This window comes from Tinamus guttatus, unplaced genomic scaffold (genome assembly GCF_059628265.1).
Source record: "Tinamus guttatus ecotype Peru unplaced genomic scaffold, ASM5962826v1 Tinamus_guttatus_pri_ptg000027l, whole genome shotgun sequence".
In the NCBI taxonomy this organism is placed as follows: Eukaryota; Metazoa; Chordata; class Aves; order Tinamiformes; family Tinamidae; genus Tinamus; species Tinamus guttatus.
The window spans coordinates 1,639,193-1,695,216 of record NW_028288561.1 but is presented as its reverse complement, the minus strand read 5'-3'; the positions used below and the strand labels follow the sequence as shown (position 1 = coordinate 1,695,216).

The 56,024-nt window shown below is 41.7% G+C and overlaps 2 protein-coding genes across 2 annotated transcripts; one reads left to right on the top strand and one right to left on the bottom strand.

The window, feature by feature from the left end:
- Window positions 1–16,158: 16,158 nt before the first annotated feature.
- On the bottom strand, window positions 16,159–21,681 carry CYP24A1 (cytochrome P450 family 24 subfamily A member 1). Its single transcript, XM_088527865.1, has 11 exons — window positions 21,487–21,681; window positions 20,969–21,159; window positions 20,686–20,779; window positions 20,501–20,597; window positions 19,788–19,879; window positions 18,910–19,021; window positions 17,919–18,064; window positions 17,440–17,606; window positions 17,179–17,257; window positions 16,378–16,572; window positions 16,159–16,269 (listed from the first exon to the last, which is right to left on the bottom strand). Exons 1-11 carry the CDS (start codon window positions 21,679–21,681, stop codon window positions 16,159–16,161), a joined length of 1,479 nt encoding a protein of 492 aa, XP_088383991.1.
- Window positions 21,682–32,660: 10,979 nt separating this feature from the next.
- PFDN4 (prefoldin subunit 4) lies at window positions 32,661–34,680 on the top strand. The gene is made up of 4 exons (XM_088528450.1): window positions 32,661–32,742; window positions 32,965–33,072; window positions 33,892–34,035; window positions 34,539–34,680. Exons 1-4 carry the CDS (start codon window positions 32,719–32,721, stop codon window positions 34,668–34,670), a joined length of 408 nt encoding a protein of 135 aa, XP_088384576.1. The 5' UTR covers window positions 32,661–32,718; the 3' UTR covers window positions 34,671–34,680.
- The last annotated feature ends 21,344 nt before the right edge of the window (window positions 34,681–56,024 follow it).

Sequence of the window (56,024 nt, the reverse complement as noted above, 5' to 3'; positions counted from 1 at the left end):
TTGTATTAATCTATTTACAAATTAACTGGGCCCAAATGCTACAGCACAAGACCTAAATATTTGAGGGGAGAGAGAGACAGACCAAAGGTCGTTCTGTGTTACCCTTTCCACGACGACAGATGTGTAGCTCTTGAACTTGTTCTTTTACTGTAAGAAGGCTGTAAATCAATGGGAGCCTGTTGTTTGGCCCTGCCTTTATTAACTATCACTACTGCAAATTATGCAAATGGAATTGGGAAAATACATGCCGTGCTAGCTACCAGATGAGTGATACAGGCAGTTGGACTGAGAACAGCCCCTCTGGTTACAAGCAGAGTCACGGAGACCGAGCTCACATGATGCTGACATGTCTCAGTTAGGCTAAAAGCTGGTGGGAGCTGCAGGCAGGTGATGGGCAGCAGGGAGCTGTTCAAACGCGTGTATTCAAGAGCTAAAGAATGAAGAGATGTTTGTGAAGGGCAACATTAAGGAGACAATTCCTGGGGAGGGAATGGACACCCGGAGCCAGCGTTTCTCATTGGCGCCGTGTGTTGTGGCAGTGACTCATGGTGCAGTGACTCAGGCATCTTGTCTGGTTTGCATCTCACTTTCCCCATTGATCTTATCGGCATGGTCAACTACACATCTCACTGTCTGGGGCCTCACAAGTAGCATTTGTCATGGATTTGGGGATTGAATTGGTAAAGTAATGCTTCGGGTATACATAGCTGTGCCATCAGTCAGCACCTTCATATCCCTGATGAACTGCCAAGCTCTTGAGTTTGATGAATATTGTTCCTCCTGGCCCAACTGTCTCCTTCATGTCTTTGGACCTCTCACTTTTAGGCCTGGAATTTCCTCTCTTTCAGATGGAACAGTCCCTGGGAACACAGGGACTGTTAAAAATGCCATAGGTTGGACTGTAGTGCACACAAAGCTAAGATTTCAGAAACCTTCAAAGGAGATTGGCTTCTGTATGAAAGAAGAGACTTCCTTAACAAAAAAAAAAAAAAAAAAGCTGTTTTATTTTGTGCTATTTCTACCAAATTAAAGTACTGTATCCATGAAAAGGTTCCATTGGTCTAGCAAGTTTCAATCCAACATTATTTAGTATCTTCCTCCATCTGGAATCTGGATTCAAGTTTCCAGAGGACATTGTAGTGATAACAATCTGAGCATTTTGAATTTCTGGACTTCTCAGCTCATTCTGTGGGAATGACTTTGGAATTTTGCCTTAGCAAACCTGCTGAGTCCGGTTCATAGCTGTGTAGATCTTGGTGTAATTGTTCTTGAGTCCGTTTAGGGATTACGGATTAGAAAGAACTCAATAACAACATATTTCCTATTCTAGGTCTATTCTTTTCTTTTTGTTTTGACCAAGCAGTCCAATTTAGACATGCCAAATGTTCTAAAGATGGATCTACCTCTTCCAGCAACACGGAGTTGGTGCAGAGAACGTGCTTGCTCTTTGGCAGCAGTTCTGTGCCCTTGTCCCCTCCTTCCTTCCCTTTCAGCACTCCTGTCCTGCCGCAGTCCTGTTGTGGGTGAGCCTTGGCGTGACACAGGCTCCCTCAAGCCACCTAAATGACTGTGTTTGGTCTGGACTAGTCTCATCCTAAAGTTAGTTTTTTCTCAGACGAAGATTTTGTGCTGCTAAACTTGTTCCCTGGAGTCACAGAGTCCACACTGACATTTTCAGGTAGGGTTAATGATTTAGTGTGACTCATATGTGAGTTCTAACTCACTCATGTCTCACAACAAATCCAACTGATGACTCAGGAACCCTTTTTATTATTGTATTAAGATGATGCGTGCTTACAGGGATTAAAACTTCCAAAAGAAAGAGCAGTAGTATCTATTTGTAGGTTTTTTTGTCTATACTGTTTATTTTAAGCTTTGTGAAACGATTAGATAGTCCTTATCAGAAATGCACCACAGATCCCAGAAGACACCAGCCAGGGGCCTCCCTGCTGCTGATAGTGCCTTGGGTTTATAGAGGACATAGTTGTAATGCTTTTGCAGTCAGTGTGTGACTTCAGAGGGGACTCATGAGTAAGCAGGTACCAGGGACCTGTGTCTCGTGTAGCTGCCAAGTGCAGAAGATGGTCAAGGCTGAGAAGAACGGGCGCTAGCTTAGATATAAGAATGCAGATCCATTGCAGGAAGAGGGCTTTGCATGAATCCTTCTGTCCCACCCCTGGTATTCCTGGAGTACGGACCAGAAAGGAGCCACAGGATGTTCCAAGCAAACGTAGTCACAGCTCCTGCCCTGGACCTTAGATGTAGCCCGTGAAAACTACTAGTTGCCCGATAAACGTTTCTTCAGTGCAACACCTTCAAACATGTTTCCTTCCTCCCTTCTGACGATTGGGGGTTATGGTAGATATGATTGTCACGTGTCACTGTGCCAGCTGAGACAGAGTTAGCGTAAAGAGCAGCAACAAATGTGGTTGAAACATTGAATCGTAAGAGATACCACACAGGAAAATATGGGTACACAGCTGAGTCCTGGAGGTGGCTAGCAAAATGGGGGACTATTTTTAGCAGGTATTAGTAATAGCTTAAATACAGAGTTAAATAAATGCAAGCTTTTGTTGAGCTGGTGAGAGACCTTTTTTTTTTTTTTAAATAGAAATTTAGTCTGGAAATTCTAAGACCACCTTTCTTATATTTGTGAATCCCGCAATTTGCTTTTAATACATTCCGGAAATGGGATGCTGATATTTATCCAACCGTGGCTTGTCAAGAGTTATAAATAACTGGTAGCAAGTACCATCTGTACCACTAGCCTGTATAATATTTAAACTAGGTCCATGTGCAATGAACTCTTCAGGTAACGGAGTCCAGTAGACAATTATTGCCTGACACTTCAGTTTTCTGTTTGGATAATTTGACCTTTTAATTGAGCACTTAACCTGAAAGTTTACACAGTTTGGTGCCACTTTGAGGGAAAAGGCTTCTAGCATATGTATTATACTATAAGATTTCCAATCAACATTAGAAAAAAAAAAAGGAAGAAAAGGCAGACATTTCATTATATCATTTAGCTGATGACTGATGTTAAAGCTCACAGGAAAATTGCAGGGGTCTTTTTAGAGTGTGAGTGATAGTGGCTGTTATTTTCCGACGGGGCAGTGTGGGTCACGCACTCGTGTCAGTGTGGGGATGGGCTGCACTCCTTGGCCCCTTTCTTATCATGTGAGAGATTCACGCTGGATATCTGTCCTGTGCACACACAGCAGATCCAGCGTGAGCTAGATTTGCTGTGCATACACCAGGTGATTACATTTCATGTCTTCCCAAAAGCCGATGCTTTCCAGGAAGCACTGGATTCACTGTGTATGTGCACTTAAACTACTGCAAATGCTACTTGATGACGAGCTGGGAGGCTTGAACTGGTAGCAGCCAGGGTTGGGCTGTTGCCTCTGCCCATGCAGTTCAGCTTTTGTGCAGTCTGCTCCCCTGCATTCCCAAAATCCCCCAAGAAAAGGCATTCCCAAGGCTGCAATGAGTACTCCTCTAATTGCCTGGATTATCTAGGAAAAGCTGAGGAGCTGAAGGCTGAGCTGCATACCTAAATACTGAGACTAACTAGAAATGAGAATTCTGCCAAAACATTTTTGAGCAGCAATTTAGGAAAGCCATGTCCTGATAAAAAATATTCCTCTTAGCATACTGTCTTCTTAGCAGTCAATACTGTCTTCTTAGCACAGCAACTAGTTAATTTTATGGCTCTTGGGGGCTGCCTAACTGGTAAATGGACTATACAGCAGAAAGGAACTAACACAGTTCTGAGGCCTCGAATTCCAGTGGGATTTTTCCACCTTCTATAGTGTCTAAAAAAAGATAAGGGATAAAGGCAAACTGTTTTTCTTGGGATCAGGGATTGCTAAAAGCAAGGGCAGTGCTCTTACTCATGAGCAAACTTGATAATCCCAATAAACCCACTCATACTCTCAACATTTCAGTTCACATCTTGCCGCTCATTGCTGGTAAAAAGGAGGGGCAAACATTTGTATCGAGTTCCTACTAGCTGATAATCTACCAGCATTCTCAATAAATTAAAAGCTCCTAAGTCAACTTTTCCACACCACTGACTACTCAGTGTTTGGGTTGGCTGCAGAAAACCTGAACTTGGAAGAACGCACCATGTAGACAACCCAGGCAATGGGGAGAGCAACCGAATGCAAAGCCAGCAGCCTGGCCACGAGACGCAGCCACCCAGCCCTTGCACGGGGCTCTGAGAGGCTGCGTGGGCTTTTTGCCTGCAGCTGGGGAGCTGGGTGCACTGAACTGAGAGGAGCTGGTGGAAAATCTCCTTCAGGAGCGCCCCGAGAAGGAATGCTTAGCTACAAAGAGCAGGGAGGAGACAGAAGTCACTCTGCAGCTTTTTGTTATTTGTGTTTTAATCCTGTCCGGGTTGGAGAAGCTTAAAAACAAAGGATGCATTCTTCCTAATGCGAACAAAAATAGGGAATAATTCCTCTAACCTCACAGGAAAGCTGGGAGCAGAGAGAGATCAAAATGAGGGGAAATACACATGGGCTTAGAAAAATGTTAACATTTTTTACGAATAAACATAATATGAAGTAGGATGATCAAAGTTGTTGAATTAATGCAAATATTTTTCTTGGAACAGAGTAACAAACACTCCATTTCTGTTTTCCACTTAACTTCTCAAGTAAACATACCTATTAGGCATGAGGGTGTCATATATGGCTCTGAGATATATGTAGCTCTCCTGGGGCAGTTTTTCTACTGTTTTCCTTCATTTCATCTGAGGAAAGACAGCTAGTATGGGCTGCTTATCCATGCAGTGACACTAACTCCTGCTTGCTGCATTAATAACCCATAGTGGCATTTTTGGTTAGCACATATGACCCATGTTATCTTTGTGTGACAAGTTGTCTTGAAATGGTCTGATAATTTTTTATTTACTCTTTGCACGTTAAATTAGATTCTCCCTTGCTTTTCAGATGCACTGACTTCTTCAGACTCCAACCAGTCTCAAATACACCAGCATTCAGAAGCCCGTGAGGAATTTCCACCAGAAATGTGTTTCCAGCTGCCCTGGAGGGTGCTAGGTGAGCGGTAAGTGCCCTTCGTTGTGCAGCTATCCCGGACCAGACCGTCCCTCAGCTGCACAGCAAGGCAGAGCGAGAAGGGGCAGAAGTGGCCTCCTCTTTCCCGGTGTCTAAATGGGATTTAGGAGCTGCCGGGCAAAGCCTGGAGACACCAGCGACTGCTCTGTGAGTGGGGACTAAGTCATGAAGTTCACAGCAGCAGATTGCAGAGCAGCGGGTATGTATTACCATGCACTGTGAGACCGGTTACTTATTAAACCCTTTTTCTATTAATAGTAAAACACCATTGGGAGGTCAGGAGTGCAAGTTCACTCGGTGCGTTTTTCAACTGACAGGAGCCAAAAATAGATTCACAAAAGTCCAATCCTGATCAATCTTTAATTTGTTTAGTAAAAAACACATACTATACTAACTCTGTGAGCCCTGGAGGCACTGATCCCTGCTACTCACTTGCTAGTTCCTTGGAGACTGTAGAATAAACACAGTGTCAAAGAGAAAAAAAAAAGACATGAAAGCAACGTCTACAGTTTAGTGAAGCAGCACAACAGATGTGATTTTTGCTGGAGAGTAAACGCACGTCACTCCACCTCATTCAAACCAATCTTATCGTGTGGGAATTTTAAAGGAGCTACCAGTCAGTATTGCTGACATCAAGCTAAGCTCAAAATTAAAAGTAGACTGAGAACACAGTATAAAGTCTTATGCCATTTTCATTCAACTGAGATTCCCAGGTCATCACCTTTCCAGTAAGTGGCTCTTTTCTGCTGTAAACAAGGATCTGGGATGTTAGACTGTGATGTTAGCCATACTGGCTCTTCCCTGTCTTCCTCTGCTAGCAGCAGTTGCAAGATATTGCAGAGATTACACATCACCACTGTGTCTATACACATTTCGTTAATTTTTGGCACCTTCAAGAAGATAAAAGAGGTGCTGTGTGGCATGGTCTCTTTTTTGCATCTCAACTACTGGATGTCATTCATGAATGATACTGGGTTCATATTCCACCGGGTTCATAATCAACCACTGCACTGTGTTTCTGGGCCAATAGCTCTGTACTAAAACAAGCCTTCTTGCTTATAATGTGATAGTCCAGTCATAGACATGGGCAGAATGTTTTATCTCCAGTGTTATCTCCATTGCTCTGTCTGCTTTTGCTCAGTTTGTATCAAGGAAGATAACGGCATATACAAAAAAAAAAAAAAAAAAAAAAAACAGTGTGGGGAATGCTAGAAAGTGTGGGTAGTTACGTGAACAACATCTGGGATTATCTGGAAGGGAAGCAGGGTGGAGTCTGAGATAAGCATCAGGAGTGGGAACTGATGGATCCTCAATTTCTGTTCAAATGTATGAGACAGAACTGGGCAGGTGCAACTGCCAGCAGGAAATAAAAACAAGGAGCTTCAACAGGTATCATGCAGGAGTATAATATACCTATCTATCGAAAGAAAAATAGCAAGTGAATGACTGTGAGTTTGGCCAACATTAGGTTTGGGGCTTTACAGGGCTGTGACACTTTGTTGAGGAGTTTGACGTGTTCTGTGGAACCTTTAGGGCAGGAGAGGAACGAGCCCTAATAAAGAATTCCTGAATGTCAAGGGAGCGTTTGGGCTCTGGGCTATAGCAGAGGAAATCCTGGGGAAAGAGAATCAGCCAAGTCAGTCGTGCCCCGGATGGCAGCGAGGAGGGGACGAGCGCTGGGCCCGGCGCTCTGCACGGCGCCGTCCCATGTCCCACGTCCCACGTCCCGGCACGGGGGCCGAGCACAGCACCCTCTCCTTGCAGAACCCACCTCGCCTCGTGCCCGTTCCTTGTTGAGACAGGCGTGGTGGCGATGGCTGCGTGATCTGTCTGAACACTCTCTATTTAAACCTCCCTTGTGAGCGTGTTATTTCCATTACACAGAATTTACACCTTTGTTTATTTGCCTAGCAGCTCCAATTTCCCCTCTCTCCCCTGGAACTGCTTGCTATTCCTTCTATTGTTTTTTCTCTGGATTCCAGCAGCTCCTATATTTAGCACAATACTCTTCATATCCTCAAAAATCCAGTTTCCAGTGAAACACATTGGGTGCCAACCACAACCCAAGCAGGGCTCTTAGGAAACAGCAGCTTCCCAGGGACTACTGAATATGCAGAAAAATGTGGGCTCTGTTTTTCTAAGGACACCTGCCAGAACCCTGTTGATGGATCAAAGCATAGATCAAATATTTGGCATCAGCTATATCCCCAAGAAGTTTCCACCTGCAGGTACTAGAATATGCTATTTTGAAATATTTATTTATTTCATTTGGATCTGCACACAAATAAAAGCTTCTGTTTCCACCCCCTCCTACAGTGAGTGGTAAATATATGCAAGCTCTTGGCTCTCTGCTAGCTCTTTGATTCTCCAAGCAACAGGATGATTCAGTTTCTCTTTCAGTTCTGCCCTTGGGCAAGAGAAACTTTGCTAGGGTTATGAATCAACTCTATTTGAAGCTGCCCGTTTCCTGGAAAATGTCCTCAAGCACATCTCCAATGTGGTAGCTGCCAGACATGGCTCTGAGTGTGCCCCTTGTTAGGATGTTGTTTTGCCAAGGTTCAACAGCAGCGACGCCTTGTGCAATTAGTGCTGCTTTTCTCACTCGTTCACAACACAAGGCAAGTTCCTGAGAGGTTCTTGCATATCCAAAGCGAAATGTTCTCATTTAGAAGAAAAAAAAAAATCTTCTTTTGGTTTAGGTGCTTAAATTTCATATAAGAATCTGAGGACTGGTATTTCAAACTTGGTGGCTCAGCACCTATCTTTCCCCTAACAGTGATCCTGAGAATCACTCCCTAGGTCTAACAGTGACCAGGGGTTCGGTTACACAGCTGCTTTGGCCAACACAAAGCTGTGTTACTGCTGAAAAACAGGAGTGGTCCCATCCTTTCCAGCTCCATGGTCTTCTCCTAAAAGCATGTTCTTGCAACCTTCCTAGCATTGGCTGTGGTAAGTTTGCAGCCATGAGGGCATCAGAGCAGCTTTCTGATCTGACTAAAGCCAACCCTGAAAAAAAAAATTTCAAGTGGATCAGACTCCTGTGATTTAGAGGTTAGGACAGGTGGTCATGAGGGGAGCAGAGGGCAAGAGCCCAGGGTTGGGCTGTGAAGCCAGGAGCTACGAGCAGGGCACGGTCTCCCCAAGGCTTTGCTTGCTGGTTGTTAAGCTCACCTGAAAAAATGTGCACGGCTGCCCTATCAGTTAGTGTGAATTGGTGTTACTGGCTTCTACAGACAGGTTCTTTCTCCTGTTTTCAAGTGTCTACAGCGTGTAACCCTCACTGTCACGTTAGTTAATGTCATTGAAGCCTCAGGGTATCTAAATCAATGATGAAAACATGATATATAGAGACCTTAGAAGAATGAATGCCCTTACAAATGTGGGCCTAGTTTTCTTCTTGTAACCTTGAATGCTTTCCTCAGCCTGGGCTTTTCATCAGCCCTTTCAAGAGAAAACACTTAAATGTGAACTTTGAAAATATTGTTTTCCTAGGAATCGCAAATGCGTGATATCTTATGGAGCTGAATTCATATCAAAAGTCTTGAGTAAGACACCTTTCAATTTCTCTCTTCTCTAGAAGATGGCAAGAAAAATGATATGGTTATTCTTGCTTATTTCTCTTATTCAAGCTTTGGGACTACGTAAATCGTGTTTTTGAACGCTCACACGGGGTTCTCTATGGATGCAGGTGCAGTGGGTGCACCCTGCGAGAGATGAGGATGTGCGAGGGCCGCAGCCCCACTGCATCCCGGGGGGTCAGAGTGCTCCAAGGTGGGCTGGGGGGAAGGTGTAGGACACAACACGTCCTCATTGCCCAAGAGACTCTTCCATTTTGTGCTTCCTTCTGCAGTGTCTCGGGTTGCCAGCTCACCTCATGGGCAGAGCATCGGGAAGCTCCGTGGTCTGCAAGGGACATTTTAAGTCCCACAATATCTTGCTTTACAGAGACAATGCAGGGGCTGGAGCTGGTTTATGTTTTGAAATGTTTAATTTGCTGTGATACCTGCATAAACATATCAGTTAAAAACTGCATTGAGCTGCTAACATAAGTGTGTGTTTGCTTCTGCTTATGCAAACCGAGCATTGTTTTCAGCTGTATTTTAAGCAGAAAAGCTTCTATTGCTCAAAGTTAGAAATTAAAGTTAGCATCCAGAATTCATATACCAGTTAATATAGCAAAGATATATTGTTGTGAATCAGATTACATCAACAATTCAAATGTAGAGCATTAGAAAAAAATCTTAGCAATTAATTTTGTCTTCTTTGAAGTTATTTAAATGTTTCACAATTGTGCAAGTTGCACAATCTGCCTCCATCAGATGGAAAATCCAAGATGGTGCAGGGTTTAGTCTTTAATGATTAAAACATTTCTTTATAGCATGCCAATCTCCGGTACATTTATTATAAGGGAGAGGCTGTGGTGCGAGCTGCCAATGAGAGATAATAATATGTTTAGGGTGTCCAATTAGTTGAGAAATTTAAAGCAACATGTTTAGTGCCTGTATACAAGACATCTCCTTTTTTTGTGTGTGCTTTGAGGCTTTTCACTTGCCTTGAAGTGAGATGGTGCAGCTGTATGTCACAAGGAAGCAATATACTTTTGGGGTTAAGCACTTTTTTTTTTCCTCCCATTTTTCTGACTTTCAGACATAGCCAGAAGGAGGAGAGCATCTTTCTGAAGTTCTGAAACTTGGCATCACCATAGCTAAGCAGAAGGTGCATGTAATCCGAACCGTCCTTTTCTCTTGCTCACCTGGAGCCTGGCTCCCAACAAGTCTTGCCTGTTGTTCTTATGCTCTGCAGGTCCCATGCAGAGTGGCTCAGATTTGGATTCTAGCTGAGGATTTCTCCCGTGCTTTGTGGTAGGACAGTCAGTTTCCTCTACATGACAGGCACATTGAGAAGTGGTTGTGCTTTTGCAGTCCGTGACTGGCTCTTGCTGAAGGGCCTTTAGAGCAGCTCCCAGGTTTGGACTGAACACAGTCCTGGCATGACTCACCTGGCTCTTGGCAGGCCCCAAGCTAATGCGTGAGGATCTTTGCCCCTGCAGCAAGTGGCCTTGAGCTTGAGTTAGGAACCAAGCTCACGTGCAAAGCTGTTTGTGATTTCCAATCATATAACAGAGATCAGAATAGGAGGCTTTCGGTGGGGACTTGAAAGTCCCAACAAGTGTAACCCATACATCACAGGCACAAAGTTTTCAAAGATTTCCTTCTATTTTCTTTTTTTCCAATAGTTTTGGACAGTATTTTTGATTTCTTCAAACTGAAAAACTCATGCATATCTTAGTACTACTGGAAGTGCATCCAACAACCTGGTAGTTCCAGGTAGGCAAGATCTGCCCCATTCCTCTGCTTCTCTCCTATCTCCTTTCCTTATGTGGAGCTTAGTTCAATAACACCATCAGGCAGACTTTAACAGTGGCTTGTTTGATTTGCTATCAAGGTCCTGTGTGCCTAGGATGATAGCAGAGGGTAAAGTGTAAGATAAGCACATTGGGAAGCCCAGGAGGTAATTCCCGTGCTCAGAGAACCCCTTTATTGCCCTGTTGTGCTCAGGGACGAGCTCCACTGGCTTCCCTCCTTCCTGGCCAGCAATGCCTGGAGCTCATTCAACACATTTAACAGTCAGAGGCAAAGAGTTCGAACTTGTCAGGAGGAACATGCCCAAGAAAGCAAAGTATAATTTACCCAGATTATAGATGCATTCCATTCCACACTTGTTTTGACATTGTCCCGTGGAGGAAAGTATTTTATCTCATGAAGGAGTCTTATTGTTGCTTTCCTTGTCAGAAGGGTGGTTGCTCCAAAGGTGTTCAGCTCCAAACAAATCCCACAAAGAAAAGATTTGTAAACTTTCTTCTGGATGCAAATATTGTAGTTAGTTAAGTTTCACTTTTCATGTTCTTTGAAAAGCCATGAGCTACTAATCATACATCTGAAGGAACAGAGATAAAAAAGTTGTGAACAAGAGATGAAAATCAATATAGACCTTCCTCTGATAGTAAAGAAAACTATAGGAATATAGGATATAGGGTCAAAATAGGTATTGCATGAGATACATTAGCATTTCTGCATAAACAAACAGGAAAGAAATGCATAGTAATATTCATAAAGAGAGTTGGGCTGTCTTGGAAAATGTACACTGTAGTGTAGTACCAGCTCTCAAGAATGGTGTCCATCTGTACCCATTACATTGCTTTCACAAAGGGTTCTGAAGTACCAATTGTCTAAAACTCCTACCAGTTTTAGATTAGTTTACAGCTATCAGCATCAACAAATTTACTCCAGGGTTACACCCTGATGTGTAAGGGAGCTGTGGCACTGGGACTGCAGCCCTGAGGTGCAGGACAAGAGTGCAGAACTGGCAGTATCAGAACAGCAGAGATCCGAGAAAGGTCAGACTGCGGGCCATGTCTGCGACAGAACAGTTTCACCTCTGTCTGTTTTTCTTGCTCTCTTGAAAGCTGATACTCAGAAATACCCAAGAATAAATGTTGGTGCATAAGTATAGTGCTCATCTTCATAATGCAACATTCATAGATGAAACATTCGTAGATGCAACATTCATAGTTTTTCCCAAACGACCCTTGGAAGAATATGTCAAAGAAATGTTGAATGCAGCTGCCCACTCTGCAGCGTATCGTTTCAGGAGGTACTAGAACAACTCACACATCCACGTAAGCGATTAATGAGGCCGCTTGTGTTCTCAGCCTCAATAGACCCTTTTGTTTCAGTTCTCTGAAGTGAACAGGCAGCTTTTTCTTCTACAGCTGCATTTGAATTGCTTCTACATGGATTTTGGATGTGTGTGTCACAAATAACATGTGGTTCCACTGAGGTAAATGTGATGTTTCACATATTTAAAATTAATCAGGTTCTAAACTGTTCGACTAAGATCTATTCTAATGTTAACTTTAGTTATCAACATTTCTAAGAATTAATTTTTCAGAGCTTGAATTATTTTTTCCTGTTTGTTAAGGTCAGCATTGACACAGACATGAATTTTACCTTTTGCTATTTTTAAAATATGTATTTCTTTATATGGAAAAAGTCAAACTAGAACATATTATCTGTTGCCTAATCATAGCATTGCAAGTTGTATATAGAGACTGACTCATAAAATGCTATATAATAATCAGTTTATAATGAACAGAACATGCATGAAAAATGCCAGATTGTCAGTCCTGAGAACTGGCATTCTTTATCCATAAAAAAAAAAGCGATTAGTTGGCTCCAACTTCCACTCTCACTAACATGCCTAAAGCTGAACAGAATTAGCTTCCTTCTGGATGTGTAAACCTAGTTCACTTCCTTATTGAGAAAGTTAATGTGGAGGCCAATTAACTCCATTCATTTCATGATCCAAGTATCTCCCGCTAAGGAGTTCCTGCAAGAATTAGCAGCAGTGAGGCAGTATTGCCAGTCATCTGAATATGTAATTCTCAAAGAACAAATAAAGAAACAATGACCTGGATCAACTCATTTTATCCAGATCACCACTAGGTGAGAAGTTTTATAGACATGTATTAATCTTGGAAGCATCATACTCTTTTGATACTTTTGAAATAGGAGAATAAGAAAGCCATATAGGTTTCTTCATGCGAATGGCTGGCCTGGTCATTCATTATCTGTGTAGTTTCTTATTTACCCATTTCCATTTTGGACATGCACTCTGGGGTAGCAGATTAGTGAAGTTCTTTGAATACTTCAGGAACTTGAAAATCCACAAAGCTTCTGGAACACAAAATTCCAGATCAGCAGTTATTTTACTTTTGAGAAACCTGGAGGACAGCACACATGCCTGCTACAGCTTGTACAAAATTGGTCAAAATCTTCCTGGGAATAACACTGTTACAGATCTTTGGGTCCACTAAATTTAATTTGTGAAATGACATAGTAAACATGGACCTCGGATTTACAACACAGAAGCTACTAAGGTTTTCGAAATAGCTGATTGCTGGGTTGTCAAGGTCAGTTCAAATAAATAATATCTAATCTTTTTGTCTTTAAATTCTTATCTTTAAATTTTAAATAAGAATATGTGTGTGAGCAGTATAATATACTTTAGAATTGAACAAAACTCTGACTTTCTGTTAACATTTCTTTCAAATTGGAACAACTCCTTTGGCTTTAATAGTGCAATATTAGCTTATAATTCTGTAGGAAGAAACTTAGTGTGCATATTACTAACGTGATAGCACCTTGGGTTGATCTACCCCCATGGGCTCCGTTGGCCTAGGTTGACCTGCTGTCTTGCAGCCTCACCTCAGTGCTGGTACCAGGGATTTCCAGCTGTCACAGTAGTTACGGCAGTTTTACTTTTCTAAAGCATTTTTTTTTTATCAGAAAGGTGACATTTTTGCATAGTGCTTATGATTTTTCTTACTCCACCACTCATCCAGCCAGGGGCAACGTTAACATGGCACAGACAGCACAGTTTCGATAACGGGCAGACTGCTGCCTGCGTTGGCTCTCCTGTCAGGGTGTGCTGGGTACATAGCTCCTATTTTTTAATACACATCATTTCTTCTGATCTCACAACGGTTCAAGCTATTTCCATCCTTCTTCAACACTTTGGAAGGATTCCATCTCGGGATAACGGGAGGGAAACAAAGCAAACGCGTCCCCGGGCCCAGCGCGCGGGGAGCCGCTGCGGCCGCTCGGCCTGCGCTGCGGCTGAGGGAGCCGCCTCAGCGCCCCGACACCTGGAGCGGTTACACCCGGGGAAGGGACCTGACACATTCCCGACTGCTCGGGGCAGCCTCCGCTGCAGAACAGCACGGTGGTTAATGGGTAAATGCACAACGGAGGGGGCAGTCCAGGCTCTGGAGGGTCAGGCCTCTGCGCAGTGCCAGGAAGCCGCCCTTAGAAAGTTCTGTTGGTAGAAGGGCAGTGGTCAAAGGATGTCAAAAGGCTTCGGGAAAAGATTTCCCAGTCAAGCAGCGAGAGAATCAAAACGTGAGTGTTCAATGGCTACAGGTGACAGCCGTCACCACCCCAGCATCGTTTACCTCAGCTCCCCCTGCCATCTGCCCTGCTGCTACACAGGCCTGCACTCCTTGGCCTCTACTATCCTTACTTAAGGTGCAGTTTTTTGGGCATGAACTACTGATATAGGAAAACGTACTGAAAGAGCAAATGACAGCTTAGAGCAATATAGATTTAAAGTGACTGATGAACACGTTAGAGCTTTAATGTTCTCTCTTCTGACTATCTCTTTTATTCTGAATATAGGCATGTAAGCCAAAGAACCTGGGGGAAAATCAAGAAACAGAAGGATTTGAGTGCTTAAATTTAAGTAGAGTGATTGTGTAAAATTTTAAGTTGAAGCCCAATAAGAATATTAACAATAAGGATGAAAATACCACACTATCTTTGAAGAAATTAACCTGAAAGCCTGGCAAGATTCGTTACACTACAAAGACCTTAGAATAAAATTATGGAAGACACTTTATAGAAAACATATAGTATTATTTTATTACAAATGTGACCATTACAAAATTGACTAGAAAGATTCAAATAATGCACAAATTGCTTTACACATTGTAATATTGTTACATTGACATGCCCAAGGAAAACCAATACCCAAGGAAAACAAACAAAACAAGAGGTCAACAAATGCTAAGATTTTTCATCATTTCAGAGTATATATATAAAAAATTAATAGTTATATATGTATATAAACCTGCACTTGAAACTGTATTGTGGGAAAAATACTAATGACCGTAATAACTAACAGACTATATTACATGCAGGGCAATGAACCCTTTAGCCCTTAGATCGACGTATTGAAATCTCAGCAATAAACAAACCTCTTGGAAATGTCTGGGTTCCCTATCTCCTACAGTGCTTTGAAAAATATGTTTTATATTACTCATCTGAGGAAGTAACTATCCTGTTAGGATAACCATTATTTATGGCAGAACCCATAGGATTCCAGTGATTCAATTTATGGATAAAGCCTCTCATACAATAAAAGGCCACTAAGATTTTTGTAATAAAGACGTGATGAGATGGCTTGCATGGGAGCTAGACACATAAACCACTGTAGGTTTCAGTGTAGTATGTAGCCGTTACAATACTGTAAACTGTTAAAATTTAAGTACTATGCAGGCACTATGAATAATTCTCATTATGTAGCTCTGTTCTTACCTCTCTTTTATTAAGGAAGGGAAAAAAACAACAAAAAACTTAAGGCTAACAACAGGTCTTAAAAATTAGGATATTGAAGGAAATATATTTTCCCTTATTACAGAGTAGCAGCCTAATTCCCAGGTTAATTCACAACACTAATAGTCTGATATGGATGAAGGAATTTTCTTTTCCCTTCAGCTGACTCCTCATAGCACTGAGCTAACCCAACAGGGCTTGCTCAGCCCTGGCTGTTGTTCCCCCTGGGGTCCCAGTCTTGAAATGAGCCTGGTACAGCTGAAAGCTGCCCAACAGGCCAGCAGAAATAATGTCACTGTGCACTAGTAAGAGCTTTATATAACCACTTCACAGCTCATTATCAACCTTATCCTGCAGAATTCTTAGGTTGCACTAAATTGCTGTATTTGGACAGGTATATCAATGTGACACAGTGTTTTTCCTTTCTTTTTGGCACTGGTAAGTAAAGCTGAACTAGGCACATTTATCAAAGAAACACTGGGGGAGCTTCTGTGGGCACTATTTCCATTTCTCAGTGACTGGTCAAGGGATATCTGTGGCAGTGTCTCCACTGGTTTCCATAGGTTTTGGCTTTTCCCATAGATACGTTGTCTTCAGTAAAGGCAGCAGTAGTACTGTCACTTGTTTATGACCTAAACAAGAGAGGGAAGGGAAAAAGTACATAGTGATCTGTTATTTAAAGTAAACAGCACTGAACAAACATCATAAATAGACCATACAAGCTTTCTCATTTGCATTGCATAGAATAGTTTTTCTGTTAAAAGTAATAATGACATTTAATAATCTGACATGTAAGCACTGAGCACAGATAAAAGTCTATACTCTCCCACTCACAGTTCTGTAAAAATTTTAAATGAGGCTTGAAGCTAAGTCTCTCATACTGAGGAAACCCTTACGTACATACCTTACCGTCTTCGAAATGCAATGGGAAGCTCCCGGTTGGGAATGAGTATTCCCGAATGGAGTGTTTCTACTGGCTTGCTGTCAGTTGCTACAATTTGGTACTTGCGAATGAGCTGAAACACAAACACACGAGTGAGCATGTTTTGGCTTCTGGCCTATCTGACCAAGTTAAGGTTGGGACAATTGTACGTTGTGTGACGAGGCCATCGGGGAGTATTTACCCAGCAGAGCGCTAGATGCAGCTGGAGTTCTGCTAAGCGCCGTCCGATGCACATCCTCTTCCCAATGCCAAATGGAACATGAGTAAAGGGATTTATCAAGTTCTTCTGAAGCCAGCGCTCTGGTTTAAATTGAGTCCAATCATTAAAGTACTCTTCATTGCAACCCAGGGCATGGGTGTTTATCATTAGTACTGTCTATAAAAAAAGCAATAGACACGGTCTGAGTTACACATTGGCTTAGTGCTACCAAGTGAATCAGCCTGTTAGTGGAAAAAAAAAATAACACAACAGTTACAGGAAAGGCAATTTTGCCTGAAAGTCTCGGAATTCTCTAAAGATTAATTCAAACACAGTAAAGGTCATTTTCCTCAGAAATGAGTGTGGAAAATTTGGAGAAAAAAGAAAAATCTTCAAATCCCACACCAAAATATTTTTGTCCAATTCAGTTGCACAACCAAGTACAACATCATGAGACTGCATCAGGACACGTTCTAGGAAGGTGATTAGGTAGGAAGCTACTGAATTATTTCAATCTGAAATGAAACATTAGAAAAACAGAAAATTGGAAAAACAAAAGAGACAACCATTCTTCTGATGTCAGGGCATCAGATTCACTAATTTAATTTTACCCTCCATTGAAAACTGTTTAAATTTACGGAACTTCTTGGCCCAAATTTCATGTTCAAGCCTAATTCAGGGAAGTCTTTCAGTAAAGTCATTCTGAGACCAAGATATGAAAAGCTCTGTTTTAGAGGAGAGTTAAACTTCAATGGAATACTTAAACTAACCACACTGACTTACCCCTTGGGGTAGTACGTAGTCTCCTAGAACCATTTCTTTGTCAATAGTGCGAGTGGTAAATGGCACAGATGGTGTTAATCTACAATAAAAGAAACATTTTTTAAAAAAATTCCCAACATTTTCTGCTTCCTGAATATGCAGTAGCTTGCTCTAAACAACAAGGAGCCCACTATTATATGTACTAGCAGTTTTTTTCTCCATACTGTAGATTAAATAGTCAAACTGGTCATTTACTTTTTGCAAGTTATTTGAAAATTTTACCTCATGGATTCTTTCAGACATGCTTTTAGGTAAGGCATTTTCTTCAAGTTCTCAGCACTTGGACTCTCATTAGCAGCCAAAACACTCTGTATTTCTGTAAAAAGTTTCTGCTGAACATGTGGATTGCGTGAAATGTTGTATAAAACCCACAGCAAACTATTGGCGGTCTGAAACAAGCCAAAAAGAAACATAAGATCTCCACTCACAGTGACAGAAACAAGAAGTTCCCAGAAGTTAAAAGCAACATTTTTAGCATAAGCAGTTTATGGTTACAGGATTTCAATTTAAGAGATTATAAAGATTATTTCCGAGAGAAACCAATAGAGGAAAGAATTTGTCCAGGTAAAATTTCACTCGCATTCAGGCCACTGAGGCAACTACAAGATGAGCTCACTGATGCTCTTGTGTTCTCTAGCAGGTTATGGAGGAAAGCAGAGAGCTGCAAGGCTGCCGATTTTAAAAAGCTCTTTAACATTTACCGTTTCAACACCTGCAATCTGGAGCTCTGCAATGGCAGCATATAGCTCTTTCTTGGAAAGTTGTCCTCCGGAATAGATGTCACACAGGAAATCCTCATGAGGGTTTGCAGAATGTTTTTCCAATCGATTGTCAATTGAATACTTGGCTGAGGATGGAAGAACAGGAGGCAATTAGTGGAAAGTTGATAAACTGCTCTCAAAATAAAAGTGCAAATATGGTGCGCATGCAGGATTTTGAAAGAGGATGTCAAGCTATGCTCTGGTTTTAAATCATGAGCACTGTACCAACTAATGTTAACCAAACAGTTCCAGAAATTATTTACAAACATAACATCTGAAAGGCACTAAGAATTCAGCATTCTAATATTAGGGAAGGATGATGATCCTAGAAACCCATAAACTGAAAAGCAACAGAACAAGTGCACATATGACTGCCATGAGTGAACCCTCAAAGGGTCTGGTACCCAAATGCTTAAGAAAAATATGAAAATCAGCATTACAATTACCCAGGGACCAAAGCCTTGCTTCATCTCTAGCTAGAATTATAAGGGTCTTGGGAAAACAATTGAAAAGTATGAACTGCATATCTGGAGTTTCGAGTAATCTTTTCAATCTTGATCTTTTCAATCTTCAATCTTGTTTCTCAACAGCAAAACTGCCCTTCCTTTTCCCTGCCTTTAAAGTGAAATAGCCTTCCCAGCTTTGTACTTTTACTCTACTTGACTAGACTCAGCTTTGCTGGCTCCCTAATTTCTGGGGCTTCCCTGGGCACGGGGTGTTGCCACACAAGCAGCAGTAGGTGTTAGTCATAAGAAACCAGTGCTCCCATGTTTGGAATCAAGAGGTTTGTGGTCAGCAGCAGCAAAGGTGTCTCAATCTATGCTCAGGGTAGCAAGTAACAGCAAAGTAAGACATAAAGAAAGTTAATTCCACCAAGTGGGAGGCAGAGCAGGAGGAAAAGGAGGAGTTATGTTTAAAAATTACTAATAACCTGTCTTAAATATATTATCCCATGCTTTAGTATGAGCTTGCCAGACTTTTGTGTTGAAACCCTTGTGAAGCTCCACTGGGGTCACCATCATCATTCCGAAAGTAGCCATCATCTGTGGTGGAGAAACAGCTTTTGAAATCCTTCTTTAATCTACCTACTTGCAATTTGTGAACAAAATTGGACTGTACAGTAGGATGCAATTTTCACTAGATCAATAAGTTGGGATTCTGACAGCATTTCTGTGCTATAGAAAGGGTAGGATTCACCTTATGGAACTAAAGCTTGCGTGCAGCCGGTGGAGAATAAGATATTTTAACAATGGGTTGTTCATCCTGCTTGTATTAGGCACCTGTTTTGGAATGGTAGAGGCCATCCTTTAGCCACCCTCTCCCTCCGTGGAGGGCAGATGGAGCGGAGCAGCTAGGCCGGACCGCACGGCTGCCTTTGGGACGGCTCAGAGCAGCGAGGTGAGTATCACCGAGTCCACGTTGCAGCACAGCACGGGCAGGTGTGCCCCGAGAGTGACTAACTCCCAATCCAGAGGATTTGCATAATCCCACACAACTCCACAGTCCCACCCGGCACAAACAGCAGCGTTGCACAACAGGTGCCTACGAGGGAGAGGAAATCCAACCAACCTGACAGCTGTAACTCAGGGATTACCCTGATGTCCGTACAGCATCTTCGCCCCACAGGCTTAGGCTTTTCGTTAACTAGAAAGTCTGATGGTCAGAGCTTTGCCCATTTGAGTGTGGCATCAAATGGGAAAGAATGGCAATGGAATCTCAAGTTTCTTTTTTCAGGAGTCTTATTTAAACCAGTACCCATTCAGAAAATCACTACAGTCCCAGGTAAAGTCTAAGACATTTCTTCCATACCGTTTTTACGGCCTTGATGAAGTTCAAACCTTCTTCATCTACATCGCGCTGCAGGAGACCAAACCTTTTCCCATACAGCACCAGGCAGATACCTGTTGTTAAGCAATATTCTCATTAAATGATATAGAAGAGAGGGTGTGTAGTGTTCACCATTTATTGCCATTACACCATTTGAATTATCCCTCTGAAAAAAACATTCTCTGCTCTATGACACAACCCGTGAGAAAAGTGGTTCAAAATTCAACCTTCTGCACAGCTGATTACTGCACACCCAGTAACACCTAGCTGTTGGGCTTGCGTTAGCACTGTGCCTGGCCATGCCTTTTTTGTTGAGCATTTCTGCTGTCGCTTTTCCTTCTACCCTAAGTCATTCCTGGCTGATGCTTCCTTCTTTTGCTCCAAAAACTTCTAAAGATGGAAGTTCCTTCCTGGGTAACTATCTGGAGAATTACACTGTGATTCCATGATTTTTGGATGTGCAAGTCACTATCAGTGTTTGACATTTCATACAATCCACATGCAATATGAGACACAACTGGAGGGTTTCTCTGGTTCATGATGAACTTTGCGTGTACACTTGTGGCCCCTGGCTTTTCTGCAGCCCCTTTACCTGATGCTGTAGTTTACAGTTCAGAAATAACTGACCTTCACTGTCTTCAGTGGTTTCACTCTATCCAAAACGCCATAAGTAGAGAACCCAAAAAAAAACTTACTTTCAAACGACCATTTGTTGATTTCTGAATATACATCTTCAATTTGTCCATTGTGGTTACAGAGATCATCCATTCTATACATGAAGTCCTCCAGGACCTAGAGTAGACAGAGATGAAAGAAGAGAGATTAAAGAAGAGCCCGACTAATAGCAATCTGGAGAAGGAGCCTCTGCAGGCTGCAGTACCTCGTTGATGGGGGCATCCAGCTTCACAACTTCTGCGGGTTTCATCAGCTTCTTCTGAAAGGCGCTTCTTACCCTCTGCCAGTCTTTGCCTTCCCTGAGGGGATTTCAAGGCAGCAAGGATGAGAAGAGGGTGAGGATAAATGAGAGGAAAACAGCAGCAACAAAACAAAAACAGAGAGAGAAGAGCAGCAGGTGCAATGAGACGTCGCTGCTAGTGGCATCCTCTGGTCCCGCATCCCGAGAGCGCCCGTCCCTCCCCGCCGCGCTGCCCCGCGCCACTCACAGGATGAGCAGCCCGTAGCCCTCGTCGCGATAGTCGCGATAGGCTTTCCAGGGCTTGATCTCGAGGCGCTGCGGGCAGGCGCTCTCCCGGCGGTACAGGGCTTCCAGGAGGCACGGCGCGGCGATGTGCACCGAGTCGAAGGCACCCAGCTTCATGCGGAAAATCTTGCCGAATTTCCTGTGGTAATCGGCCTGGGGAGGGGGCAGCAGAGGAGACGGCGCTGAGCGCCGGGCGCCCCCTCCCCGTCCCGTCCTGCCGCATCCCGCTCCGTTCCACCGCATCCCGCTCCGTCCCGTCCCGCCGAGTCCCGCGGAGTCCCATCCCGTCCCGCCGCATCCCGTCCCATCCCATCGTGTTCCGCTCCGTTCCACCGCGTCCCGCTCCGTCCCGTCCTGCCGAGTCCCATCCCATCCTGCCGCATCCCGTCCCGTCCCTCCACGTCCCACCGCATCTCGCCGCATCCCACCCCGTCCCATCCCACCGCATCCCGTCCCGTCCCGCCGCATCCCGCCGCTCACCAGCGTCTCGTGCTGCCGCTTGAGCCCCCCTTTCCAGAGCACGTCGGGGAGGCTGCCCATGAGCGGCCAGCGCGGCGGGCCGGGCAGCGCGGCCAGCGGGTGCGCGCGGCCCCGCGCCGCGCACAGCGACGAGGCGGCCGCGCGGGCGCAGGTGAGGGCGGCGCGGCGGCCGGGGATGCTGCTGCGCGCGCCCATGGCCGAGCCGAGCCGAGCCGAGCCGAGCGGAGCCCCCCGCCGGGCGCGCATTTGTACGCGCGGCCGCGGGGAGGCCCGGCGGGCGCTGTCCCGCGCCAATGGGAGCTGCGGGTGGGGCGAGGTGGGGCCGGCCCGGCCCGGCCCGGCCCGGCCCGGCGGGGCAGCCGGTTCATCGGAGGGTTCAGGCCAGGCGGGCGGCGCCGCCTCAGGTAGCGGCCGCAGCCCCGCGCGGCGCCGCCTCGGGCTCGCGCAGCCGCTCGCACGGGGCTCGTTACCACGAACGCGGTTCGGTTCCTTCTCCCCTGCCGGGCAGAGGTGCGAGGCCGCCGGGACGGGCGGTGCGGGGGACCGCGTGGCTCTGTCCAGCCCTGCCAGGTGAGGGGATGGGGAGCCGCGACGGCCGGACCCTCCGCGCTGACCAACCGCTCGCTTGTGCAAAGGGCAGCGAGTGCATCACTTGCCATGGCAAAATTCCCTCCGCTGTTGATTCTGGCAGCTAATAAATTGTGACAGAAGGCAGCTGTTGACACGAGCTTTAACTGAAAACTGCTCGGTGAGCCTCGGAGCGAGCCGGCGGGCAGGCTGCGGGATGTCGGGACACGAAGCGGCCCCGGACGCCCCCTCCACCCTCCTCCTCCTCTCACAAGGGTGGTGGGGAAGGCTGTGGATTTTGCTGCTGTAGACACCTGTAAACCCCTAGTTTTTCAGGAAGGACAGGCGTGCTATTGTAAGGACTTGCTCTTCTCCCCCCACACACTACCTTTTTTCCCCCATCTCTCCCCAGTTACGTTACGTGACTCAGCTCCTCAGCTCCTTTATTTGAGGAGCTGGTGGGGTGATGCGGAGCCTGCGGATGGGTGTGTTGGATGTGGGACACAGGAACAGCCGGGAGACAGGGTTTGCCTGCGCCCCGCGACGAAGGGTGTGCGCGGCTCCGAGTGAAACCAGCAGCAAAACAAAAGGCAGCAGTGAACAAGACAGGAAAAGAAATGGATCAAAGCAGGAGCAGGACCCCTCATTCCGGAGATTTACTGCAGCTTTCCTAAGTCTTTGCAGCAAATATCTCCCTGCTTCTATTTCAGTTTTTTTCTTCTAGGGGCACATATTATGCAGGCCACAGGATCCAAGCACCTTCTAGGTGGGCTGTACTGACATGTTTTGAAATTAAAGCTGGTGCAAAGGCGTGCCTTATATTTTCCTTTCTCTCTCTCTTTTTTTTTTTTTTTTTTTTGGAAGAAAACCCTGTATAAAGTTTATTTATTTATTTTTAATTTGCTTGCCTTGAACCACTTCTGAAAAGACATCTTGCTGCCCTTGGGTGCAGCCCAGGCTTCGTTCAATGATTAGTGCTGAGAAACCAGACAAGCAAAGAGACAACCTAAGTGCTCCACGGACACCGGCCTGTTTGAGGAATCAGGACGAACTCATTTGAAGGGTCACAGCTCAGTGCCTGTGAAATGATCTCTTTAGAAGAGCTTGGAATAGACAAGTCAAGACTAAACTGGGCACAGGTCATTTTTTCCATGTTCCTAGTTACAGTAGAGAGGAAACTACCCTGTTAATACGAAATCATCTCTATTAGGGCTTATTTTTTTAGTTACAGAATGGAAAAGGTTTTATTGAACTTCTGTGGTTGTGATGTAACTCGCTGGCAGGAAAACTCGTGTATTTGTAGCCCAGCGAGGCCCGGAGCTGCGAGAGCTAATGATTGCCTCGGTGTCTGGTAAAGTGCAGTGCTAAGGGCATTCTCCGTCTTCCCTTCTTCCTCCCCTCCCTCTTAAGAGATCTCAAAAACAAGTCTTTGAGCAAGATCTTCTCCTGTGACCTTTAGAGCATTGCGAGAGCTGTTGGAAGTGTGAAGTGACGCTACCTACAGGGGTTTGGAGCTCCAGGCTTGCGGCCATGTGTTGTGTGAGTTCACAGCCTGCCTGGTCCCCCCACAGAAGTTCCTGCCCCAGACGCAGTCCACGCTCATCACACAGGTGTCCACACACGGGGCTTTGCTCGTGAAAGCCAAACTCTTCTAGAAATGGTGACAGCTGCAAGTGAAGACCCTGTTCACTTTTACACCATGCCAAAATGTATTACTAGGTCAAAGACCGGGAAATATTTTCTGAAGATCAAAGCTAAGTAGTGTGTGATACATGTGCTTCTATGTTTTCTTCTTTTGGTACAGAAAAAAAAAATGCTTTTTGATTTCTGAAGCCTTAGATGTCAGGAGAGAATGTGTCTCTAAAATGATCTGCCAGACGATACTTCTGTAGAAGATCTGAAGTGAACAGTTGTAGAGGTACACAACTACTGTGTTATGGCTTTTCATCACTTCATCACTTCACATCATCATCTTTTTCATCACTAAAGCATTCATTGGTACCTGGAGTCCAAGTTGCATCGTTGCCTCCAAAGCACAAGCAGTTGCTCGTCAAATACTCATCAAATACCCTTCAAATAAGGCTTGGAAAACCCATCACACTAACAACAACTCCCCAGATTTGTGAGACTGAAGGGCAACCATCTTACTGCAGCAAAACAGCTCAGCTTCCAGTATACCGAGAAAGACCCCAAAGCACTGACCTAGCACAGGGTGATCCCACTGCTTTTCATACAGCAAATTTCAAATATGCTGAACATTATCCAACCAACTGCTCAGCCTGAAGGAGTCATTAATCATCAGTGGATTTTCTTCCTTAATCCTGGAATACTGGAAAGTTTCTATTATGGCATATTACACATTTCCCGCCTCCTATCTCTACTCTTTCTCCTTGCCGAAGTAAGCATTTTACTACTTTAACCCTAAAAATGCTTTCAAAGTGTTTTTTTTTTTTAAGTGCTACAACTTCAAAGTGCCACAGGAAAATGGGGAGACTATGTAAAGAGTGTCTCTGTCATGGCCAAGGTATTTCCCAGCGCTGAGGAAGACAAACTTAATGCATCTTGTAAACTCTAGTGTCTAAACACAAAGCTGTTATTCCAGGTTTTTAGTAGTGTTTGTTTATACACTTTTAATTCTATGTCTCTTTCTAGCTGAGGATCTTTAAGTTTTGTAAATATTAACAAATTGAGACTCAGCCTAGGAAATGGAAAGTACTGTAGTTCCCATTCTACAGAAGAGAAACAGAAATGTACTTGAAAATCCTAATCACAAAGCTATACATGGCCTTAAATGTAAACTGAAAGCAAAAGAAACCTTTTAATTTTTCACTCAAATACTAGTTTTATAGCACTAAACCTCTGTTCTCACTCCATATTAGATGGTTACGCTCCTATTGATGCTGTAGCTGTATAGAAAAATAGGTCTGCTGAGCAAACGGAGAGCAGGGGAGCCCTTCGAGAGGAACCCACACAGCAGGAAGGTAGAAGAAAAGAGCTCCAACTCCACCAGCCGAGGGGTCTTCCAGCTGACCATGACCCGTCTGGGGTACCTACCTCTGCAATAAACACCACAGCGTTCAGCTACTGAAGGAGTCTCTGCTTGGCCAGTAAGTACCTGGGTCAAGAAAATTAGCAGAGGTCTCTTGTCTTAAATTAGGTGCGGTTAATGTATATGTTTACCATAAAATAAGTTTAACCACCTTTTCTATAAATAAATATTTGTTATGTGATTTGTTTGCTAAAAGCAATGCTCCACGCTCTTCTCTATATACATTAAGCATATAGGTTGGGTAAGAAGTCAGAAAGAAAGTAGGGAGCATGGAGCAAGCAAGTGTGACGAGATGTTCGGTCAGTCGGTTGGAGAGCCCTGGGATGTCATCGGTTCTTTCCTTTCCTCCGGTAACCAGAGCCACTCTGGGTTTTTTTCAGCGTTCAGTGACTCTCAGCAATTTCATCCTCCTTGAGCAGGGAAGGGAGTTGTTGCAGTGAAGATTTGTGCATTAGGAGGCTGTGAGAATGAGTTACTGCCTACACATCAGGCTGGATTTTCCTCTTTGGACAGAGTTGGCAGAAGGGTGGAAGCGTTTTTCACATTCCACACAGCACTGTGGAGAGACGCACTTGTAAGAAGGAGCAGAATTGAGGAATTTTTTGGAACATGTCAGTTTTGAAAGCACTAGAATTTCAGGACTCCCCAATACCTGCAGGTGGGTTCCCCGCTCGTGCAGCAGCGGAAGGCTGGGCCTGCTGCTCTTGTTGTGTTCTCCGACACGTTCCTAACCCCATTGACATCCATCCTACCCCTCTCTGTTCTGCAGGTATTGACAGGCTTCACGCACAGTAGAACCATTCCAGCTGCATTTTATTTTTGTCCATCTCATTTGAGATCTAATTAGGTTATTATTTGTGAAAGCATCATGTCTGCTTATGGTAGTGTAAATGTAACAGTGTCAGTTTACTACTGATGTTATCATCAGGACCAGGAGCTTTGGAGCTTAATGTTGGCCCAACTCCTCTCTCTAATTTCTAATGGCCCTAACTTGTATTAGGAGAGACTTAATTAAGCTATGTTTTTCCATGATTGCTGGTGCAAGATACATTGTGAATTGGTTAAGTGGTTTTTAGGTCAGTGTCATTTGCATGTTTTTAGTGGCAGAATGCAAAGAAAATCTTAGAGGACATAAAAAAGTACAATATAAATAGAATTTTCCTCACTGCTTCAATAAAATGACTTGTCCTCTCCTACCCTTCCCAATGATCCATGATACGGAGGTGGACTGCACTTAAGTCTGGTCTATATAGAAATGCCTTAGTAGTATGGGAGTATCAGCAAAGCTCTTTTGTATAACTTCCATAAATTACAATTTAATTCCATGTTTGTCTTGGGCATTAGTGACTCTAGATGATGTAACTGAGAATTGTGCATCCACATCAGGCTAAAGCCACTGGCAATGCTGTCCAAATACACAGGATCATTGTTCTTCTAGGCAGGGTTTCATTAAAGCATCTTTATTAAAGCATCTAACGCTCTAGAGGGCAGGAGGGGCCTGGGACGTGTTAGAAGGAACCGTGACAGACTCATCGTGAAGCCTGAAGAAGCATCTGGGTGGTCAAGTTTTGCTCAAGACTCAGGCCAAAGGAATCAGTTGAGATTTGCTGGGTTGTATGGAGCCATGGAGGGTTGGACTTCTCTACTTGCAACATGTAGGTCTTCAAGCATCTTTAACCCAGAAGGAATGTAAATTCTTTAAGTGTTTATATTTCTCCGTGTAAAAAGCCCTAAGAGCCTGTGTGTCCGGTAAGATGAACGTAGGCAGCTATCCACATTGTGGGACGCTAATCCACAGTGAGTTTTCCCCATTGGGAAATTAATCTTGGATTCAGCTGTGCCTCCAGAAACAGTGTGCTTAAGGGAAATCATGTCTTTTTACTTATTTTTATGTGCAATTATACATGTGATTGTATAAACAAAGGGATGTTTAGCTTTCCACTTAGATATTTTACAGTATGTGCAGTTACCTTGTTCACACGAAGTTAATACAGACACGTAAGTTCTGGTACTGAAAAGTGATGAAAACGTTTTCAGTTCTAGCGGTATTGGCATCTCTACAAGCAGGAAATGTTAAGTATCCCTTTAATTTAAACAGCACTTCAAAAGTAAAACAAATACCTTCTTTTATAAATCTGAAGAAGCTTTTAGTTGCGTGACTGTCTTAATTGCCTAGAAAAATAGCTGTTATCACTAACTTCTTGAGAAAAGTTGCTGAAGTTAGTTCTGCAAACACTTGAATCCACCCCAAGCTCATGCAACTTACTGGATTTGGTGATTAAGTCTGTGATGTTTGCACAGATTACTGTGTTTTGCTTTCGGTCTGATGGATATGTTTCTGCTGAGGTAAAGCTGACATCATACCAAGTCTTTTATAAGCAAACAGATCCCTATTACTGACAGAGGTTTTCAAGACTCGATTTCTATGGGATGCTGCTAGCCAGTTTGTCAAAGAAGAGTGTTGCTCCTGCACATTTTTCTTATGTTTATCTTTTGATAATAAATATTTATCTCATTGTGCCTGCATTTAGATCCAAGGTTACAAAGTACACTTTAAGAGAATGTTTTATAAAATGTGATTATAGGAATAATCTTTCATGTGTTTTTAAACAATTCACTGAAGAGCATTTTGTATTCTGTTTCTAGAGGTTCACAGATAATATGTAGCCTCTTAATTTCGCTCTCTCTCAAAAAAAAGCGGGAGTTTTTGAATGTTTTTTGCCAGCTTTCATTGCTCAGTCACAACTTGCTCTTAGTAGCTTCAGTGCTGGCTGCAGTTAATGTCTTTGGAACGATACAACCATAGCTACAACCATCTGCAGGTGTTCAGAGGGAAAGAGTGTTACCTGTCAGTGTTATCGTGGCTCCAGTTGGGTAATAATATCCCCTCCAAATTCCCTAGAAATACATATTTTTTTAACTAAGGCAAGTGCTTTTATAAAACACTTTTGTGTTTCATGCTAAGGGAGGATGAAACGATCTTTGTTGCCTTAAGAGTCTTTTCTAAGGAAGGTTTTAATAGCTATCTAAAAGATACTATTATTCACACAGTATATCTCTAAGATCATAAAGAAATGAGTTTGAACTTTAACTGGCGAATTGCTATGAGCCCAGGGCATTCTGCTTCCCCTGTCTTCATCAGAGCCTTTGGAAGATATCGAAAGTCCATCTCCCTTTAGCATTAGTCAACCAAATGGCATTGGGCTGTGCTTCACTGAACTCGATCCCCTCTGGGCCACATCCTGGTTACTCCTATTCATTGCTCCTGGAGGGATTAGAGCAAACTGCTTCAGCAGTTCAGCACATGAAGCCTTTGCCTGAAATCCTGCTCTTTATTTCAATTCAAATGCCTGGCTAGAGTTCCCCAGGGAAGAGTTTAGTTTCCCCATCTGTGTGACTGCTGAACACAAATATTGCCCTTGGGAAAACATTTAATATATTTAGAGCTCTATTTGGTGGAGTATCAAATGAACGCGTCAGAGGCCCCTTAGGAAAAGTCTTCTCCAAAACGCTGCTGTGGTTCTGCCAGAAAAACAAACAACAACAACAAAGATTTATGCAGATTCCAAGGTGATGAATAGCAAGAGAGACAGGACACATTACAGACAGGTGTCCTGTAAAATTGCAACCATGCTCCACATTCGGGGACAAATACATTCGTAATGCATCAAGAGAAAAGAATCCTGAAGGGTCATGGCGAAGAAGGGAGCTGGATTTGGTCCTTCCTCAGGAGTATTTTTTAAGAAATACACATGAAGTTTTGAAATCAGCACTGATTCTGTTAATAAAGAAATTATCTCTAGCTGTACAGATACACCTGAAGACCTAATTTCAGTAGCGCAGCAAGCAGTTCTTACTGATGATAAAACACAAAAATAAAAGTCAAAGCTGACACTTTCACTGTACGCCCAACATGAACCTGAAAGGCTTCCAGTAAGGGCCAAAAAGTTTCCGTAAACTGAGAGATGTTCCATCACTGGAAATGTTTTCAGAACAGGATGGAGTGTGGAGTTACAGGAATACATAGCTAATATTTTGGAGCCTGCTGTTTCCTATCGCTACTGAGGTGCCAAATAGTGGCCATGAAGGGCAGGGCTGCAGAAATAGCCCTGTATCTGCAATATACCTTTTTATTTTTAAGTAAATTTAGTGCCAGGCAACAACTGTTTTGCTGGGTCAGAATTAGGGGATTAAAGCACTATGTTTACAGTACCTCCTACTCACAGAGGTGCAGTAAGGTCTCTTGCCATCAAGGGATTCCCCTGCAAAAGGGAATCTCCAGCTTCCATGCTACACTGCTGGAAGCAGCAGAAACTCCCCTGGGCCTCCCGGGCCCGGCTGCGGCTGCAGAACCATCTGCAAAGCCCGAAACCTCCTTCACCGAGGGGGAAGCGCCCTGGGGATGGCTGGGGAAAGGGGCTAATGTGATGTACAAAGTTCTACGGATAGATATAGATGAATACAGAGCACGGCTCGAATGGCAGGGCTGCTTCCGAGGAGCAGGAGGGATTTGCTTTAAAACAACAAGGCTAAAAGCTGAGCAAATCTGCTTTCTTTTATTCAGAATGCAAGGAACTGAAAATCTAAGAAGGGAGTCAAATTTTGTCCTGTAAATAATTAAGACTTGCTTCATTAAGATATGGTAGTCGCTTTTGGAAAATAATAATGCTCTTAGAAGGGGATTTTTTTAAGTCTTTCTCTTCCACTCCGTGCTGATACAAGGGCAGTCATAGCATGCCCTTGAATATATGCCCTGAAATATATATATATAAAAATGCCCTTGAATAAATCAACTAGTAAATGAACTAGATGTGAGATAGATATTTATATCAGAATATTGTCTAATACTGCAAATACTAGGCTATTATCAGAACTGTATCTACAGGATGTGGACACTCTACCCCTTGATTTATACAGGTACAATCAGAACATTGTAACTTTGTCCTTCCTTTGCTTATGGTGCTTGATTCACTCCATAAGACCAAATCTTGGCAAACCACTCATTGCTTTTGTCTAATTGTCCATTGAGTTTTCTCTATGTCTAATGCATGCTGTATTAAGAAACAATTTCTGTGAGTGCTGCTTCAAGATGCTCAGACACAGGGAGTCACCCTTTTCCCTGTGCAACTCAGGAGAAAAGGGTAGAGAGTTCGTGAGTCCAGAGCAACTCAGGCAAGATTCTCTCCCACCGAGTTGTATTGCAAAAGGCAATAACAGGAGGGGAAAATACAAAGAAAACCACAAAGGAGACATTGAGACGAAGGGTGTGTGGGTTTTACGCACCACAGATGGGATCCCACCAAGGTGCAAGATGAAGCTAATCACATTTGCAACAACAATGTAGAACAGTACAAGAAAGAGCAAGTCCTTTTATGCAACTGAAAGAGAAATGAGGTCGCTGAGTTCAGTGAGTTTATCTTACTCCACCACTAGATGTTTGCACTCGTGCACTGTTTTCACTTTTATTTACATGAGAAAGGGCTACAGTAAGTTACTCTTGGCAACATGCGCATGCCACAAATCTTGCCTCAGCATGTGAAAGAAAAAGATTTGTTTTCAAAGCCTTCAAGTCATCAAATTCTTGTGAAATCCACTCCTTTTCTCTTGAAGGAAATTACACTGGCTCAGGCCTAATATGAGTTACTCAGTTAATCCACCCTCGGAAATAACCACGGTTTAGATTATATCCTTTCATAGTAGGAGCTTTAAGAAGAGATGATAAGTGACTCTATGAAGGGTAGCTGAATAGCCAGAGAAATTAGACTTTATCTCTAAGAAAAAAAGACTTATGAATTGGTTTTTATTATGATTATGTTGTCACATTCAGGGAGAACTTTTGTGATGCCTTTTTTCTTTTTTTTTGCTTAATGGGAAATAAGTTGAAATCATGCACCAAAAGAAAACACAGAAGTCAGCGTGAGGACCATTCAAAATGTTTTCTTTTCTATTTTGTTTTTTCCTTCTGGACTGTAACTGGAGGTGTGAAATGACCAGTTGTGCAGAACTGAAGTAGTAGAACTTTCTCATTCAGAATATACCCACAATAACATGTTTTGGCAGTTCTGAAAACTCATTTTTGAGCTAGAAAGCTACTACAATCTTTCCCATAGATAGATGTGACTCTCTTAAATTTATTCAACAAAAAAGTTACTGAAATGGAGCTCCCATGCAGCTCTACTACAGAATGCAGCTCAATACTTCTGAATTTTAGAATCTGTGTGGAGTGACCTCCAAGCCCACTAGCAATAAGTCAGCAAGCCAAACTTCTCATTCTTCCAGGCAGGCAGTAGGGCTGTTATGTTGTTTCCATCTATGAAAGGCAAAGCTGTAATTTAAATTGCAGGAATTTAGTAGGAAAACTTTTAAGGTGTTCACCCATTCTTCTTGTGGGTTGTTGCCCTCTGTTGTTCTCCATAGACCCCCTTTTCAATGGACTCCAGTGGAACAAGGGTTGTCTTCTGGCTAAAGCGCTGGATATGGGCTCTGAACACTGACTTCTAACAAAACCAAATGCTAGCTGGGTTCCTCTGATGGTTTCTCTCTTTCTCGTTAAAACAGTCATTGGTTAATATTCCTCAGATGTTACGAGGGATGAGATGGGATGAGACAGAGCCGGGAATCGTACGCTGGCCTCACGTATAGTCAACACGAGTTCTGACAGACAGGACGGATGTACACGAGTGGAGCGGGTGGCTTGAGGAGGAGAGTTCCACACTGCTGCCTTCAGGAAATGTCCCCGACCTCCTTGAACGCTGTGTTCAGGTTTGGGTCCCTCACCACAAGAGATGCATGGAAGTGCGGGAGTGTGTCCAGAGAAGGGCAACAAAGCCGGCAAAGGGGCTGGAGCACAGAGCTTATGAGGAGCATTTGAAGAGCTGGGGTTGTTTAGTCTGGAGAAGGGAAGGCTCCAGGGAGACATTATTGCTCTCCACAGCTATCTGGAAGGAGGTTGTAGGGAGGTGAAGGTCAGGCTTTTCTCCAGAATAACTACAGATAGGACAGGAGGAAATGGCCTCAAGTTGTGCCAGGGGAGATTCAGCTTGGGTATTAGGGAAAAAAATCCACATGGGAAGAGTGGTGAAGCTTTGGACAGGCTGCCCAGGGAAGCGGCGGAGTCACTGTCCCTGGCAGCGTTCAAGACACATGCGGATGAGGCGCTTGGGGACATGGTGTAGCAGGCGCTTGGGGACATGGTGTAGCAGGCAGGGTGCTGAAGGGTTGGACTCGATGATCCCGAAGGTCTTTTCCAGCCCGTAGGATTTTATGATTCCATGATCCGGACTGGAAAGCCCTGTGCGGGCTGGGGACGCTGCCGCGGCGGCCGCTGTCCCCGCGCGCCCCCGCGCGGCCCAGACCCGTTTGGCGGCGGCGGCCGCTCGTCCCCGTCAGGCGGGACGTACCAAGCGCGGCCGCGGGCAGGGCCGCCCCGCGGCTCCCCGCGCGCGGAGCCCGGGGCTGGCGGCGCCGCGGAACGGCGGGCGGCGCCGCGCGGAGGGAGGACGACGAGGAGGAAGGGGCCGAGGGGCCAGAGCCGGGGGACTGGAGACCGGGAGCCGCCGCCGTCCTCCCCCGCGCCTCTCCTCCCCTGCGCGGGGCGATGGTTCCGCCCGTGCAATATGGCCGCCACCATGAAGAAGGCGGTGAGTGCGGGCCGGGCTCCCCCGCGGTGTCCGCGGCGCCCCGGGACCCTCCGGGGCTCCCCTCGCTGCGGGCCGGGGAAGGGGCAGCGCCTCTGCCGCCCCCCGGAGCGGGGAGGCTCTGGGCGCCCCTCCGGGTAGAGGTGCCCCGGGCAGCCGCGTGCGAGCGGGGCGGCCCCGCCGAGCCGGGAGCCGCTGCCTAGCGGGGCTCTGTCCTCCTTGCAGGCCGCCGAGGACGTCAACGTCACCTTTGAGGATCAGCAGAAAATTAACAAATTTGCAAGGAACACCAGCAGGATCACGGAGCTGAAGGAAGAAATAGAAGTGAAAAAGGTATGTTGCTGTAAAAGGTATTTTGTACTACCCCCTTGCTTCTCCCCCTCTGTCTCTCTTTTTTTTTTCCTTCAAATTAATTTCTGAGCTGTAGCTCAGAGAGTGGACTGGAAAATAGGTAGGTGTTGGTATCTGTTTCTGTTTGCAGCAGTGGAGCATTTGTACATTTCCTCTTTCCATTTGTTTGCAGGTCACTGCTGCATGCTCAGAGACTTTTCTTTTGCTGATTAGCAGGGCACGTTATTGTAACTGTAATATTGCTTTTCTGCTATTAGTTCCTTTTTGTTTAATATCTTGCACAATATTTTCGTTTAAGTTTTACCATGGCTTGTATAAAGCTTATGCTGTCTCTTTTTTAATTACCTTGTCTGACACATACTGTAAAAATATGACATTTTTAGTTCAGTGTTTTGTTAGTGGCTTAAGGTGCTAGAAGTTTAAGCCATCCTACTTTTGTGATAAGGTCATTAATATTTGTCACTTTATTTGTTCTCTTATTTTCTGGTTAAATTCAGAAGTTGCTGTGTAATAACACTTCAGATGTTAGTAAAACTGATTTTGATTTCATTTCATTTGTCTAAGTGGTTAATTACCCTGTTAGTGAGGGATACTGAATATTGACTAGATCTCTGTGCTAGTAAACTCCACAAGTTTTAATACCTACTCTAAATAATTTATCTTTAAACTTATCAAATGTACTGTTATTGTATTGATGAGTAGCATTTTTGCCTAAAATGCAGAATCTCTCTACTTTAAATATTTGACATGCATAGTGTGCTAGTGCATCCCCTGTAATCTTTCTTGCTTCCCGATCAATAGAAGCAACTTCAGAATTTGGAGGATGCCTCTGATGACATCATGATGCTGGATGATGGTGACTCACTGCTGATACCCTACCAGATTGGAGATGTCTTCATTAGCCATTCCCAGGAAGAGACAGAAGAGATGTTGGAGGAGGCAAAGGTTTGTGAGGGGTAAAAAGGGGTCTCTAACCCCGTCTGCCACAACTGATGAGTGTTGCAGTGGGGTGCTCTGTTCATTCTCTGACATTTTTCTTTCTGAATATCTTGGATGTGGTATCATGTAATACTGCCCATGCCTCCGAAGCCAGAGCCTGTTAACAGGTCACAAACCCCAACATGGAAAGGTTCTTTCCTTCTGAGTGATCTCTGTGTCTTGTCTTGACTTGAAGAGTAATGTGTTTGGGTCAGTGATAGCTGAGGCACCGCTCTTTCAATTTCTGTATGTTTTATGAAGTCTTGTAATTCTTCATTTGGACAATTTGTGTATTTGTCCTTTAATCATCAAAGCAGCCCATGTTGGCAAAAACTTCAGGTTCCTTTGTTTTATTGTATATTGCTGGCAAATGTGAGTCACTTTTTCATAAGTAATTACATATATATAATGTATATTTATTTTATATATATATGTATGTAAAACAAATATATTTCTTTTTATTTTTTCAGAAAAATTTACAAGAAGAAATTGAAGCTTTAGAGTCTCGAGTGGAGTCAATTCAAAGAGTGCTGTCTGACCTGAAAGTTCAGCTCTATGCAAAGTTTGGAAATAACATAAATCTTGAGGCTGAGGACAGTTAAGAACTTTCTAAATATGTCTTTTTTATTGTTATTTTTTGCCTTCTTTTCCAGTAATGCTAAAAATTAACCAGTGTGTTTTTTTTTTTTTTTTTTTTTTTTTTTTTTTTTTGCGACTTTCCTGTGTTGGATTCCATGCATTTAATGAGAATTGTCTTACTTTGCTTCTTGCAGTTATTTATTTGTCCAGGAAAGCATTATACTGTTGATAAAGCATCAAGATTTGAATATTTCTGTTGCTGATTAAAATAATAAAATTGGGCACATATTGTAGTTTCCCTGGTCTTGTTTTGAACTCATGAAAAATACTTAACAGACTATGAAAATACCTGAGGCTTCTTTTTCCCAGGTGAAAACTGAGCCAGTAGTGGAGCTAGAGCCATAGCGAGAGGCATCCAGCAGATGGTACCGAAGTCCAGGAAAGTCCATGTTCAGGCTGGAGGGAAAAGGTTCCCTGCAGCCACCCCCATCCTGGGATTTGGTAGCCAGTGCTTCAAAATTCTCTTCTAAGTGTGACCAAAGTTCTCTAAGTTCTGAGCATGTATATGGCTGTGTTAAATGCAAATTTTGGCCATTTGAAATGATCATAACTTCCAGATAGGCCATAGTATGGATATAAGTTATTTAAAGGAGGAGAGGAAAAAAAGAAGGTAGTAAGGCCAGTGGCAGTTCTAAAGAAGATAAGGAATGCGGTGCAGTAAATGACCCCAAGGAAGAGCAGTGGTGATAGATGGAACTTGCGTTTTTGCTGTAACTCTTCTTTTGCAGCTTAGAAATGGCATAGTCCATATGTGCAGCTGTAATGCTCACTAAAAAGACGATTATTACTGATCTCATAGATGCCAGAGATCCCTTCTGAGGTTAAGAACAGAACAAAATTATCTCGATTGTCTTTCTGGTGCTGGATTTTTGTCCTTTAGGATTTGTCTTGAGTTTTTATTTTTAACCCAAAATGTTCAACATCTCTGTTTGTTGTGGTGCTGATGTATTTTATGTCACTCTATTTGAGTCTTTCTAGATTAGTGGTTTTTGTGGATATGAGGTGTGCTTTTCTGTCAGTTTAGTCCTAGCTGTGATTTGTGCATCACTGTATGCTCATAAATCCAGCTGTAAATTTGCACATGCAGTATACAGTTTATTTTGGGAAATTGCCTGCAAATTGGCCATTATTTCATGTTTTAATTTGTTATTTTGGTAGCTAATGTGCAGATTCTCAAATCAGTTGCTTGTTTTCCCTTTTTTATAACCTTCTTCCTTCCTCAGGAATATGTGCAGGTTTTTCAGGTGACTGTTCTGTGTAGTTCCCCACCTGGTAAGTACTTTTTATTCTGATACATCGTAAATTTCTCTTACCTCTAATAACGTTTGCCTTGCAGGAGGAACGAGTTCTAGTTCTCCTGTGAACATGCTAGTCTGTTGCTTGTGTAATAGAACTGAATTAATGAGCTATAGTAGCTTGCATAATTGAATTGAAACAATTTTTTTTATTTAAGGCACAAAGCAAGCATTTGTTGAGTTGCTATAAACTTCCATGGAATAGAATGATTTCCATTTCACAGCTATTATAGTTCATTTGGAAAGCAACTGAATAAGGGAAATCTAAGAACCACTTTGCAGCTTGCTCTGAAGAGGTGACACTAGTAGCACTTAAAATCTGTTCTGTATCTTGAAGACAAGAGAAGTGCTGATGTGTTGAGGGTGCATTAACGAGCTCCTTCCCAGCCTTCCTGAGGGGGTTCTGAGGACACATGGACAAACAGACAGCACCTTGGACAGGCCCCTCCACGTGGGTTTGAACAAACTGCTCTGGATCTCCTGAACGTAGGAGTATAAATGGAAATCGTGTTCAGTTGTGTCCTGTATCATCTTGTGGGATCTTGTATTGACATTAGTAACTTTTTGAAAGTCCTGGAGTTTTGTGGTGTTTGGGACACGTGTCTCCCATACAGAGAAAGCTGTGGAGTTTTCTCTGAATTCTTCCTTCTACTCCGTGTTGAATTCTACAGCGTTGGGAGAAGTAATAGCTCTTATTAACATAGTTGGGAACAACAGGTGAGACTTACGGACATTCAGGTGTGAAGTGGACCCCTTTGCTTATGATCTTAAGCTAGCACAGGACCAGCAGAGCAGGAAAATCCTAAACAATCTGCCCGCTTTTCCCCATCATTAACTGAGGGAGAACCCATCTCTGCTAAACCATTATTCAGGTGCCCCAGACACCCGTTACATTAGGGGGAGGGAAGTGAGGTGGATTAAACATTTAAAATAATAATAATAAAAAAGTATATACCTACACCTATAGAGTGGTGGTTGTGTAAGATGAGGCATGTGAAAATCTCTCCATTAAAAAAAAAAATCCTCAACTTGGCTTACACAAGTTGGACGTGATCTGAATTAATCTCACCATTAACTTTTTTCTGAATGTTCTAACACGATCGACTTAACATTGGCACTAAAGCTACTATTATGTGAGAAATACTGATTTTTAGAACAAAATGCAGTAAGTGATCTTATCTCTTAAGTGAATGTCAAAACCTAAAATTGAAAAAAGTGCTTGACATATGCAAAAGTTCTTAATTCTCTACAACTTATGTGGTTTTTGTTGTTATTTTACCCAAATAGTAGATGTTGAAAAGCACCTGCCATTACTAACCACTCTCTCTTGCTTCCCTGCAGCTCAGCAAGACGTGCAATCAGCAGACTGGGCTGTGAGAAGAAAGGACACAGCCGTTTCACAAGGAGTAATGGAATGAAAAATAAAGCCCACAACTGTTCTTTCCTTGATTATCGATAGGGAGCCTTGTTAGAGCTTTTAAAAGCCTGGAAGGGATTACAGTCATAATTCCCAGGCTATCATGGAAATGCCACTTCAAATGACAAACCCCTTAGAGTCACATTAGTATTTCTGAGGATATCACAAGTAATTATTCAGGTGAAAAAGTGAATTTTTAGCAGCTCTTGGAATTGATTTCTTCTCTACTTCCTCCCCATGTCTCTTTGAAAGAGCTACTCATATTCCACTTTTTTTTTTTCCTCCTCCTTTGCTTTATGAAATAGACATTTGGAACGCCTGTCTCAATGCTGTTCAAAGCAGTGTACAGGGCAATGATGTTGTCACCTGTCCCTAGTGACAACAGGATGCTAAAATGGAGAAGTATGAGAATTTCTTAATCACTAGGGGGAAGAAAATTCTTGTCTATTAATTGTTGTAGCAGTTTCAGAATGGAATAGACAGAGTGGTGGTGCTGTTCAGCCTTAGCTAAAGGCACATGAAATGCATAAGCTGTTCTGTTTTGAACTAGCTGGTTATCTGGACCAAAATGAGAAGAGGAGAGAGGGGGGGGAAAAAAAAAAAAGAAAGAAAACTTAGATTTTGAAAGTGTATTTGGAAGATGTGGAAGCTTGCCTCTGGTATAGTCATTAAAACAGCATGGCAGTCAAATAGATGTCGAAGTTTACTTTTCAGGGTCAACCTGGGTCATATTAGACATTATTTATAGTAGTTCATGAAAACTGAAGACAAAAAATGAGTGTTTGGGCACACATATGATGTTCTCCTGAGTACTGTAGGAGTTGTAAACTGTAGTGATAGCAGAAGCCTAAATTCCAGAATTCTGTTGGTTGATTTTGAGTTTCTGTGTCAAAGTAATTCACATATTCTCAGGCAAACATCAAAAACCAAATACCTTTTGCTAAGGATCCAATCAGTCCTCGAGGCTTTGCTTATACAAAATACATATAATCCATGTCCTATCTCTGTATAAATATTTTTTGCAATGCTATGTGCTGATATTCCAGCAAAGCCAGGCGTTAGTGTAACACATCCACATTCCAGATCCCTTTTCCATAGCTGTACATCAACTGCTTGGCTGAAATGTGTGTGCACTGTGTGTGAGCGGCTCCCATGTCCTAGTTCCCAGTTTCTCAGCTTTTATTGATTGCTTCATAATCCAGTTTGTGCTTCCAGGAATGTCCATGTCTCGCAGTCGTGATTCAGTGTTGTGCAGGGAGGACGAGCCAAGTGTTGCCTGGAAGATCCAAACCTCTTCATATCCACTGGCAAAGCTGGGCACAAAGAGCACTGGCAACTTTTTGCCTTTGTAACAGGTGAAGCCACATAATCGAAGTACAAGTTTGCAGCATTTGCTTTGAAGTATAACTGTTTGGAAGGAGGAGTTTATATCCCTGTGCCTTTAGCTTTATTTGTCTCTCTTTGTCACCAGCTAGCGGATATACAGAAAAGAAAATAAACTTATTTTCTGCATTTGAATATCTCAGTATTTAACCAAGGCAGCATGCTTTGGAAAATGTTTTAGACAGTCTCCTCTGTGTGTGCTTGTTTTTCTTTCTTTTTTTTTTTTTCTCTCTTAAGAGTTTCTGTTTCTCTCAATCTTGGATTAGCTAAATGTATGATGACTTTTGGCTGTTGCAAGTATGAAATAGGCAATGTTTTCAGAGCTTCGTGGAGAATTTTTTAGGTGCCCAGCTTTTTACTAATCTCCGATAGCTTTTTTACCCCTGCATTTAATAGGCTTTCAATTAAAATACTAGTTAATTGATTTTGTAAAAATAAATGGCCAATTATATTTTTAATTAGAGCTTTCACATCCAGTCTTGTATTTAATTATAATTAGATTGTGCAATGCTAGCTGTATTAATATATGCACTTAAATAAGGACAAAGCTTTTACTCAGTTCCCCGCAATCAGGATCAAGTAGGAAATTTTGTCTTGGCAGGTGCAGAATGGCCCGAAAAGGAGGAACTGAGGAGGAGAGTTCATGGCTGTGCTGGCCGAGTGAGCTTAATGTTCTGAAGAGATCCAAAACAGGACCTGTTTATTGTGCCGTATCAGGGGTATCCATAATCCAGAGAACCAAAGCCCATATCCAGTGTTATTTTCTTTACATCTTGTTCTCGGCTTTCCCTTTGCAGGTTCTGTTTGTGTTCTCTTACCTTGGAACATACTAAACTGGTATTAAAAAGGGGCTTGATTTGTGCTTTAGAATTTTTTTTGTCCATCTGAAAGCACATAGTCTTAATATGTCAGCTTTCATCACTTTAAATCTCATGCTTCTCGATACTCTGATGACAGGGCAAACTGCAGTCTTTGAAGTTCTAATATAATAATCCCCTTACTAACGGAAGGGAAGGCTTTCAAGGTGTCTGTGTTCTGCAGTCTTCACGTGTGATGTGGCTTTACAAAGGTGGGATTCACTCGTTACAGCTAGAGGATGGAGCCCCTGGGAGCTGCTGCTCATGGTTACCTTCGTTCTTCCAGGATGTGCCACATCCCATCAGGGAGTTAACAGCAGCGCCGCTGTTTAAATTAAAATCTTATATTCCAAATCCCTACTTACAACCCTCTGCTGTATTCCCACAGCCAGCAGAGCTGGCGTTTGTTTCCTAGGGAGCTACTGCTTGTCAGCTAAGCCAGAATGGCTGGCAACGTGTGGTGTTTTGCAAAGGCAAAATAAGTGACATTGGCTTAAACCAGCGCAAACAACTTCCCTTGTCAGTCATTCTCACTAAAAACACTTAACTTCATGTTACTCTTTCTGCTACTTGGTCAAAATTCTCATATTTCTTTTAGGAAAGCCATAGCTAATCTGTGAATTTGCGGGTTATCTTTATTTGGAGGGTGTGCAACATGGCACTGAATAGCAGCTGTAATGACAGTTCTCTACTGCATGGATATTTAAATATTTTTTCTTTGTGTAAGAATTGAAGGTAAAAAGTTGAGGATTGAAGTAATTTTGAAGCAGAATATGAGCAAAATGTCTGGACTATGTGAACCATATACAAAATAAAGAGTGGCTTTTTAGCCACTTCAGTAATTAAATAAGGCTAAAAATAGTCTCAGAGTGAAAAGTAAATAGAGCTGCGAGGTCCTATTAGATTACATCTAATTCTCACGGACTTCGTGTCATCTGCATTCACAGCATAATTCCCCCTTACCACAACTGTAAACATTTTGTTCTTATTGATTCCTCTTGTCTTAAGCAACAGCTTTATGTACAAGCATCAAGAGCAGCAGTGCAAACACGCAGCCCCTCTCCATGGTAAAGTGATTTCATATATCGTGTGTCATACGGGAAAAACTCGAGTGCTCTCTGCCCTCTGCTGCTGTATTCTTGGCACGTACTCCAAATTTCAGCAAAAAAATAGACTTAGTTTGGTGAGTCACTTTCTTGATTGATCTAATTTACCTTGAAGGTTAATGTATTCTAAACTAATTCAGAGATTAATAACTACTTAAAGATATATGAAAGACATTTAACTGTATACCTGAAGAGTGTTGCAACCTAGTTTATTATCTCCTCAAGGACTTTGGGAGCTCATTTGAAGAGATTTGAGGGTTATTTGATTTTTCAACACATGATGTGGTAGATGCAGAGCATTGAAGATGTTTTCAGATGTTACTCTGGTTAATTGTGGGGAAAAAGAGGGATGTAATTCTATTTGCTTATGTAGCTTACTTCAAACAAAACATTTATTTTCAAGGTGATAATTCATGTTCTCTTTCCTTGGCATTTTAAGTAGTCTCTTCATTCAAATTCTGTCAATGATTATTTAATCAGTTGGACAGGATGCTGGACTTGTCTGTTTTCCACTTGGCTTTTAACTGCTAGGATAAAAACTGAAGCTGGACTCGCTCCTCCCTTTTCACAAGAGGCAGAATGCCAAGGTAAAGCTTTGTTTTTATCTGTAATGAACCGTGTCAACTTAAAAAAAATCAGTGCAAGTCCATGTTAAGCTTTGTGCTCATGTAAGCCTAACATGAACCTAGTGTTTATAAGCTCTTTCTGCTGGAAAATTATGGAGGTTTTTCTTCTGAAGAATGAAGCCAGAGATGGAATCAAATAAAACCCCTTGCAAGTTAAGACAAGTGAAAATATTCTAGAAAATGCTAAAGCACTATCAAAACTGACATAAAACCAATATCAATAGCAGAGAATTCGTGACAGTGAAGTGGACATGCCAATGCCTGGCAGCTTATGGTGGAGGGACTTGGTTTGACCAGCAACGCAGAGCTGATTTCAAGGCAACGACTGAAGCAGAAAGCAGAGGTTCCGAGATGCTGTGACTCGCCCTTGGTCATGGGAAAGAGGAAATGCCATCGATGCACGGGGCTTTCTAGGGTTTGCTCAGCCAGGCTGCGATCCAGCAGCACATGGTGGGATTGCAAAGGACACGTCGGTACAACGTCACTGATGGCTGCAGTGTCCTGCCAGGCAGCATCACAGGGATGCTCCTCTTCTGAGAGGTCCTGCAGATGTTACCATGAGCGTCTGAAGACCGAAAAAGCTCTTGAGCATTTTATTATTATTTATTATTTGTTTTCAGTGTATGGTACAGTTTTACTCTGCCCTTTGAGCTTCCCTTTGACTTTGATCTGAAAAGCAAAATGAAGCAAACAAACACGAAAAGCAACCCCCAGCAGATCATTACTTTCCTTCCAGTTCATGAAGAAAAGCATAGTGTTTGGTGCCAGAAAAGTCTTAATTTATCATTATTTTCCACATAATTCAATTGTCGTGCTTTAAACTAAAGAGTTGAATGACTTTTTTTTTTTTTTTTTTCTTCCCCTGCCCTGGTACAGCCTCTAGAAATCAGCAGGACACAAAAGTAAACCTGTTCCTGCTGCCAGAAACATAGGATGAAATCCTGCCTTTTATCGTGTCTTTGGTCGGCCTCCAGAGCAGTGTCGTGCTTCATAGTTCCTTATAGAAAGGATTCAAGTCTTTGAATCAAGTTTTTATGAATGAATCACTTCTTCATGGGAAAAGAAACATTTTCTCCAAACGCGTGATCTGGTTTGGACCTGTTACAACAACGTGGTAGTAGCTGCAGCCATCATTGGGAAATGAGAACTTTGTGTGTTGAGTATTGCAGATCTAACAAAAAAGCTTTCACTGTGAGAAGCTTCGAGAAACTTCAGCACAAAATGTGGTACAGTAAAATATAAGGCTTTAAGATGTCTGTTGGCTTTGTCTCAGATTCTTTTATTTTGACTCCTTTTGACAAAGGGTATGGGGGTCTATGAACTGATATATAAATTGCAGTTGTGACATTTCAGCATTAATACTAAATCTTCTTGACTCTTAGCTTTAAGTTCATTATTTCACAAGTTTTCCAACGTTTATTTTCTTGGCGGCTGTAGACATTTAGCAAGTTCTCTGGCAGTTTCAAAGTGTGAGGCTCAGAGAGCCTGGAGATAGCATTGATTTTCTGTTTAAGGCTAAACATTTTCATTACTATGTTTAAAATCTGTCTCTCCCTTCAAATAGGAAAAACTATCCTTGGGAAAGCTCTTTGTGCAGAGCTTTTTAAACAGAAAACACTTTCTAAACCCAGCAACACAAAAGAACATTTGCATTATTTGAGCTTATTGGCAGGAACTGAGCCCCTTAGTCACTTTGTGCTTCCTATGGACATTCAATTAGGCTCAAATCCTAGGATTTAGCAAATGAAGGAGCTACAGAGGTCTTCTGTTTGATCCTTTGTGCCAATTGGTTGAAAACTAGCGTGTTTATGAGCTTTCCATGAAATAGAAGATTGCTTCATTCCCTTATATTTTCTTTTGGATTTGCTTTGGTATCTCTCCATTGCAATCTTTCTCTCTCCTTTCTCAGAGTGTTTCCGTAATTCTTATGATTAAATGTGCAATTAAAACTTAAGTGCTATTAGCACAAAGGATTAAAAGTAGGACTAAAGCACTGGCATCCGATTTAAATGTCAGCAGTGGAACAGAAAGTGACTGGTGTCACTCGGTGCAGAGCAGGGTAGCTCTGCCCTGCAAATCGCTAGCGATAAAAGCGTGAGGAGGCATCAGCACCCAGAGCAGCAGTGCTTATCAGACCTATAATGGATAATTTTTGGAATTATCTGTATGCTGAGAGTTTACAAATGGCACGGTGCAAATTACATTATTTGAACTTGTTTATCAACGTGTCATTATAGCTTTTTTTTGGGCAATGCAGTATTGTAAATCTGACTCGTGCGGAGAAAGGCACAAAGATGTACTGGCCTGTCTAGATTTCCAGCAGTGTTATTAGTAGAAATACATTAATTTGTCTGTATGGAAAGGATTTAAAGGTTGTTGCATTCATTTGTTACCAGAGACTGAGCACTTAATCACCCAGACTCTGTTCAGCAAGAAAATGATCTCTTCTTCTCAAGTCCATTAACGGTACTTTTACTGAGTCTTGAGAAATATAAATATTGGAGCATATTAATGAAAATGACATCTGTACGTGATGCATTAGTGCCAAAGTGTGACTATGTGCCCTGTTAATTAACTTTTTTTGCTATGATACTTGTAAAACTACAATGATTTTTAAAGCTAACTGAACTGCCTTGAAAAAGGCCAGTACCCCGAGCTGGGGGAATTGTTGGCCCATCAATGATTTAATTCCTTGGAATAACAACATCCAGCGCACCCCAGACTTATCATGCTGTATGAGAGTAAGTGCTGGAGTTACAATATTGTTATTACAGCAGTAACTCTCTGGGCAGGCTTCTTGCAGCTTTTCTGCCACCAAGGAAAGCTGCTACGATCATGGCATTTAATCTCCCTTCCAGCATATTTCCATGCAATATTTTAGTGAGTTTCTGATGTTGATGAAATTATATTTTAATTTTTGTAATACTGCTTAGATAGGGGCAAGGCAGGGAGGAGGTTCTTTCATTGGCAGAACCATTCTAGTAATAATTGTAAAACGTTTTATTACTGCAATGTAGTTCGGAACTGGGGAAACAGCGACTTCACTCGACTCCAGTACATTGTGCAGTTATTAATGACCTGATGATCTGCAGTTTTAATGAAAAGAACATAAAGGAAGAGACTGAAAATGATATTAGAGTGAAGCCCATGGGTGAAGGCTTTAATTACACCCCCATCTCCAGGTCATTAGCTACGTAACTACCTGTGGATAAGCAGGTAATTACTGTCTCCTGGTGCTAATGAATTTGCTTTTCTTTGGCTTGGTTAAAGTGTTAATATCCTTTCTGTGAGCAGCTAAACTCTCCGACATGGGGTGTGCATCACACGAAGTGGTGCAGCCAACATGACCAAACCCTGCAAGTCTCCCCCAGCCCTGCCCTGCTACCCACCGTTCGCAATTAGGTGAATTTCTGTACAAAATGACTTCCCATTAATTTTGCTGCGGTTTGGAATACAAATATCTTCGGTAGCTTTTAAATGGGCACTCAGAAAGCACTTCATTTTTCATGGAAACTGCCAAGTATTCTCGCAGATTTTTTTTTAATAATGCTTAAGAGCCTTAGAAACTTCTGTGCCTGCCCTGATTTACACTAAAAGCAATCGAAGTATCTTTTAAAAAGGGAGATTTCAGTGCTACCATAAAGTTAAGCATATCAGGCTTAATTCAAAGAAAGTGTAAACTTTACAGGCCAGCTTTGACCATCTAGAAAGTTTATTAGAATATTTATCTTAAAATTACAGGGCTTAACTCCTTATATTGACAGTCATATGTATTATATGAATACATAACTTTTATGAAGCTACATTTCAGAACTTATATTATAAAAAAGCTACCCTGCATTTTCTCCCCTAACAAAAATAAAATCATAATTACCTTGACTCAAAAAAGACACCACAAACAAATAGCACTTTCATTCTTTTGAGACTATGTTCTACATAGTATTTTTTTTTTTTTATGGTTATTAAAAGGTAGTAGCCCAGGCTCTTTTCTGACCAGCGAGATTTAAGTCTGGAGAAATTTTGCTATGCATCATTTAGCCTTTCTTTTTGAAGAATTAAAAATGCTCGAGTGAGGTTCTGACCGCTATAGAATTCATAATAGCAATTCTTTATTGCTCTTCTAATTTAACAGATGCTTAACAAGAAGGAACACAGCCAAAATATTGGATAGAAGAACATACCCTCTCTCGTGCAGGTCTACAGGCAGTGTTATTTTGAAACCTTATGACAGCTAAGTTTTAAACTTGTTTTTTCGTAAGCTAGAACTGAAACAAGTTCCACAGAATTATAGAAACACCATTTCTGAATTTAATATGAAATGATTACATGAAAAATAAGCTACGAAAAGTGTATTTTTCTATGCAGTTTGTCTATTTGATTCCTCTTGAGGTAAAGCTGTTCTTATTATACAGCAGTACCCAGTAGCTGACTAGGGAATAAATGAAGATAATAAAGCTACATTTGCTGCATGTGGAAATGTACCTGTCAGCTGGATCTGCCTAACACGTGTGACAGTAACGAAGATGACAGTGACGTGACATTAGCAGCTTCTTTCAGGAACCGGTTCTAGTTCAAAGTGTTGCCAGTTAAGCTTAAAAAAAAGGACAAAATAACCCAGGGAAATGCAAAGAGCTACTCACTTGGAAAAACATGAATAAAATACTTTTTTTTTTTTTTTTTTTTTTTTTTTAGAAAAAGATATATTTGGGCTAGTGAAATACCAAGGGGCGAAATCTATACACTCTATATTGTTTTGTTGCTATAATTAATTCCGTATACATGCACAGATTCTCAGTGCTAGACAGGTACCTTTCACAGCCAGCAACCTGTGCAAGGTTAAAATGCAAGCTTTTGTTACAACTGGCTTTATTAACAAATAAACCCAAGACAAACAGCATCTCCAGCTCAGCTTTTAGTTCAAAGAGCCATTTATTCTCAGACACCTCTCTGAGGGCTGCTGAGGGACACAGTCAGTTTTTCCTTTGAAGAGAATGACTCCAATGTCAAACATATCCACAAAGGATGCAGCATGGCACAACTACGGTCTTCACAGAACGAGCAAATTGTCCTCACGCCGTGGGTAAATAGCAGAGAAGGTCCTCATGGTTTCAGACCATGGATTAATTGTACCACATTAGTCATTTTGCACGTTTGCCAGGCTGCTTTTCTTCAAAATAGACGATCATCACCACCGTGGCATGGAGAAGACAACTTGAGGATGGCTCTCTTTCTGAGTTCAGGCAAATCCTTTGGCGAGGCTCAGATTTGGGAAGTGGAATTCACTTTTTCCAATAGGATCTGTATACTTAGTTTTTCACTAATAGCCTTTTATTCCTCAAAGCTTGCTGTCTTGGCTTATTCGTTCATACACCATAGGTAGGTCTCTTTTGTATTACTAATATGGCTCTTTTTTTTTTTTTTTTAATTGGTTATATAGGCAAATAGTTCACCTCGGAAGTAAATGTGACAAATGTTTTGAGTTAAGCAGCTAGTTAAGAATTTAAAAATACTAATGATCAGCTCCAAGTGCCGCAAGCCATAGAAACAGTATGAAATGCCTCAAAATATTCCAAGTAATATCCATGAGTTCAATTTTCACGTCAAATAATTGTTGCAGGTGACTTCAAAATGCTAATGCTTGCCCTAATAAATGGTTTTCATTAATGCTAGAGGACATCCTTAAACTGTAAAACAAAGACAAATTGTGGGGAACATGAAACCCAGAATTTCAAAGGGTTAAGGGTCCAAATGCAGATTCCACAGTGAATTTCCTCCTCCTGGGACCTGCAACCTCAACTGATCAGGCTGGGCCACAGTCATGAGCATGGCTCAAAGTCATGTGCCCTCCTGTTATTGTCTATAGAAAGTTATTGTCTATAGAAATAATGCAAAAAAATCGTGATAAAGGTAATAGCCCTGTTGTCCTGACATTGCCCTGAGTTTACCAGAGAAAAGTTTTGTTCTTTTATTTTTCAGCATAATACCTCATTCGCCAGTGAAGCAGGCACAGCTTTTTTGAACTGTTTAGGCTTCTTAATATGGAAGATTTGTGAAATATTAGTTATATTACACATAAATCAGAGAAGTGTTTGCTTAAAAATTGAAGTCTAAGGGTCATGAAACAGTAATTTATCATCAGATCTTGGTTCAGTAATTCGGAACATGAGGCATAAGAATTACTAAAGGGCTCATTGTGTAGGAAAACAGCATTGAGGGGATGTAGAAATTAAAGAAAATAAATTGAACTTACGGAGCAGTATCATTATCTCAGTGTAGCTGATTTAATTTGTTGCAATCAAAAGCAGATACCTTGATTTGCATCAACAAAGAGGAATAAAGTTTATATGGACCTTCTGCTCATTCGGTGTCTGTTATTTCTGGATCAGAAGTAAAATTCGAGTATAGTAAAATTTGAATGACACTGGTATTGGCAAGTAGTATGACCAAGAAGTGTCTACAAGTGCTCTTACTTTAATGTATAATTCAGAATAATTTTTGATGCCCCCCTAAAATACATATCTGAAATATAACATAGGCCAGCTGAAGTTGAGAGCTGAAAAGAACCCAGAGTAAATCCCCAGGAGATTCAGTTCTGTGATTTAACAGAACAGGTCAATAGCGCTTGATCTTTGAGATTTCTACTAAAAATCAAATCAAACATGTTCTTTTTTCAGTACTAACAGTTAGACTCAAGGAGCTTGGTGCTGAATTGCCCTGTGCTAACGGGAGCAGCTAATGCAGCATTCATGCCACTGGCTTAGCCAGCAGATGCCCAAATTTCACCAGGTTCTTCAGCTTTGATAACTGTATTGATAATCACGTAATCTTGGGTTCTGATTCTCAACAGAAAAGGGGCACTGCGTGCACATAGTTACTGCAGCATCTGGCTGCACCTGGAGATGCAAAAGACTCTTCCAGGTGCAGAAGATGCACTTTGGCTGAAAAAACATTGGTTTCCTGCCAAATTAGAGGTGAATTTCCTCCTCCCAGCCTAGTTGTACTTGCTTCCCTGCACCCTTTCAGTAGGGCATCCTTCTTTCCCAGGAGCCAATATTGATCTGAATTTGTTCTGTGGTAAATGACATCAAATTTATGCGGCATTTCACCGTTTAAGTCATCTTTAAGGTGTTAATTACTCCAAGACACGCGGGTACAGATGATCTCATACAGCTTTTTTTGCCAGTGCTTCCTTTCATGGCAACCTTGGGCTTAAATGTGGTAGAAGTTCCCTTTCCTGAGGCTTGTGCTAAGTGGATGGAAACACCAAGTATAAAGGGCAAAGGTGAGGAACCTTAGGTAAGACAAGCAGAAATTTTAGTTTAGTATTCTGGTGGTGTTTGGAATAGTTCAGGTAAGGACCAGGAACACAGCACGACAGGACTTTGGCAAGGACATGGGGGATAAAGCTGACTTGCAAAAAAAGTCATTGTGGGATCTCTAATATCCCCCGAGACAAAAGCACATCTGTTTGCCTCTCAGCATTAAGGAGGTAAATTATAATATCAGCTTCAGCAGCGGATTTGGAGTTTCAAAAGACCTTTTAGGGAAAGAGGGGGTAAAAATAAAAGAATCCAAAGGGGAGACTTAGAATGCAACTCTGCTCAGTAGATCAAAGTTTACTTAAAAGATGATACTTTATATGTAAGAAAAATGTCATGACTCAGCCCTGCCTGCGCTCAGCTAACACTGTTGGAGCCTGATTATATTTTGCTGTTGCTAATATTTCACCTTTCTATGGAGTATTTCTCAAAACTTTGTGAGCATTCCACAGCTATTTGTTGTGTCAGCCACAGTTCGGAATTACTTTTCCATTTTATATCTTGGATATTTTATTTGCAGATAAAGAACAAAAGCAGTTCAGTTTCTTTGCACAAGATCATCAGGACAGAACTCAAACGTTGCAGCTCTCCAAACCATGTGGTAACCAGCAGACCATGTTCCCTCCACTGGGTGATTTTGAGAGGTTGCTTGGCAAATATAATACATACAATTAGCATTTATTTTAGCTATTCTGAAAAGGCTGGTTTAAGAAAATACGCTACGGAGAAATCTGTGACGAGGTTCCAAGCCTGCCTGAGCCATTTTTCTCTGCACTTCACGTGTGTAATTGCACTTTCATGCAAAGAGCGTTTGAGTGAATGCACAGATCAACCAAGCTGACAGCTCCCATACACAAATCCTGTTTGCATTTGATGTTGGCCTGTGGGGCTAAATATTTACATGCATAAATACACGGCTAATTTTAAATTTGTTGATAGTCCAAGGGAATCAGCAGTATCAATCACAGTCTAAGAATTAATGATCTCCTTAAGTCTTTATATAAATGGAGACCAGATACTTCAGACTTACCCACAACATAAAAGCAAAGTTAAAAAAAAAATCAGAAATTTAGACAGTTTTAGGCACAGGTACCCCAACACCTTTTCTATTTCAAGCAAAAGAAGCCTCTGCCATTTTTCTTTAAAGAGCTTTACAGCTACACCCACAAATGTGTAATTTTTGAATAAGCCCTAATTAAGCAAGCTATGAAGCACACCTGATCCTACAATTTTCCCTTCCTTCTCCAGTACCCATCCTACCCAAATTGTTTCAGTTACCCCTCAGGTGGTGACTGATCTCAGCTGAGTTCATGCACTTTCTCCTTGCTGTTCTTATAAATTGCAGCGAGATGAGTGTTTGCTTTCTTTTCCCTTTTATTATTTTATTCTTTATTTTGAGAAGGATGGAACTTTCTGAATGAATTTATCTACTTTGCTGTAAGTTATAATTTATATGTTTTTGTTTAAGGTATTAAGTCATTTATTAGCTTTGATGTTATGCTGTTTTGGACAAGTCATGTAAGTAAGGGATTTTTCATGAAGCTTTTGTTAAGTTTTTCACTTTCTCATTTTGTGAAGGTGCTCTCTTGTTTCAAGAGTCTATTGTAAACTTTAGGCTTTCGTTGTTTTTTTAAAGTAATGTGCTAGTCTAGAGGTAAACTGTTCTATGCAGAAATTTAGCTATTTCTCTCACATTTCTTCTGTTTCTTATGCTTAATATAAGCAGAAATGCCCTACTGCATTCCTTTCATGTCTCTAACTGAGCAGAGTATTGATTTCCACACTCACTAGGAGAAATCCTTGGACCAAAAGTCCTATTAAGATGTCATGTTACCAGAAAATTGCTCATGAGTTCACTTACAAAAACTATTTTGCTCTCAGAATTGCTAGGAAGTTTTAAAGAAAAGGCTGACAGCAATTATACTGAAGTGAGGGCAAATTTGAAAATAAGATGAGTGTAAAAATAGCTGAGTTGTAAGAAAATTCTTGGCAAACCTTTTGATTTTTTTTTTTTGTCAAAAGTCATGAAATAGCAAATAAGGCATATTAAGTCTTTAAAGATTTGGCAGCAAAATCTATTTGTCACCTAAACTTTAAGCCTCTTCATGTAGTAATAAAAACTGTAAACTTAAGAATTTTCAGCTAACAGCTTTGCAATATCTATATCTGTATATTTCTAGCTTGCTTTATAGGCCTGAACTCCTAGTAATTTAGCAGACTAATATTGCTTTGCAGTATTGGTGATACCTAGTATTAAGCAAGGGGATAATGGTTGGCTCAAGGATGGGAAATGAGTTTCAGGAGTTTGAAATGAAAATGAAGTGGTACATGAGAATTCAAAGGGTATTTCAGCTGCTTCCTTATATCTCCTTCAGTCATAGCTGGACCTCTGTGCAATGTGTGCTGTGAACAGGGTGACAATCTGTTCCCATCCAAACCTGAGGAAGGTTTTGGTGGTGTCTTAGCCGAGTATTTGACTGCTTTGATACCCCTTAAAGCAAAAAACTTCTTGTCTAACCAGGTAAAACAGAGGTAGGAAAAATGGTGGAGAGGAGAGTTGCCCAATGTCATAAAATGTCAAAGTAAAGCAGCAATAGGTCTAAGTTTCCTTAGGTAAGTTATTTACTGACTGCACGGAGATTTGGAATTACTTTCTGCTCTATAGGGGAGGCCTAATTACTCACTCAGGCCTGCATCGCTAGTGAATTATGAGGCCATCTGTATCTCATGAATATAAATTCCATTCTCTCTGGTGTAGTTATATATAGTTATATCATTAGGGGGATGGCAGATCTCATATACAAAGAAGGGTAGAGAGAGACATTCCTCTTTAAAAAACAGGAACAGTTTTCTGACAACACAAATGATCATGTTTCCGGGAAGACAGATTATTTCATTTTACTCTTGCTGACATGCAATATGTCAATTAAAATATTAACATATTTTTAATTCAGCAGATTGATTTTCACTTTGCCTTATTCTTAAGTAATTCGTCTTTGTTTGCTGCCTGAAAGAAATGTGATACATTTATTCATCCCCTGAGCCAAACTGGTGACTGTTGCATGAAATACTCCTATCCGCTGAGATTTTGCCCCAAAACTAGCAGTTCTTTCAGCTTTTGCTTTTTGGAGACAGGAAGCAGGAAAGAAAGAAATGGCTTTATATATTTCTATTATGTTACACTTGAGGAAAAGTCTAGGATTTGGTGTATAATAGGCAACAGGATGCTTGCTTCCATTTGAGCTTTCCGTGCTGAGGGCTGATCAAAACCTGGGATGGTGTGAGGATTCTGTCCATTATGCTCGAGATGCTCAGGCTTCAGAAAAACAACCTGAAGAAAGGGTTGCTTTTATGTGAGGTTTTTGCGTGTGAGAGGTTAATGATAGAAGCTTTCAACCATTAGAGCAGGGAAATGGACTTTAGAGCTGAAATTGCCAAGGGGCAAATGAGGCAGTTTGCTTTGGGAAGTGAGAGGGGATACAGATTCATCACTGCACAAGATATGAGCAAAGAGAGGCAGTATCTGCTTTTCTGTAGTCCCTTGAAAGGTGTGTGCTGCTCCCAAGCCTTTTAGCTTGTTTATTGGTGACAAGGACAGACTTCTGGAGTGGGGCACTGAGTTGGCACTGAAATAATTGGCCTAAGTTTTCCGAAGTGATGAAGATCTTGGTGACATCTTCATTACGTCCTGCAGCATTTCAGAAGATAATACTAGGTGCGTGCATTTGAAATTTCCAGCCTTTTATTTCACCAGAAATTTACCTCAAAAGGAATTTGTGAAGATTACTAGGTTTCTAGTGCTTTTTGAAATCCTGGTTTAAAAGGTTCTGCAAGCAAAGAGTAAGAACAGCATTATTAACAACATTCAGTCTTGTGGGGCCCTGTTAACTTCTCAGGTCCCAAACCATGCCAAGCAACCATGCTGCTCCACACCTGGAGTGTGGGGGGCTGGAGGGATGCAGAATATAGGGATCAAGGGATTTGCCTGCAGGGCTCTGCCCAGCCACCTGTACGTTCTATGGTGACATTTATTCTAAAGTATGGTTTATAGAAGTAATGCTGACTAGATATTTTCCTGTGTAAATGTGATTTCAAAGACACATTTAGTCTCTTATTTCAGACTTAGAAGCTGATGAGAAGTGATGGTTCAGGGAAGGATTCTGTTATCTTCCAGATGTAAACCGAGTGCCCTGAGCTGCTTTCATAGTCATTTGGGAAGAAGGTTATTAATTAGAAATACCAGCAGTGAAATGAATGACAAGTTATCCTCAGTTTTCCTAGTCAAAGAACTGTTTATCAGTTAAGCATATAGGATTTTACTGCTATATAGTTTATTCAATGTTTAGAAGTCAAACATCTGTTCTTTCCATTTCTTTTTGCACAGACAAACAGAAGCTTAAGAATTTGCATGATCTAAATTGCAGAATTCTGTTTTCATGAGATACAAGCAGAAAACCCAAAGGTCACTGTTTATAATTTGTCCTGTAAGTACTTACTTTCAAATAAGATTAATTAAGCTAATGAATATCTATGCCTATTGCTTCACTCACTTGGCTTACATTATAATCAAATCAACCTTTTAGACACTTGAAAACCAAGCACAGATATTACTCAACAACTAGATAAATTTTAGTCTGATCCATATTTCACTTTTAAAAACAATTATGAAGGTTCTTGACAGATGTAATATTCTAGCTCTAATCTTATTAGTAGAAGCAACAGTGGTAAGACAAGTTGCAGTCTGGATGAATATACTGCCAAGGCTAAACTATTTATTTCCAGCAATACTCATTTTTCAAAGAGCAGATGGTTTAATTCTCTGAACCAGCTGATAATAAATAGTATAAGGAAAATCAGAGGTGGGGAATCAAATAATTATCTGTCCTTGAAAAATTCAACAAGGTCTGAAGGTATGCAGGCATTCCAACCTCAAGTAATAGATTTTCCTTTTCATTTCATCAGATTGAAGTACTTATAGCCTCAAGTGGTAAGATATAATCAATGTAAAATGGGCACCTCCTCAAAAATAATCTAAGGAACCAAAGAAAATGCTTTTAGCTAAATTCTTTTTACAAACCATTTTCAGTGTATTGTGATGGTGTTTTTAACGATTTTTTTAATTAAAACAAACAGCAGCAAACGCTCCCGACAGCAGACAAAGGTGAATGATGCTCTTGCCTGGTCCTCACGGTGTGGTAGTGAGCGCTGCTCATACCTGCTTGGACCAGGCTGTCGTCTGCAGCGCTGAACGTTAATGCTGCACATCTGTGCACATCTGTACACATCAGCAGGAGTCGGCACGGGATGGTAAATGATAACCCTTGCTATATAAAGGACAACTCTGAGCTTCAAACTACCTTTTTGAACCACTAATGGTAATTTAGCAGGGCTATCTAGTGCAATGACATGGAGCACAGCTGTGCTAGACCCGCTGGTTGTTTCAGGCCTTCCAGGAGCAATGACTTGCAGCCTGGTGGTTTTAGTCTCCATCTCTTTAATGTACTCCGTGCTTGACGTTTTCTTGCAGTTAGTCGCACATTTAACAACCAGTTGCCAGTCAAACATCTTACTAATATAAGAGACTTGCTTTTCTTCATCCCCTTACTAATGAAATAGTAAACTGGAAAGAAATGGATGTATCTATTAAAAATCTTTGCCTAAGCAGAAACAATTAAATTTTCTGGCTCAGGGACAAAGCAGACTGGTCTTTGGCAGTGTCTTAATCCACTCAGCAGTGAATAGCACTCTCTGGATCCCGATGCCCTATCTGAAGGTCTATTGAGATTGCTTGGGGTTGGGACAAGACAACTGTAACAGCATATAAACCCGTGTCATAGGTATAACTAAGTTCACCATGCATCTAGTGTGATGATGTAAGAAAATTACATTTTGGGAAAAAAAAAAACTTTTGGAAGAAAGATTTTTGGCAAAAAAAAACATTTTGGAAAAAAAACCTTTCATAATAGATTTGGAAAAAAAAACTTTCACAATAACTATGGTTTTATTATTCAATATTTTTCATAAATGGGAAACTAAAATAATGCCTCATTATTACTGTCAACTCAAGGGTGCTCAGATTATTAAATTGCCTCTTGGGCTTGTAGTTCGTTCCTGTTTGTGTCTCTATTCTGTTTGGATACCACCATGTTCTGGAGCAGGGCAGAGCTTCTTTTGTTTACTTTAATTTATTTTACCAATGTAGGGGATATGTAGGAAGCATGATAATAAGCTCCTTCATATGACCATTCAATAAAAGGTCATTGCTTAGGAGATAAATCTGTACTTGTTTAACCATTGCCTCAGTGGAACTGAAATATCTGATTATGTATTTTCTTCAATTGAGGTCTAAACTATTCAAGTTGCAAATATTGCTCAGTGGACTCCAACTTAAAGCTATATATATATATTTTTACATACAGACATATTCAATGAAATAATAGATATGAGATCTATTAGCTGTACTGGTCTTTTTCATAATTGCTTTGATATTACCATGATACTTCCTGCCCCTGATTAAAGTTTGGATCCAATGGACAAATTTAGAGAAAACCAATGCATTAACATGGTCCTTTTCTCTGGAGCCGAGGCTGCTTTGCAGCCAAATTTTAATTCCCTTTAGGAAATAAGCCTAGAGACAACAAGGTTCTTACTGCACCTTTTTGGCAATAAACCATATGGGAAATTAAACAACACTCCTGCCTAGACACTCCCTGCATATCTGCACCTTGCAAACCATTCAATTTGGTGAATTGCATTGACCACTTTTAAAACAAGTAACATCTAAGATTATTATATTACAAAGACTTTGTTTCCCTCTCTTGGTTGTATGTCTGCAGTTTAATAACACACTCCCAACAAGAGCACGATCTCCTATTTCCCTATGGAGCATGTGTGAATAACTGTGCCCTAGATAGTAGCAACCTTGGTACAATGTAGGCACTATTGATTACCCGTTCCTTTCTGAGTGAGTCATTTAAAACCTGACCTATATTTGAGTTATGTACAGCCATTTACTCAAAAGGCATGTTAGCTCTGCTGTTGGATTATTTTTAATGCTTAATTTACTAGATTAGGGATGTTTAAGAAGATAATGAATTTGGGATTATTTAGCTGTCAACAGCTCTATTAAGAGAGAAACTCATTGAAAGGAAGGGTCAATATTGCCATGGTTTCCACTCTGTCGGCTAATTGCATCTCTATCTTGCACATTTGGATGACAAAACTCGTTATTTGTGGAGTAGGGCAGCAACACACCCGAGTTTTAATAGCATCAAGGGGAACAGGGTGAAGGGAGGATTTCCACTGAATTACATG

Coding starts and splice junctions, on each gene's coding strand:
- CYP24A1 (XM_088527865.1), bottom strand. CDS start 21,681: ATGGGCGCGCGCAGCAGCATCCCCGGCCGCCGCGCCGCCCTCACCTGC. Junction 19,880..20,500: donor CAACAAATGGTCGTTTGAAA/GTAAGTTTTTTT, acceptor GCTTAACAACAG/GTATCTGCCTGGTGCTGTAT. Junction 18,065..18,909: donor GGATAATATATTTAAGACAG/GTTATTAGTAAT, acceptor TTCCATCCTCAG/CCAAGTATTCAATTGACAAT.
- PFDN4 (XM_088528450.1), top strand. CDS start 32,719: ATGGCCGCCACCATGAAGAAGGCG. Junction 32,743..32,964: donor CCGCCACCATGAAGAAGGCG/GTGAGTGCGGGC, acceptor TCCTCCTTGCAG/GCCGCCGAGGACGTCAACGT. Junction 33,073..33,891: donor AAGAAATAGAAGTGAAAAAG/GTATGTTGCTGT, acceptor CCCGATCAATAG/AAGCAACTTCAGAATTTGGA.